Source organism: Onychomys torridus, chromosome 8 (genome assembly GCF_903995425.1).
Source record: "Onychomys torridus chromosome 8, mOncTor1.1, whole genome shotgun sequence".
In the NCBI taxonomy this organism is placed as follows: domain Eukaryota; kingdom Metazoa; phylum Chordata; class Mammalia; order Rodentia; family Cricetidae; genus Onychomys; species Onychomys torridus.
In genome coordinates, this window is record NC_050450.1 from 49210671 (window position 1) to 49282356 (window position 71686).

Genomic DNA, 71686 nt, shown 5'->3' on the forward strand with positions numbered 1-71686 from the left:
AAGATCTCTGTGCTCTGTATTCTATACAAGAGTGAGAACACATGGCTCTGTCATTCCATGACTGACTTCTTTCTCTTTCTACTTAAATAATTTCAATTTTTACAATTCTATGTGGATGGGTGTCTTGCCTGTATATGTGTCTGTACATCACACATGTATCTGGGTCCACGGAGGCCAGAAGAGGACATTTGATCCCCTGGAACTGGAGTTACAGGTATTGGTGATCCATCATGTAGGTGCTGGGAGTTGAATCTGGGTCTTCTGAACAGCAGCCGGTGCTCTTAACTACTGGGCCCTCACTCCATGTCACGACTTCCTTTTCTTTTCTTTTCTTTTCTTTTCTTTTCTTTTCTTTTTTTTTCTTCCTTTCCTTTCCTTTCCCCTCCTCTCCTCTCTTCTTCTCTCCTCTCCTCTTTTCTTCTTTTCTATCTGTTCGTTTTATTTATTTATTTGTTTGTTTGTTTGTTTGTTTATTTATTTATTTATTTATTTATCTATCTATTTATTTTTGAGGCAATTGTTCCTCTGTGTAGCCCAGCCTGTCCTGGAACTTACTCTGTAGATCTGGCTGCCCTTGAACTCAAAGATCCACCTGCCTCTGCCTCTCAAGTACTGGAATTAAAGGTATATGCCACCACCACATCCAGCCTGACTTTTTTTTAACATAGGGGTCTCTAGTCCTATTCATGTTGGTTGATATAAATGGCAAGAGTTCCTTCTCTTTTGAGGATGAATAGAATTCTGTTGTTTATACACCACAGTCACCCACTGACGACATGCAGGTTGACTCCATATCTGGGCTACTGTGAACAGCATTGCAATAAACTTTCATTGTTGGGCAATCCCTGCAGGATTCTGAAGACCTGGGAATATGTAGAAATGGAGTTAAAGTCCAGGATAATCAGGGCTGTAGCATGGGTTTTTCCATTTATCTTATTGGAGGATTCATTGTGTGCTGCGAACTTGCTGTAAGAATGGGCCTGTGGTGGCCAGGTATGGTGGAGCACACCTAAAATCCCAGCACTCTAGATTCTGAGACAGGAGAATTTTGAGTTGCTCCGGGTAACTTTGTGACACCTGTCTCAAGAGAACTAAAAACCAAACAAACAACGATCAAGTGACTGTGTGAAAACATGCCATTCTCACGATGACTCAGACCCATTTTTTCAGATGAGAACATGAAGGTACAGGTCACTGCGTATGTAAGCCTCCACCAAGGCCTTGGACCCTGAAGCAAAGTCCAGATCTGCAGGGTCTGCCCAGAACATAGGCACCTAATGATCTGGGTCAATCACATATGGCTTCCTGAGAGAGGTGATACTTCAATGGAGAATTGTAGAAGGGACAGCAGGAACTGACCAGGTAGCAACACAAGATGAGGTAGTCCAAGGGGAGGGAAGGACTGAGGGAGGGAAGGCTATTCTGGGAAGACAGGAGCTGTTTGGGTGGCCTAGCCTGGAGAATGGGCAGTGGACAGGAACCAGGCCCCTGACGTGGGCCAGGGAAGATCTAGAAGTCCCCAGGCCTTGTCATCTTACAGCCAGGTCAAGCTAAGCCCCTACTGCTGAACCAACAGGGTCAGATCACCCACCTGTACTCCCTGGACTGAGGCGCAGTCGCAGGTCAGCAGGGTGGCTTATTTACATGCCCAGGTTGAGGGGAAAACCCAGGAAGTGTGGCCTAGGCCTAACAAAATCTCAGGCTAATAATAAACGCCCTGAGTAATGAGTGGCGTGGGCCAGGGCAGGCAGGAGGCTGGAGCCAGTGGCACAGGAGCGTGGTGAGTAGCCAGCTGTGGTGGGTGAGGGCCAAGAAGGTGCTCTGGGGGCTGGGGATCTAGCAATGTCACCACAGGTACAAGCTAAGGCTATTCAGCTTTGGGACAGCCCCAGTCCTGTACATGGGAGAGGGCTCCGGGTCCAGGTCTTGCCTGCCAGGGGTCATGGGGTCAGCCAAACATGTAGGGGGTTCTTTTTGTGTCCATGTTCTCCAGCTGTTCTCCTTGTGCCCTTGGATGGTTTTTAAGTGAATCTGATAGATTTTAGATACCTTAGCGTTTAGAACTCTGATCCCATTTAACTGTCATGAATTTCTAAGAACTCTTAAAGAACACCTAAGGTGTTGAACACAAAGTGCCTATGGTGTCCTCGGTGGCTAAGTTCAGCCCAGGTCCTTCATGGCACACAGGAGAAATTGGGTTCCATGTCTCAACCTCTCTCTGTCCCCATTCTGTCTTCTTCTTTTCCTTGTTGATTATTGTTGACAAATCGGCACTGTTTACAGTGGAGTGCTGATGGAGTTTTAGGGTTACCTCTAAGACTCCCCATCAGGACTCAGGGCTCACAATGGCTCCACCTATCCCCACACCCAGACTTGGCTCAGGCAGTCCCTTGCTAGAATTTTCATCTCTGTCCAGCAACCATGCCCACCAAGGATGTCAATATGTAAGTTTCACAGACAATTCCATGGGGCAGTGACCAGGGCCACCTTGACCCAAGAGGAAATGTCAGAGGACCTGGGACCAGGAGGGAGGAATCAGCCAGAGTGTTCTGGAAGCCACAGCAGCTTCTTGATGCTGCAGTGAAGGTTGAGACAGGTGGAGAGTTCACGTTACCACTGTTAATACCCTTGCCCTTGGCCTTGGGTGGGCCGATTCTCTTTACCTACAAAATGGCTCTCAAAACCACAAACCTGCTCTCAACCCTTCAGACGCTCTTGAAGAGTCACAAACAAAGGCTCTGGGAAGTTAAAAAAAATGACAAAAATCCTCTGGCTTGGAAAATATTTTAGCATTTCTTATATTTGTACCACTATGAAATAGGTACATATTCTTTCTGTTCATAGTTCCTCTATAACAATAAAAGTTAAAACAGTTACACATGAAATTAAAAATAGAAAACTATTGGCCAGGTGTAGTAGCACACACCTTTAATCTCAGCACTTGGGAGGCAGAAGCAAGTGGATCTCTGTGAGTTCGAGGCCAGTCTGGTCTACATAGTGAGTTTCAGGACAGCCAGGGCTACATAGTGAGATCTTATTTTTTAAAAAAAGATAATTAATAATAATAATAGAAAGCCATTAAAATGAAAGTAACTACCTTAATATAGTTCACATAACAAATAATTTCATTTTGCTCAAGTAGAAAAATGTTTTGTATGAAAATGAAATAAACCACAAGTATTTGGTTTAATAGCAAAAAGCTGTAGTTTGGCCTTCACTGTGTTCTTAAAACTGTCTGAGTGTTTCGTTCTAATGGCAGCATGGGACTGCTTGCTCACATTGGCATCTGACTGGTATTCAAAGACTCGAGGAGTCTTTCCTTCCTCTTTCAAGGTATTCACAACAGCAGCCAAACACGCCATGCATCCAGCTTTCAAAAGGTGGAAACTGACAAATTCGGGGGTTCAAAGTTGCCTTCCTTAACACCTTCAGTAAAGGGTGAGGAATCCCATCAGCGTGGAGCTTGGGACAGAAGTACCTGTAGCTGCACCCCTGCTTTGCACCTCTAAACAGAGTGACCTCACATTCCTCTGTGAAGGAGCCCGGAGCACCCCACTGCATACATGCTAGGTCTATCTGTGTGATGCAAGCTGCTTTCTTAAGTTTCTTTAGCAGATTTCAAAGAAATCTGCAACAGCGGTCTTCCATGGAACAGCAGCTGCCATCATGCCAGGAGGCCTTTAGAAACTGGAGGTCCTGCTGACTGGGCTTCAGGGTACAGGGGAGTCTCTGTGTTGATCTGAGCCCAGTGCATGAATCTAGTTTATGACAGCAATTCCTCCTTCCCTGCTATTCACCAACAGAGCTGTCTTCTCAAATCTGCCTCGGCCGCCAGCATCCTTGGGGGGTCTTCTGCCCATCCTAGGGGTTGGGTGGTGCTTCTGAGCTTTACACGGGTCTGGGTGGTAGATGAGAAAGAAGGGTAGACACAGCTCCTTCCGATCGATCAGCTGGCATTTGCCCTCTGTCAACCTGCATCTCCCTGTCAGACCCAGTGGCTGTGGTGGCTGCAGACCTCCAGTGGGTCATGGAGCCTCTCAAGCTGGCCTGCTCATATAACTCGCTCCACAAGGAGACCAGTAGCTCTACTTAAAGCAAATGATTTTCTGTCACAATTATATAGCTATCACCACAATCTAATTTTAGGGTTTCCAAAGCCCCAAAAGGAACCCTGTCAATCTTCATTTCTCTCACCTCCAGCCTCAGACTATAGCTAATCCATCTCCCATTTCTAGAGATTTGCTTATTTGGGATATTTTGTATCAGCAGCATCACTTGGTGTGTGCTGTAACATATAATTAAGTCTTTTTGTTTGTTTCAAGACAAGGTTTCAAGAGAACTGTGTAGTTCTGGTGCCTGTCCCGGATCTTGCTCTGTAGACCAGGCTGGCCTCGAACTCACAGAGATTGCCTGCCTCTGCCTCCCAAGTGATGGGATCAAAGGCATGTGCCACCATAGCCCGACCCATTCTTTAAAGTTTTAAGGGTGTAACCCTTAGTCTTTGATCAGTTTTGAGTTATTTTATAATGGTATTGGGTAAGTACTTAACTTAATTTTTTTTTTTTTGCGTGTATCTATCCAGCTTTCTCTCCAAGACTGATTGCTATAACATTTTAACCATATGACATTCTAATTTGAATGATAGCCACTACTCATTGAAAAGACTGGGTCTTGCCCTTTTGAATGCTCATGCTATTCCTGTAAAGAAGCCATCTGCTCATCCCTGCAAAGGCTTCTTTGTGCTCCCCATCCGGCTGCACTGGACCCCTGTCTGCCTTTGGTACCACACTGCTCTGCGCCATCTCATGACCAGGAAGTGTGACTCTTCCTGCTTCTCCCTTCCCTTTTAAGATTATTTTGACTGCTCAGTTCCTTGCAATTCCATTCAAATTTTGGGGACATCCTTTTCTATTTATGTTTTAAAAAACTTGTTAGGATTCTGTTATAGATTATATTATTGGTAGATTGTTTTGGGCCATATTGACTTCTTAAGTATTCCAGTCTACAAACACAGGTGTCTTTTGATTTGTTTAGGTAATTTCTTTCCACAATGTTCTATAGTTTTTGGCATATACTTCATCTCCTTGGTTAAATTTATCAAGTATTTTATTTCTTTTTGTGTCATTATAAGCTAAATTGTTCCTTAATTTCCTTTAGTGTTGTTCTTTGCAAGCCTATGAAAATTTGATGGTTGATCTTTTTTTTTTTTTTTTTTTAATCTTGTAACTATGTTTTTATCAACTCCAACAGTTTTGTAGCCCATTTTACTATAAGATCATGTCATTTGTGGACAAAGGTGAACTTATCTTTCTTCATTCCAATTTGGATACTTTTATTTATTATTATTATTATTATTATTATTATTATTATTATTATTATTTTGCCCATGTGCCAGGGTTAGGGCAGGCTTCTACTCTAATTTTATCTGTATCCAGCAACCATGTCCACAGATACATATTAACCAAGGACACCAATACCTAAAGTTTTCTGGAGAATTGCATGTGGCATTGACCAGAGGCCACCTTGACACAAAAGAAAATGCCATAGGACCTGGGACCAGGAGCCAGGAATCAGCCAGTGTGGTCACCGCAGTACCAGGCTGAGCAGAAGAGAGTGAGGGGTACAGTCTTGCCTTGTACCTGGTCTAAGCAAAAAACTTTTCAGTTTTCCCCATGAGTACATTAATGTCTGTAAAATCTTTTGTATGTGGCCTTTCTTATGTAAAAGGGTTGTTTTTATTCCTAGTTTATTATGTCTGGCAGTTTCTTGTTTTCATTTTGTTTCATTAGAAAAGGTGTTAGGTTTTGTCAAATGCCTTTTCTGCACCCATTAGGATGACTGTGTGGTTTCCTTCTTAATTCTTTCAATGTTGTACATTCAGTTTTGTAGAACCGAATACTTGCGGCAGTCTAGGAACAATCCCCTTTGATTCGGTACGCTGATGTTTTGTTGAGGAATGTAGATCGGTCTGGGGTTTTCTTTTAATGTCTCTTTGGGCCTTGACATAAGACCTATTCTGTCTGATAGTAACTGTAAATTTGCATCTGCTCTCTGAGCACTATGTGCATCAAGTGTCTTGCTCTCTATGCTTTTACTTTAAGTCTCTGTGTCCTTTGATCTAAACGCTGGGCTTGGGTGTGGCTAGAGCGGGGAGACTGCCTGGTGCTCTAGTCCCTGGGCTCTGTCGGAAACACCACCACAAACAAAAACAAATCTTCTATAAATAGCATATAGATGAATCTTGTGGGTTTTTGCAAATCTGTCTGCCCGTTTCTGCCTTTAAGTAAGAGAGTTCAGATCATTGACATTTAATATTTTTTCTGATAAAGATTTATTTCTGCTGTTTATATATTGATTCCATTTTACTTATTTTGTGCATGAATGTGATTATGTGTGGGGACTTCAGTGCCATGGAGAGTGAGTGGAGGTCAGAAGACAACTTGTGGGAGCCAATTTTCTCCTTCTAATTTAAGGGTTCAGGTGATTGAACTCAGGTCATCAGGATTGGTAGTGGGCACCTATACCCACTGAGTCACGACACTGGTCCACCCTCTTTTATGCAGATTTCTAATTTATTTCCTTAGTGATTATCTTAAAGATTACAATTAACAAATTGATCTTGTGATATCTTAATTTGAATATCTACTTAGTTTCATTAATATGCAAAACTCTGTTCCTAAAAATCTCTGCCCCTTTCATTTGATGTTGTTATGTTACATATTTTCTCTTTGAACACCAAATGACTATTAACATAGGTTTTTAATAATTGTTTTATGTAGTGTCTATTAAATTATGTAGAGAAATAGGAGTTTCAACTCATAGCAAGTGTGCAGCAATTCTTGCCTTTATAAAAGCCTATCTTGGCGGGCCTGGTGGTGCAGGCCCATGATCTCGGGTGCCCGAGAAACTGAGGCAGTAAGATCACAAGTACAAGGCTCTCTCTTGGCTAGAGAGGGGGTTCAAAGCCACCCTGGGCCAATTTAACAAGGCCTTGTCTCAAAATAAAACAAAGAAAAGAGCTGGAGATGTCACTCACTGGAAGAGTGCTTATCCAGATTTTGTGAAGACCTAGGTTCAGTCCTCAGTTCCACACGCATTGAGTGCGCGCGCACACACACACACACACACACACACACACACACACACACACACACATTAATTGACTACCCAGACATGGTGGCTGGTGCATTCCTTTAATCCTGGCACTCAGGAGGCAGAGAAAGTGAGTTTGAGGTCAGCCTGGCCTGCATAGAGAGTTCCAGGCCAGCTAGGGCTACATAAGGAGACCTTATCTCAAAAAATAAAGTACAACAGAGATTGGAGACACAGTTCAGCAGTTACCAGAAGATCTGGGTTCAATTCTCACTTGGCAACTCACAGCTTTTGGAAACTTCAGTTCCAGGGGCTCTGCAGGCACTAGGCATGCACATAGTTCATAGACATACATACAGGCAAAACGCCCATACACATAACAAGAAAACAAAATAAAAAGTAATGTTTTCTTGGGCAGGGACCTTTAGTAGTGTTTCTCATCCTTTCTTGGGCTCCAAGGCACAGTCTAGCCACTTTCATTATAGCATAAAGGACTCTTGGAAGCCTTTGGTGCCAGAAATGTGGTCTCTCAAATTTTGTTTTCCCAGAAATGTCTTAATCTCTCCTTTGTTATTGATAGGCAGTTTTACTCAAGACACAACTTGTGGCTGGCAGCTCCTTTCTTCCAGGCCTTTAGATTTCTTATCCCATTCTTTCTCCTCTCCATTAGTTTCCAAGGCGGTCCCTTGTACATAATGAGTTGCCTTTTTTTCTTCATAATGATGAGTGTACACTGGAGTGGGAGAGAGAGAAAGAGGGGGGAATGTACGTATGTATGAAGGCCTATGTGTCATAGCACACGTATGGAGGTCAGAGGAAATTTGACAGTCCCTTGTCTGCTTTAAGCCCTATGGGGGCGCCCAAACTGAGCTCCTCAGGGCTTATGCAGCAAAGGCATTTACCTGCCGGCCTATCTCCCTGGCAACGGGTTGCTTTTGTCTTGTACTTTCACAATTCTCTTTATCCCAGGGTTCTGTAATTTCATCATAAGGTTTCATGGCACTGGTTTGAGGTTTTTCTTTCTTCCCTTCCTTCCTTCCTTCCTTCCTCCCTCCCTCCCTTCTTCACTCCTTTCCTTTCCTCTTTCTCTTCCCTCCTCTCATCTCCCTGTCCCCTTTCTTCCTCTCCTAGCTTTCTCTCTATGGTCCTAAAGACTGAACCTAAGGTCTCACATATTAGGCGAGTGCTCTAGCACTGAACTGGATTCCAGCCTTGAAAATTTGTATTTATTTTATTTACTACTTGTAGCTTCGAAACAGGTCTTGCTAAATCGGGGAGCCTGCCCCAGCCTCTCCGATGGCTGGAGTCGTAGGCCTGATGAACTATGATGCTGAGTGTCTTTGCCGGGGCCTGTGGGTGATTCTGGGTCTTCTTTTGGGAAGTGTCTGCTGGACTCTTTCACATGCTCTTAATAGGACTGAGGGTTTTGGGTTGTTTGTTTGTTTAATAGTGAGACACTTCAGTTTATTGCCGTCTGGATGCTGGCTCTTGTTGGTCCTTGCGGGGCTCCATGTGAGCCGGCATCCTCTGCTCCAGTTTCGTAGCCAGTGTCGGGGTGGCTGTCTGCACCGACTGTGTGCAGGGTCTTGGCATTTTATTCAAGAATGAAGCAAAAGCTCACAGAGACTGCAAAGTAGCAAGAAAACTGAAAAAGCAATAGATGTGATCAGAATACGCTGCAAAAGAGCAGCGGCCACAAGGGTGAGGAAGGTACTCAAGGGCTCCAATCACTATTCGGGGCTTTCTTTCAAAGGGTTCAAGAGAAGGAGGAGTTTGGTTTCTAAGGGTGTAATATGGGCATTTCTCTGTTTTGACTACTAGATTAGGTCATATAATCTTTTTTCTATTGCACATGTCTCTTTCCATAGTGCATCTGATTTTAGTCATATGTGTAACCAATTACGCATATGCATAAGCTGGTAAATAGGAGATGCTCCCTAAAAGTTCCCGGCCCAAGGAAGCAGTTTTGTCTTACCAGATATGCACCCAAAACCAGTTCCAGTTGGATTGGCCTTGCTATTCTTCCTACTGCTACATTAGGAATATGTTTGAATAGAAACTACATTTGAGCCGGGCGGTGGTGGCACACACCTTTAATCCCAGCACACGAGAGGCAGAGCCAGGCGGATCTCTGAGTTTGAGGCCAGCCTGGGCTACCAAGTGAGTTCCAGGAAAGGCGCAAAGCTACACAGAGAAACTCTGTCTTGAAAAACCAAACAAAAAAAAAAAAACCAAAAAACAAAAAAACAAAAACAAAAACAAAAAAAGAAAGAAAGAAAAGAAAGAAAAATAAAAGAAACTACATTTGATGGCTGTTAAGGGCAGAGCCACTTAAGTTGTTCAGAGAGAGATGTAGCTCCATGCAGGTGGGGGTCTGAGGTTGGAAGTACATTGTTTGAAGAAGGGTGGGTATGCAATATGTACAGGAGAGGGGGCTGGGCAACCAGGAGACAGGCTTGCATAACCAAAACCAAGTACCCTAGGCCACCAAACTATTCCTGTGTTTGCCTGCCTTTAGTGACACCAGCTCTGTGACTAGGGTCATCTTGCTCCAGTGTGACTGGGTGTCATCTGCCCACTGTGACCTGGCATTGCTCTGCCCCACTGTGGCCCAGTGTTGCTTTGGTCCTATGTGATTGGTCATGATCCTGGCCACTGTTGGAGAGACTTTCCCACAGAGGGTGCCTTTCGGCGTCTTCCCCACAGTCCATTTCTCCATCCATGTTTGCTAACCTCTACCAGCCCCAGGGTGGAGGGAATGAATTTTACATGCCTGACATGTGCTGCTTAGGTGCAGGCTGGAGCAGGGGAGGGAGGAAAGCCCATATCAGGAGGCAGAGTCTCCTCACTCCCAATGCCGGGAACACCTAGTGCTGCCCCTGCCAACTTCCAGAGGGTTGCTTCCACCTGCTCACTCCCCTCTCTCTCTGAGGACTTCCGATGGAGCTGCATGCTGCCTGACAGTGGCACAGGAGGCACAGGGCTCTGCTCGGCTTTCTTTCATTAAAGAATAAACAGACACCTTGAAAAGTGTCGTGTGTATAACATGCCAGACAGGGTCTTCCACCCACAGTGACAAGTCAGAATAGTTACTCTTCTCCTGGGAGGTAGCCCCCGGGAGTCACTAGGTACAGGAAGTGTGTTCAGTCTTGGTGTGGGCTGTAATGATGTCTTTTACACCTATAAAAGACATGGGCTTTATACAAAGCACCATTGTGATGTTTCATGTTATCAATGAATAAGAAAAGAGGAAGCCGGGTGGTGGTGGCGCACGCCTTTAATCCCAGCACTCGGGAGGCAGAGGCAGGTGGATCTCTGTGGGTTCGAGGCCAGCCTGGTCTACAAAGTGAGTTCCAGGACAGGCTCTTGAAAAAAAGCAAAACAACAACAAAAAACAAACTAGCAAAAAAAGAAAAGAGGAAGAACTACACTGAGCGCCTGCTGTAGGCATGGCACTGGCTAGGCCTGCTTTTAAAAACTTTGTTCATTTAGTTGACACCCAACTAAATCCTGAGGACCCATCACTGGACAGAAGGTTAGGACCAGGCCTTTCCAAATGATGACCATGGTGAATCTAAACAATAGTGGGAAGCAGCCACACACTCATGAATGCCAAGGCCACAGTGAGGAGCAAGACGGGATGCGTGGTAGTGGGAGACAGTAGGGTCCCCTGAGGTCCATGTTCTGATGCTCAGAAAGGAGCGTCACAGGAGGCAAGGAGATTGAAGAGATGAAGGAACCTTGGCTGGATGAGGCATACTGCACTGGGGCTAGAGGGATGGCTCAGTGGTTAGGAGCACTTGCTGCTTTTGCAGAGGACCCAGGTTTGGTTTCAAGCACACATATAAAGTAGCATACAACTACCTATGACTCCAGTTCTAGGGGATCCAATGCTCTCTCTTCACTTCTACAGACACTAGGGATATATATATGGTGTGTATACATACATATACACATATATGCATAAAATTAAAATAAAGTGATCTTTTTTTTTTTGTTTGGTTTGTTTTGGTTTTCAGGACAGGGTTTCTTTGTAGCTTTGGAGGCTGTCCTGGAACTCGCTTTGTAGACCAGGCTGGCCTTGAACTCACAGAGATCCATCTCCTCTGCCTCCTGAGTGCTGGGATTACAGGCGTGCGCCACCACCACCCAGCTAGCAATCTTTTTTTTTTTTTTTTTTTTTTTTTTTTTTTTTTTAAGATACTTTATTCACTCTGCATGAAGGCCTCCACATAGACCACTAGGCAGACAATGGTAGGTACCTAGGCACCCGCCTGCACACATGCAGACCAGCACACAGGCCTCACAGGCATACAGGCTTATAGGTAGACATACACAGACAAGCTAGCAAAAGTAAACACTAAAGCCCTAGCCTCCAACCTCAAAACCATATTTATAGAGAGTCACACAAAAATGGTATTCTTCAAAGACAGCTTAGAGAAGAGATGACATCATTGTTTGCTTTGAGTTCCCCCAGACATCCAGTGTCAGGTATTTTGTGCTGACACATAGACCCCTGATGTCTACCATTAGCCATCTCAGCCAATGCTGGACGTCTATGTCAGTGCCAGATTGTCTAAACATAAATTGGTCCTTACAGCCCTCTGTTTCCCACAGTCCCCTGGGGGTAATGAGGTTTCAACAGATGTCAAGGATAATGGGGAAATAAGCAGAGACCCTGGGGAGGAGGCCTGGTGCACATGGAGGACAATGTGGGGACAGACAGGGTGCAACTGTATCAGGGAGGGACCCTCAGAGAAACCATTTTACAAACGGGAAACAGGATAAAAAAGTGAAGAATCCACCCCGGATCGCAGCTGAGGTTGGAAGCCGACTTTGTCTGGCTGCTCTCTGCCTGCTGAGATACAGACTGTCTCAGAATGTGGCAGGAGAGGCCACCTGGTTCTGTTTGGCCATCTGCTCTCCTAATGCTCCATCTCTCCTTCCACAGGGCTGGTGGCTAGAGGTGACTATGGCATCCTGCCCCAAAGAGCAGCACTGGGACCCCTTGACAAAAACCTGTGTCTCCTGTGTCTCCTGCAGCCAGAGGAGCCAGCGCACCTGTACAGACTTTTGCAGTGAGTTCTGGAGTCTGAGCACAGGGGCCAGCCCAGCCATTCCCTCGCCTGCCCCAGAACCTCTCTGGTCCATCTGCAGCCAGGTGGAGGAGCAGGGATGGAGGAAGATATGCCACATGTTCTCTTTCTCCTCAGCCTTTCAGCTCTTTGTACATGGCCATTCTTTCCTGCCTCGTGCCCTTGAAAAGTGCCTACTCCCCTGCCTGGAATGCATCTCTCTAATCTCCTCTTAGCTTCTTTTCACTCAGCCTTCAGTGCCTCCTATCGATATCCTGGAGGATTTCTCTGACTACATGAGGAAGGAACTAGTCCTTCATCTCTATCTCCTCCTTAAAAAAAATGTTTTTAGGTTCATTCTTTGGTAATTCAAGACATAAATACAATCTCTCTCTCTCTCTCTCTCTCTCTCTCTCTCTCTCTCTCTCTCTCTCTCTCTCTCTCCCTCTCTCCTTTTTGACAGGTCTCACTCTGTGACTCAGGCTAGTTTTGAACTTGAGATCCTTCTGCATCAGCTTCCTTTGTACTAGGATTACAGGCACATACCACCTCCCCACTTCTATTATTGCTTTGTTTTGAAATATTTTACTATGGAAATCATCAAACATATAAACATGGGGACGGGAGAGCACAGCACACCGACACACACATCTTCAGAAACTGTTAAAACTTGGCCTTTTCATTTCCAATCCCTTTTTTTCACTCATGTGTTTTTCAAACATTTACTGATTATCTCTCAGTTTTAAAACTGTGTGTGCGTGTGTGTGTGTGTGTGTGTGTGTGTGTGTGTGTGTGTGCGTGTGTGTATGTGCGTGTGTGTGTGTGTGTGCGTGTGTGTGTGTGTGTGTGTGTGTGTGTGTGTGTGTGTGTGTATGTGTGTGTGTGTGTAGATACTTTTGGTAGTCAGTTCTCTCCTTTCACCATGTGGGTCTCAGGGATCAAACTAGGTAAACTAGGTAGTCAGTCTTGGTGGCAAACACCTATCCCGTTGAGCCATCTGGTCTACCCTCGTATAGTTTAAGGACATTTAAGACTCCTTAAGTCTTAAAGAGGGAAAGCTCATAGCTTCAGGGGGTCTCAATCCATGTCACTTGGCTCTCTATTTCTGGGCATGTGCTGGAGGTAGCTTACTGGGTAATAAGTGAGTAGTGCCCCCCTTCCCGGATGGACTTCCTCCAAGAGGCCTATGTCCTGCCTTTCTGGCTGTGAAGCTGTGGATGGATTCACTCACCCAGGAGATTAGCTCCCATGATCTCTTCACCAGTTGGGACCCTTGGGGGCATCACTACCTGTGTAGGTTGCTGTGGTTCCCACATGTTACCAAATATATCACCACGGACTTTCCCAGCTCCCTCCCCAACTCTCCAAGGAGGGTTCTGGCATTTTCTCTTTTATTCCTTCCACTAACTTGAAGTGCATTCCTCCTTCAGGAGATTTCTTTTAATTCAAATAAACAGTTTATATGACAGTACGATCACCTAGATGTTAATTTTAAGATATGTAGAGGGGGCTGGGAGATGACTCAGCAGTTAAGAGCACTTGCTAATTTGCAGAGGATTCGGTCCCAATCCTGGCACCCACACTGTGACTCACAACCATTCCGAGGAGTCTCATACTCTCTTCTGAAGTCCACAGGCACCAGGCTCACATGCGGTGCACATACATATATGCAGGCAAAGCACTCATGCACATAAAAGAAATCTAAAAAAATTTAAATATATGTAGAAACCCACCATGTTTGGAAACTAAGAAGTATGAAGAATTTATGGGTCAGAGAAGAAACAACAAACAGAAACTGTAGCCGGAAGTTTGGGGCTCTCGTTACAAGAAACATCTTGAAACAGGAAGATACGTATAAATATAGATATAAATATCAGAATGTGAATCTTACAGCTAGAGAGCACCCAGAGGGCACAACTGTCCTGGAACTGCTGTTTTCACATTGAACTATATAGGGTTGGTTTGTTTTTGTTTCTCTACCTTGTCAGAGTTTATTGTCAGATCCTAAGCGCCTGTCAACCTGTCTCACCTAGTAACATCTTTCTTTCTATCTCACAGAATTCCTCGGTTGCCGCAGAGAGCAGGACAAGTACTATGACCACCTCTTGGGGGTCTGTATCAACTGTGACTCCACCTGCACACAGCACCCCCAGCAATGTGCACAATTCTGTGAGAAAAAGGCCAGAAGCCAGGTGAACTTCCAGCCTGAGCTCAGGAGACCACAGACCGGGGAGTTGGAAGCCAGGCCAGGCAACACAGGAAGGAACCAGGGATCCGAGCAGGGAGGCTTGCAGGCAGGTCCAGGTAAGTGACTAGGAGGTCCATGCCTATGGTACCTGAGGATCAGGATGGGCAGGAGACCAGGCAGCTGACTGCAATGATAAGTGTCTTTGGTTCAAATAGCCAGAAGCCAGGGAGGTCACTCCAGGGTAGAGAAATTACTGAGACAAACATTTCTGAAGTCTATGGGTCACTTTAATACACACGCATGGTGTATACTGCTCAAATCTGATGCTTCAAACACGGAACCAAGTCTTTGTGGTGAAAATATTCCAAATCGGTCCAAGTTTTCCCTTGATACTGTGCAGTGCTGGCGCTGGACCCCAATCCTCATGGTGCTAGTCAAGCAGCCAGCTGCTGAGCCATGCACACGTTCCTCTAGCTTCTGAGACACCCAGCACATGGTCTAAGCAGCCTCCCAGGGTTGTCCCTTTCTACGCAGCCTCTCTGGGCATCTCATTCTATGGGAGCAAACAGGGCCCAGCCCAGAAGAGAATTGAAGAGAATGATTCCACATTGCCTGGTAGAGGTGGCAATGTTTTTGGCAAATGACAAAATGAAATAATGAGAGGGAAATGAAAGATTAAAAACTCAGATCAACCGTGATGATGAAAGTTAACATTTATTGGTCAGAGAGGGGGTAGCCCAAGACAGCATCTGAACCTGCAGAGGAATGCAGATTACATGGTATGGGGAGGGGGGGTTGGTATTCTAAGGGTACAGAAGGAAGAGGGAAGGGTCTTGCCAGGGCCAGAATGAGGAAGTGAGCTGCTCTTCTACACGAACTGTTTCTTGGAACGGCACGATGGAAGATAGGTCAGCTGCTTTCCTTTGACCCTCCAGGGGATTAGCTGCTTTCTGAGAATCCCATGGTGGCAGATTTCCTGGGAACTTGGGCTTATTTTAGGGTGTTGGTTTTACATGAGGGAAAAGGGGTGAAATTTCCTTTAATTTCAGATCCTATACATATAAGGGATGGGGTGCTGTTTTCTATCTGTCTGCTTTCCGATGGGGGGTTCTCACGTCTAGAGTGACTGTAGAAGAGGTGTCGTCCTCATCTCGTGTGGGGGGCCAGGGGAAGGCAGTGATGCAGTCTAGGAGAAACTGGAGAAAGTGTTGAAAAAGACAGGTAAACTGTAAGTGTGAGGCTTTTAAGGAGGAAGGGGGTGAGAAGGGAGGAACCAGGATGGGCTGGAACCGGGAGTCCATCCGGAGGAGGCTTGTTGCTGAGATTTCTGTACCGGGTCTGGAACCAGTTTTGATCTGTTGGTGTAGAAGCAGCATTGTTCCCGGAGGAGGGCCTGGCGTGTGTGGAGCTGATCTGGAATTGTAGGCTGTCTGAGAGCGGCTGAGACAGGGAGGTTGACTGATGTAAAGAATGCCCTTGTTCCTGCTGGGAGAATGCCCAGAGTGGCGGGAAGAGGGACGAGTTGGACGGCCCGCTTTGCTCTGGCTCCATGGGGGATGAGGGGAATGGTGGAAACCGATGGGTAAGTATGGTACCGGTCCAGCTACTGGGCAAGCACATGTAGACACTTGCCCGTCAACCCCCAAAGAGCCGCGTTTTATAGGAAAGCCAGGGAATGGTGTCACAGTGCTTGTCTGGTGTGGGTGCTTTGAGGAGTATCGGGTGGCCACATGGAAGAGTGTCTCAGGGACACGGCAGTGAAAGGCTGCACGCTGACTGGGAAAGACAGTTTTATTTTAATGAATTAGTTAGTTCATTTTGAGTTGGAAAACGGTTGAGGGAACACTGGGGGTTCTAGGAGCCCACAGGCCGTGGCAGGGTTAGGTTTAAATGGGGATGGTGACCACAGATTTGAAAGGATTTTCCTAGAATAGGGAAGGCAGGTCTTCCTCCCTGTCCCCAGCAGTATTCAGAACCAGAAGAGAATTCAGACAGATGGAAAACAGAGGACAGTGCCAGGACGGCTGTCTATAAGGCAGTGCTTCAGATAATCCTGTGAGCAAAGGTGGTTGGTGATGGTGGTGATGGTGAGGATGGTGATGGTGGAGATGGTGAGGATGGTGATGGTGAGGATGCACTGGTGAGGCTGGAAGAAACTGGCAGGAGTGGACACAGGGTAGTGGGGTGTGCCAACACATAAGGACCCTGTGAAGCTGGCTTATTTCTGACTGGTGAGACGCCCTGAGCAGATAGATGTTGGGGAGGAGTGAGTTTTCCAAGGTCTTGATGAAGGATGAGCGATCCAACCCATTTAGGAAGTCCCTCCTTACTGTTTCAAGGGTCCTCCCAGGAGCTTTATGGGTGAGTGAAGGCCTGAGTGTGAGGCAAGCTGGTCTGGGAGTGGGGCAGGGAACACTTGATTAGCAGTTCGAGACCAAGGAGACACACCTGAAAGTGGGACAGAGGGGAAAACCCTCTACAAAACAGAGGAGAGGACTTGGGAGCCCAGATCCAGTTTCTCCTCAAGAGCCAGGTTTTGATTTTTAAGTCTTGGGAGGGTCTTTTCCTCCTAATTTAGGGTTGGTCAGTTTTGTTTCTTGTTGGTTGTTTTGTTTTGTTTGGGCAGTGTACTTCTATGTAGTCCTGGCTGTCTTAGAACTTGCTGTGTAGACAGGCACACCTCAAACTCACAAGAGATCTACCTGTCTCCACTTCCCAAGTGCTGAGATTGAAGGTGTGTGCCACCATGACCAGCAAAGGTTGGTTGGGACATATTTGAATAAGGACAGGGTAGCTAACTAGTTCATAACTGTGGCTACTAGTTCATAACTGTGGCCTCCCAATCTGGCTTTGAATTCATATCATAGGGCCAGTCCATCAGCAGGGTCCCCACTGAGAAAAACCATTAGGTCTTTGTTTTAAGTTGCCAGGCTTTTGCCTCAGGTAAAAAAGCTGGACCTCTTGGAAGTTCTCCATCTTTACTACCTAGTCATGGCCCCTCTCCCTATCTGTCTGCCTAACCAGGGAGTCCCTTCTCAGACATCACCCTAACTGCTTAAGGGCTTGGAGGCACAGACTGTTCTAACTGCTTATGGGCTGGCAAAGGGGTGATGTAGAATGGGCAGCATTTACAGCTCCTCAGAGGAGGGTCCTTCTGAGGGACCATAACACTTCAGAGACAGTCAAGTGATGACAGTGTGCATCCTTGGTGTGAGCTATATGAACAACAGAGCATCCACAACACACAAAAAAGGAGACTGTTCGTGTATTACAATTCTCACTGGGAGTGCAATTAAATGGTTGGGTAGTTTCGCCCTCATGAGAGGAGGTGGACAGGCCAAAGAACACGCGACAGGCTCTGTCATGAGGGTCAGTGAGACTGATGATTTGTTACCATCGTCCACTGTGTGGTGTATCTACATGGAGGAGACCGTGTTTAAGTTCAGAGGCCAGCCATTGGGTCTCCTCTATTGCAACCTCATGAGGAATGTTAAGAGGCAAAGTTAATGAGGAAAATGTCTCAATTAACATATGTTTTGTTTAGTAATCATACAACCTGGTGGGCCGTGTATAAAACCCTACAGAAAGAATAGTTGTTTGTTACAACAGACTCCAGTTTGTATAAGGAGTGAATGCTGGGAACTGAGAGAACTCAAAGTCAGCATCGAATCGACAACTTAAAAGAGAAATAGAATGCCATCAGCTCTTTTTTTAAATAGGGTTGTCCAGTAATGTCTCACGGACACTACATGGGTATCTTGAATAATTTCCCCGAACTTGTCAGTGTGAGGTACAAAATGTCCAGAACAGGCCTGTCAGTGCACAGAGATAGGATGCAGATGAATGTCACCAGGGACCAGGTGAGAGGAAATGGGCAGGGACCATGAATGGGACAGGATGTTTTCAATGGAGATAGAAATAGTCTCAAATTAGGGGGTGGAGATGGTTGTGCAACTTCATAAATGTGCTTAAAAAAATGAACATTCAAAATTCACCAAGTGGTGAATGTGATGATTTACAAATTACATCCAGGTTTTTAAAACAAAGATATTGACCCCCCCTTTATCTTTGGCCCCCTTAATCAGGGAATTAAGGAAAGTCCAGTACAAAAGCACCTGGCACCCAGAGCAGGCTGAGCTATTATAGCATCATTATGCTTTCTCAGTGAGAAAACACTTCAAGCACTTAAGAGATTAATAAAGGAAAAACTTCCAGATAATAGTGTGTGACTAATTCTGGCCAGTGCACAAAAGGGAATCAGCCCTGAACAGAAATCCCCCTCAGCTTATATAGGCTCAAGCCCCCAAGTTACACTTTGAGCAATTACGCATTGTCCTTCAGAGACAGATTTCCAAGGTTTGGGTGTTTGAACAGACAGGGAGATTTACAGTGTAAAGTATTGTCATAGTTATCCCAGACAGACTAGCCCTTCTTTTCCCAGGCAGCTGTTAACTGGGGTCCTCATCTTGATTAGAGGCTGGGGGATGAATTAGCATTGCCAGCCAGGGCTGTCCTCTAAACTGCCTGGCAGACCAGTGCTCATTGTTAAACATTTACTTTTGTTGAATTTAATGTTTTCTGAGCAAGTTTATTGATAAATCCTATATAATGTAAGTTCATTACTTCCACTTTCTCTTTCAAGGGAGTGGTCCCCCCACTCCACTAACACAGAGTATACCCTAGTCCCCGAACTGCGGGACCTAGGGGATCATTTGGAAAGAGCAGTGTCAGGAGCAGAGAGCTTTGGCCTGGGACAAGGTATTAGTCCCTCACCCAAAGTCTGAGGTTCAAGTCTTGAGCTGTTAAGTGTCCAATGCCCCACCCTGGAGCCCTTCTGCTTCACACCTGCGCCCAGACTCCTTAGCCATCTCCCTGGTCCTGATTTCAAGTCCAAGCTCACCCTGGTGTTAGGAGTCATCCTTCTTGGACTGCCATCCTTACACACAAGCATGCATGCATGCACGCACACATCCATCCCTGGGTCTGTCTACCTCCAAAACATGTGGAGAGAACAGAACGGGCCAGCTCCAGAGGGGTCTAGCTTTAAGGTCTTGGAAAAATGTGCCATCAGTTTGGGGTGGAAGGGACCAGTTCCCCTAGAAAGCATAGCAGTGACATCTTGGGGCCAGGAAAGGAATCTCATGTCTTCAACACAGACGTAAGCCTGGGGATGGCCATGTGGATTGTTTGGGCCTAATGAGGTAAAAAAAAAAAAAAAAAAAAAAAAGCCCCTGGTAGGGTGGGGCACTTAGTCCTTGAATAGGGGAGGGTATGAGTAGCTGCGGGCCTGAACATAACACCTTTGTGAGAAGGGAAAACTGGGTGGGTGCCCGCCTTGAACTCATGTTCTTTATTGTCTTGAAGCATCCCCAGGACTGAGGCTGAGCAGCGACCAGCTGGCCCTTGTCTATTGCACACTGGGGCTCTGCCTTTGCGCTATCTTCTGCTGTTTCTTGGTGGCCTTGGCCTGCTTCCTCCGGCGTAGAGAGCGGCTTCCTAGCCAGTGTTCAGGGCCATGTGGGTCCCAGGCAAAGTCTCCCCACCGTAAGTACGGAAAGCCAGGCCTCTTTCCCTGACCAGCACCTGCAGTCTCCCCTTCCCTATTCACCACTACCCTACTTCCGGGCGGACAGGTTCTGAGCCCATTGGAGTGGCCTGGGCATCCTGAAGCATCTCAGAGAAATCAGGTTCAAACAGCAGCATCAGGAGACAGAGTGGGTGTCAGGTTGCTAGCTTCGGCTTTGGCAGGAAATCCAGAAAGGGGGGAGGGGTCACCCGGGGGCGGGAGCTAGATGATTTCGGGGTTTAGGGAGAAGTGAGCCTAGCCTTGACAGCCTGCTCAGGGGCATGCAGGACGGAAGAGTCCTGGGGTGGCTATAGAAGCGCTGGGTTCCTGAGCCAAGCAGTGTGGCGCGGCCCTGGGTGCCTACAGCACCCTCTTCTGTCCCCTCAGGCCCCGCGATGGAGGCTCGCAGTGAGGTGGCCTTGCCACCCCAGCCCGTCGAGACGTGTAGCTTCTGCTTCCCGGAGCGCAGGTCACCCACACAGGAGAGTACGCGCACGCTCGGGATTCTCGGTTTAGCGGGCACAGCAGCCCCGCAGCCTTGTGTGCGCGCACCGGTTGGCGGCCTGGGCGTCGTGCGCGTGCCCATCGGGGACGCTGGTCCGGGAGCCTGACAGCCAGTGAAAAAGGAGACAATGAAGAGGATGGAGTGCGAGAGGAGGGGAGGGATGGAGAAGAGACTAGAGGAAGAGGACACAGCCTGGCTGCACCCACCGCAATGAAGCAACCACCTGCAGCGCCCACATCCCCAGCACCACCCGCAGTGCCACTGTGCCCCATACTTTCTGCAGAGCAGTCAGCCTGTGCGCTCCTCTTTAGTAGAGAAAGATGGAGAATGGCCGGCACCGGGAGCATTGTTCTCATAGCTGTTACAAACAAGGGTTCTTCCCGAGGGCCTTAGGCAGAGTGCAGTGTGTTATGTGTTTGTGAATTAAGTAATTTGTATGTGTATGTGCAGATGCTGGGTTGTGTCGTGTGCATGTGTACATGAATCGTCAGTGTGTCTGTATAAGTCACGTGTATAGGTATGTGTGTGAATTTGGTGGAGACAAGTGTGTGTGTTCACATGTGTGTGTGGCCGATGCGATGTAGCCAGGAAGGTGAGGGCCTCCAGGTGGAGGCCAACCATCTAAAAGAATGATGAGTGTTCCCTGGACCTCACCACGAGCATGTTCAGTTGCACTCACTTTAATGAGCACCTATGCTTATTCTTGTAGTTACATGTAAACTTCCAGGCGCATGAAAATATCCTCAGAAGCGTTTTCCCAGTAAGCTGAAGTGTGACATTTCATCCTTCTTACCCCTGTACTTGGCAGACCTACCTACCCCAAAGGCCACACAACAGGGGCCCTGTTCTCACTATCTGTAGCTAGCAGGCTGCCCAGGAACAAGGCTGCCATTCACAGTCTAACTGATGGCTGCTCTGATAACGCAAAGCAGCTGTCCAGAGTTTGGAAGGCGGCAGTCAAGGTGTCTGCAGAATTGGCTCTTCCTGAGGCTGCATATGCAAGGTCTGTCTTTGGCTTCTTACCCCCGTGTCACTCTAAAAGCTCCAAGTAAGGCCACATTCGAAGCACTAAGGGTTAGGATTTCAACATAATGAGTTTTCAGGGACAAATTCAACCCACTACAGAGGCCCCATGAGATCTTTGTTGACAAGTTGGCATCCAACAAGTTCTTGTCCAAGATGTGTCTTGTCAAGTACTGAGCCAGCCTACATCATTACCATGCCCAGCATGGTCAACCTCTTACAACAGGGTTGCTAGGAAGCCCCTGGCCCCTGCTACAGACACGTGCTGGCTGTGGGCTGAGGAACACCGCAGCACATGCTCAGAGACAGGTCGACGCTCAGCTTCTCTGGGAGAGGAACCTATTTCCAGTCTTTAAGATCTGTGGTTTACAATTCTGCTCATCCAAACTCAAGGAGTTGTGAATACAAGATGTTTCTGGAACTGGGGCTGGGGGAGGAGAGGTACCAAGATACAGGGTGCTGAGAACCCAGCCTCAGCTTCAGTTAAGGACAATATTGAGAGTGTTTGGTCAGCTTTTCAGAGGCTCCTCTGTGAAAATTTTTTTTTTTTTAACTTTCTCTTTGTAAAGAAAGGGCTCTTTTGTCAATTTTATCTGTTGTGTTGGGTCAGCATGCAGAATATAGCCTGATTCCACTTGCATGGTCCCCTTAAACAAATTTTTTATTAGTATAATTGAATAAAACTGGTTTTGCTGCAGCTTTCTCAAGCCTGTATATAGTGTGCTTTGGTAGTCTCCTTACCCCACAATTCCCTCCATTCACTGGTCTCTTCTCTACATAAATCAGTTCCCTTCTAATTTCATGTCTTTAAAAACATATCTAGATTCTGTAAATGTGAGAAAACCTGGTGTTTGTCTTTCTTAATCATATTTTCCTTAATACAATTTCTCATTGCAACCATTTACTTGAAGATGCTAAAATTTTATTCTTCATTCACAACCTCTTCATTTCTTGATTTTCTTACCTAGGTTTCTGGGCCAGCCTCCCTTAGCCTCTTTGGTATTTCTTCCCACCACAGATCAGTGTTCCTGTCAAGGACCAGGTGTGGCCAGCCAGGGGTGTGCACTGTGGCTGCACTGTAGGGCCAGTGAAAGCATACCCTGGCCCTGAGACCAGAGCCGAGGAAGTACAGCCTACCCTTAACCAGCTCAGGACTTGAAATTCAATGAATCTCTGAGCACAAAACCTAACCAATCCCTGAGCATAAAAACCAACCAACCCTTGAGCATGAAATCCAACCAATCTCTGAACTTGTCCCAAGCTCAGGACTTGAGATTCTTCCAATCCCCACCCTGAAAATCTTCACCCTGGAACGCCCTGCCCCTTAGAAACTCTATATAAACCCTGAACCTGTTCAGTTTGCTGCTGCCTTTTTCCACCCTGGCAGAGGCAGCCACTCTCCTGGATTCCTCCCTCCCAATAAATCTCCAGTGGTTTATTGTTTGGTGTGACTTTGTGGTATTCGCTGGGTCCCAACTTCAGGAGAGCTGAGCAGAGCTGTAACAACTTCACTGGGGAAATGCTCCAACTGCTGGAGCAGAGTTGTTACACTTGTATTGGGGAAACCTTTCCTGCAGTTGTTACACTTGTATTGGGGAAACCTTTCCTGCAGCAAGGACTGTAATGCTCTGCTGGGGAAACCGGTCCCGCTGGAACAGAGCTGTAACACCTTTGTTGGGATACCTTTCCCCTCAGAGCTGCATTTCTTGGCTTCCAAATGCCAGGATACCTTTCTACCAGAGCTGTAGCACCCGCACAGCAACTGTCCATCTTCCCCTTTGTCATCTTTCCCCCCCAGTGGTCTGAATGTGATGTTTAGGGGTTCCTTGTTTTAATTTTTTTGTTTATTCTACTTTGGGTTAAGATTTGTTTGATGTTTCTCTTTCTCTCTCCTGAATCTTCAAGTTCTGAGGCCCACTGTCTTTGTGGTTCACTTTGGATCATTCCCACTACACCTCAAGTTTTCTGTTTCTTCACCTGCTGAGTCTCCTCTTCAAGGCGTCTAGGGCAGACATTTGGTCTCTGACCACAGCTGCTGCCCGTTTCCTCCGGACTCTTCCTGATAGCCCCCATCTCTTTGCTGCAATCCCCACCTACTCTCACACGCTGTCCACCCATCTGCTTCTGTCCACGTGTCTGTCTCGACAGTGGGTTTTTCATTTGCTCTGTGGTATTGTGCCACTTTTGACGGAATGCCAGACGTGCAGAGAAGACTGGAGAAGTACCTTCATTTCTGTTGATCCATTAGGGAGAGGTGGAGTCAATCTAGTTATGAATTGAGGTGGGATTGGGTTGTCACCCTGCTTACTCTCTTGCCCCCACTGGCTTCACATTCCCTTAGAGCTGCTGGCCACTGAGTTCAGTGTGTTCCTGTCCTACCTACCTCTGCTTTATGCTTCTCTCCTGGGGCTCTGCCACAGGGAGGGTCGTCTCCTGTTTCTGGCTCTCCCTAAGTTTCAGGTGACGATTGTTGTCATAGGAATGAGAAGCATCTACTACCTTGCTGCTCTCTCAGGCTTAGGCAGTCCAGATACTCTGACGCAGAACAGAGAAATTTTCACTAATACCTCTCCCCCAACAGAGGTAGTCCTTTCATGCCTTGGGGTAGTCTCTGCCACTCAGCCACAGCAGGGGATACATCCCTTCCCCTCCCTCCAACCCCAGTGGCTCTTGGCTGTATCCTAAGGCCAACCAGCTTTGCTGCCTTTTACCTAGCAGCTCCTGAAGTCTAGTGAACTTCATGCATTTTCTGCCACAGTGGCTGAGGGCCTCTCTGGTCTCTATGCCCAGCAAGTAAGGTATATGGAGAACCCGTGGTGTGTGAGTTCCCTTTGTATTGAGGTGTTTGGATGAGGTTGTACCCTCCCCACAAGGCTTTAGTGACCAGAGAGGCATTATGGGAATGGAAATGTGGTCTGACCAGTGTGCAGAGGGACCTTTTGGAGGTGTTGTCATTTAGGTGATGGCAGAGTAGAGCCTAGTGACTCAATCCTGGTGGCTTTCTAAGAGGGATCAGAAGAGATATGTGCTCCACTTCTGGTGACACAATGTTCCATGCTGCCTTGGGACTCTGGGACATCTTTTCTTTATGGCAGCCTTGTTAGTGGTACTATTGCCAGCTGAGAATGGGTACGTGCACCGTTTGCAGCTCCCACTCAGCTGACCCAAATATGACCATGCCCTTGGACTTTCTAGCCTCTGGAACCTTGAGGAAGTAAACCCGTATTCCTTTTAAGTTTCCCACAGATAGGGAATTATACCAAGCAAGATGCACTGACACTTTCCTGGCTCCAGACCATCAAATCTGCCCATGGCTTACTGCACTTCCATCAGAAGCAGGCTTTGGAGATGAGGAGACTTTCTAGCCATCCCTGCACCTGCCTTATTTTACAGATGAGGGACTTTAAGTCACATAGGACCTGTGGCTAGCTAAAATAGGACACACTGCCAGGGCCACTGGAGTCCTGGCTGTGGTCTGGTCTCTTGATAAATGCTTCCCTGTCATCAACTGCCTTCTGTGGGAGACAAAACTGGAGAAGGCATTATGTGGGGCTTTCAACATTGGCCTTCACATTTATTGCACAAGGAACATGGTGGAACAGTGAGTTAACATTTCAGGTGGGTGGAAAAAGCAGCTTGTTCCTTGGTTGGCAGGGGAACATATGATGTGAACTCAGAGGAGGGAACAGGGCCCTTCCTGTAGACTGGTCTAGGCTGGTGCTTCAAGTTTTTAACATGGTTAAAATGGACCCCTACACCTTCCTGTTTCATGATCTTTTATGCCTGGACTAACTCAAGGACCTGGAATTCAGGGACTGAAAACATGTTCCCTTACTGCCTGCCAGGAACTGCCTTTAGTGAATGAAAGCCTCCTTTCTGGGGACATCCTTCATCCAGGGCTGGGCCAGGCCAGGGTATGCAGCCCCAGCTCTGTGGTTCATGAACCTGCAGAGTATCGTGTTCCAGAGCCCAAGAAGCTGCATGCAGTCTGCCTACTGCCTGGGACTCCATGTATTCTGAGCACTTAGCCCTAAGGTCACTCACTACCTGTAGCCGCTATCCACTATTTCATACAGTCTCAAGATATGAGTTCTTGTCCATCCAGAAGATGGGAGCTGCTCAAGCAGGTGGCATCTTTTCCACATTAACACTGCTCTCCTCAAGTGACGCGATGCCTAAGGAAGGAAAATGTTTCCAGATGGGTCTCCTCCATGAGACAGATGCTGCGGGGAAAGAGTGGTATCAGCCCCACTCCTCCCACTGTTTTGTCTGGTGCAGTGTGTGACTGGAGTTCTCACGACTGGATGTATTGGGATTCCAAAGTCAGTCAAACAGCATTCTGTGCTGGAAGCTGCACCTTCACACACCACCACTCTGCCAACTCTGCACCAGCCTGGCAGAGGACGGTGGCAGTGGCTTTTGCTCCCATCACCTTACCTGCTGGCTGGACTTTGGGAGAACTGATAAATGGAAGTGATGGGATGTCTGAGGCAGGCTTCACAGTATAACTAGAACCATTATGTAATGCTGGTGCCTCACAAGCCAGCGCAGAACTGGATTGAGAACTGAGGGATTATGAAACCTGCTCAACATTAGGCTTAGAAACGAACTAAGATTTATTCTTATTTCTCTTGTCCCAGAAATTCTGAGTGTTTTGTGTTTAAACAATTAATTCTGTGGTGGCTTTCACACCACCCATCTTAACCTCACTCCTCTCCCTGTCCCTCAATTCGCCCTTTAAACATGCTTTACAAAAATATTTTATGTTCATGTGTGTTTTGCCTGCATGTATGTCTGTGTGAGGGTGTCAGAAGCCCTAGAACTGGAGTCACAGACAATTGTGAGCTACCATATGGATGCTGGAATTGAACCCATGTCCTCTGGAAGAGCAGCCAGTAACTGCTGAGCTGCCTCTCCAGCACCCCTCCTTTTTGGGGGGACAGTGCTGAGGACTGAGCCTACACTGTTATGCACACTAATGCACTTATCCTACCTCTCAGCTTTAACTGCACCACTTTTGAGTGTTAATCTGAAAGTCTTAGACTTTGAGAGTGGAAAAAGTTTCCGCCTGTGGTACCTAGCAGTTGTCCCATTTAATCTAATGAGATTGTCACACAGTGAGGTCAAGGAACCAATTTCAGATCTCATTGGCTTCTGAGACAAGGGTCTGATCCAACCAGGTGAGCTCTGACCAGGGAGTGTTCCACTCACTGATTCTGCTGCCCATAGAAGACAGCAGTGTTTGTGTTTGTGTATTGAGCCAGGTTTCTACTGTGTAACCTTGGCTTACCTGGGACCTTACCATGCAGACCAGATCTGTCTGCCTCTGCCTCTCAAGAGCAGGGACTAGAGTGTGGCCTCCACGCCTGGCAGAAAGGGGGTGGAGTGCATGACATCTCCACCCAGACAACCCACGGCTAACCCTCTCCACCAACTTGGCTGCTACTACCCACCCTGTGGCTGCCTGTGTCAGCAACGGGGTCAGCAGTCAGTTTCAGAATAAAATGCAGCTTTATTAGGATATAGTAAAGACTAAAAGCCACCAGGGAGACAGTCAAGCCCCTCAAAATGACAGGGGAGAAAGTGACATAAATGTCTTGGTAATAAAACTTCTAACTACAGTACAATCATTGAATATTTTTCCCCTCACAAAAGGATTTCAAAGCTATAATAAATGAAACAAGCCACTTGTCAAAAAGAACAATAATTTTACACAAGGAAAAGCATACATACCAAGCCAAACACAACAGCACTCAGGTTCCCATGGTGTAGGGCGCTCAGGCCTGTGCCCAGCTTGAGGGGGCTCCTGGGATGAAGAGAGGAACTGCAGACCCCATTCTACCTCCTGCACTGAAGACATCTGAAGAGGGCTGGTCTGGCCTCCTGTGAGGCTGGGACCAGTGGTATATGGGAAGAGACTGGGGCTGGGCAATACAGCCCTGTGATGAGACACACTTCATGCCCATCTGAGCACCTACACTGGATGGTCCTTGGGTGGGAAATCCTTTTCCTGCCTTGTTATCTAAAGGCAGAACTGGAAGACCTTCCCAAGCCCACTGCTCTAATCTGCCGCTCCTCAGTCATCCACACATGCCTGTCTATCTGAGACATCATGCTGAAGGTCACAGGACACAGAGGGAGGGCCAGATAGATGTGTGGCAGTCAGAGTTGGTTGGCCTCCTTGCCACGGGCACAGAGTGCGGTGCTTAGAATGTTGTCCATGGTAAAGAAGGGGAAATACATTTGGATAGAAAAGGTTAAAGTCAGGCTGACAGAAAACAGGTGCTGTCCTCCTCAGTGCCCCGAATTCAGGGAGAGATGGGCTGTGTGCTCTGGGGACAGAGGAAGCAGGCCTGGCCAGCACACCTGCTCATTTCCCCTGCTTCTGGATGCCCCATCCACCAGAGTGTCAAGGAGACAGACCTTCAGGAGGAGTTGGGCTCTGGTTCCTCTAGGCCAACTGCAGAGAACTCTTTCCTCTGGGTATTCACAAACACAAGAATATGACTCCCCAAGGGCATCTCCACAGCTGAGTCCACAAACATGGGTCCATGCCTGAGAACCTGAGCCCACCCACATTTCTTAAAATGGGCTTCTTCTAAAACATGCTTCAAGTTGTCCTCTACTCTAAATGCAGAAACAAGAACACAACAGCAGAGAACATGGCGAGTGAGCACACTGTACAGGAGGGTTAGTTGTCCTTGGCTCCTGAAGGGGATTTCACACTGACTGAACAGCACCACTTAACTCTGCCATAGCTACCCTATCCCATCACAACGGACTAGGGAGCTGGGCTAGAACCTGCCCTGCATTTTTGCAGCCTATCAGTGAAGAAAAGTCCTCTTATCTTCAAATAGTTCAAAAAAATTCTGCCTACATGATAACTATGTAATTCAAATTTTGGGTGTGTAAATAAAGGACAATCAGAACACAGCTGTACACGCTATGCGTGAATGATGCACATGATACCTGCTGTAGAGCTACAGCTCAGAGCCTGGCTTAGGAAATACTTGCTGGTCCTGAAACTCCTGGGGTAATGTGCCCATAGGTTCCTGGGCAAGCACCACTGAAAAGGCAGTGGTGTAAAGAGAAAGCATTGAGACCCTAGACTTTAATTTCTTAGAAATAGACAACCTAAGCCTTGTCCAAAGACACATGCAAAATATCTTACAAGAAACTTCATGACTGACCCTGTGAGCAGAACTGGTCACCAAGCCTTTTTATTCTGGCTGTAACTGAAACTATAGCAAACGTGGAACAGTGGAGGACATAGTGCAATGCAGCCTCCAACCTGGACCACTCAGCCACAAATCTCACAGGGCCACTAAACCACCTGCGCAGGCAAAAGGACCAAAGACCAAAGAAGGGATGTGGGAAGATTGGATCAATGGAGCCACCAAGGCATATTCCATCTACTGCAAAGATCCACTGCCTGGCCACCAGCCATGTAGAAGGCAGAGCACAGGGCAAGCAAATGGCACGGATCAAAAAGCAAGACAATCTGCTTTCAGAGGAAAGAGGATCACCTAGACTTCCATATAAACTCGGTAATCATTCACTTTACTACTATCACATTTATGAAATTCACTATTGTGGGAAAAGAGCAAGGGGTAGAGATAAGATGCCTATTTCTAGAATCTCTGGGCTGATGTTTCCACATGCAGTTGATGCTAAGTTATCTGTAGGACAGATGTTTCTAGCCTGTGGGTGGCCTCAACCTGGGCCCAGGGCTATTTTACAACCTTAGAAAGAACAGGCACACTCCCTGCCCTTAATGCCACAAAACACAGAAGGCTGCTGCAAACAGTCTGCCCTCTGGCATCAACTTTGCCCACTCTACAGCCTTAATGGGCTCATTTTCAACGATGTAGGTGCTTTTTAAACCGTGTGGGATGACAGGGTGAAGCACTAGGCAGAGGCTGGTCTGCTCTGAGGACATCCACCCTCAGCATACCACAAGGTTGAGAAGAGGCGGCCCTTCAGCTCCTGTCCACCAAGGGCATGCTCCACTCAATCTTATAGCTCATGGCCACCCTGACATCTCCTAGTGCAGAGGGGCCACGTGTGAGGCACGTCTGCACAGGAGGGTTACCATGGTGTTCTGATGTGGGGAGACCAGGGGTCATGTCGGAGAGCTTGCCAACTTGTTCTTTTTGTTTTTCCTGTCCAGCAGGGCAGGAGGCTACTCATATTCCAGGAACTGTTTGTGGTAGAAGAGTAGGTACCTGAGGAAGTAAAGGGAAAAGTGGGCTTAGTCCTAACTTCCAAAATAGCTATGCCAGTCAAGACTGATCCACAAGTCTGACTTTTTGATGGTATGATACTGTAGCACCTCAAGTCTTCAGGAAAGGGACACTTCCGGCCTCCTATCATCCAACTGGACTCAGTGACTTCCTGTAGTCACGACCTCTCCAGGTCTCCTTCAACTCCAACCCTGCCCAGTAAGCAGCACACTCTTTCTCCATGAGCTCTCTCCAGGGGGCGCCCAGAGCCCAGAGCCTCACATCCACCATCTGCATCTGTGGCAGGTGGTCTGTCTTGACCCTGGGCCTGGGAATTCTAAGGACCTGAGGAGGCTCAGGGTAGACGACACATGAGTAACAAAAGCAGCAGAAGCTGATCCAGAACCGCTGCATAGCATGGATAGGACAAATGCTGACCGCAATGTTCTTTGATCTAGAGGAGGCACAGACAGGAACTATGTTCAGCAACACTCCCACCCTGTAATCACAACCTAAAGGTGTGACATCTGATCCAAGGAGCCACTGTCCCTTCAGCAACAAACTAAATTAAGGTGAATATCCCTTGTGACAGATGCAGCCTAGCCTGTGGCTCTGGTCAGACAGGAGTGATGGACAAGCACCATCACAGACCCTCTAACCCCACCCCCTAGACATACCCTTCGCTGTCCAACACATCCTTGATGCTGGCCTTGGTGATGATGGCATCATCACACTTGAACCACTGGTCTTTGTGCTGCCGTATGAAGCTGGTGTAGTGGCCACTTTCCAAGGTCCCTTGATGGTTAACAACAGCAAACAGGGAGTACCTGGTGTAGAAGGAGAGAGCATCTGAACTACGGTCTACTGAACTGGCCTAAAGCAGAGCTTGCTGGCTGCAGAGTTGGGAGAGCCAGGTCTGCACTGCTCAGCTCTGGCCTAGAACTGCAATGCACAGAAGAGGTGGCAGCAGTGATGATCCAGTCAGTAACTGGTTTACTTGTACCATCGCCTGTGCTATCGACGGCAAGAGGGATGGTACCGAAGAGCAAGCTCATGAGGCTGGGCTCCTAGGCAGACCCACACCAGAGGTTTCTAGAGTGCGGTTGGCACCAGGAGGGTGCTGTCTGAGAAATGCCCACTCACTCACCCAGCCCTGTAACCCACATACTTGTTGTCATTGTTGAGACTGTCCAGGGGCTGCTGGTACTGCCCATTCATCCTGCTCTCTTTGCTGTAAGGCAGTAATAAAACTTAGTTACTAACTTACCAGAGAGATAGGCTCCAATGACAGCATTAACTGATGCCAAGCAGTATACTTCATTTATTTCAGTTTTCCTAGGCAGACTGCCTCACACACTGGTAAGAAATCCAGCTTGGGCTGGAGATCCCTGGCCTAATGCTTCTGTGGCAGTACCCTCCCCTCAATAGACCCCAAAGCCACTTTCTGCTCCAGGGGCTGCTGGTACGGGCTTTGTGAAGTTTTGCTCGAAACACACCAAATAAAGAACTCCTTCCAAAGGCTGTAAGTTAGCCCCGCACTACATTCTTAAAGAGCACAAGGACACCGTGGAGTATCTCACTAGCAGCAGGTCGGGTAGGACGGGAGGAGGGGCTGTACAGGAAATGCCAGGTTTCAAACTAACTTGGTTTATTTACTTACAGCCAAAGTTAGCAGAAGACAGCAGGACCTGTGAGGCCTTAGAACCAGCAACAATGTCACCCCATCCCTGGACATGTTACTACCTCATTTTCTAAAGAACCAATTCTCATGGTCTCTGATATTATTTCAGTCAGTGACCTGTGGACCCAGGAACACAGCCACAAGAAGGGCATCTAGATTAATAATAGGAAGCTGCTCAAGACAGTACAGTGGGCTGAGGAGTGGCTTCTGAAAATGTACTGTCTGTATCTTGACCCTCAAAACTGCAGATGTGAGCCATTTAGGAAACCTGTGCAGACAGGATGAGGGATGCCGAAATGAGGCCTTTTAGACAGGCTCCACCTCTAACCACTAGTATCTAGAAAGCAGGGGCCAACAGATGAGTCACAGGCTCAGGAAGGGCCTTGGGCTCAGGAGAGTGACCAGCAGAACCTCCAGGAGCAGGATGAGACCAGGGAACCCTGTCAGGATCCTTCTCACCAAGTTTCATATTTCTGGTTTCTATTACTGTGAGAAATTTCTATGGTTTTGAGCCACCACATTTATACATGCTGGCCACAGACAGCAAACACTTTAGCAAGCACTATAGTTTTTTGAGTGTTAAATCTTATGTGATCCATGGTACACAGAATTTGATCTCAAGGAAGAGAATCTACTGTTGCAATACAACCCTATTTATCTGTATTTCAAAATCTGTCTCCATCAACCAAAAAATGTTACATGGTCTGCCTGTAACTTTATCTTGATGAGCTGCCAAATTTGAAAGTTGATAAATAATCAATGAAGGAGTCACAGCACAGAGAGGCACCCATGGTGAGACCAGAGACCAGGTAAGTACTGAGGTTGGGGACGAGGTCTATACAGCTGTAATACAGCTTGTCTATACCCTGGCACTGGGCACAAGACAACTTGCCTCCCCACCTGAACACACACAAGGGCACCAAACCTTTGTACCTGGAAGCCATGAAGGGCGTCATGTCCAGCTCCAGGGGGAACGACACATATGTGGTGATCTTCCGCCGAAGTTTGGCTGAGTGTTCAAATCGCTGCAGAGATGAAGGGAGAGGAACACGAGCAGACTAAGCAGTAGTTGGGCCACGGAGCCACTTTACTCACTGATCCCTCCAGCAGTCCTGCTCAGGCCAACCCGGAATTCAGGACCCTCCTAACTCACCTCCCGAACGTTGGGATTACAGCTGTGTACCACCAAACTCGGACTGATCTTTTACATTTTAAAAGGTATAAAATAAAGAATAGGGAATACAGATCACACGTAACCTTCAGACTCAAATACTACTGCTGCCTGCTCTACTAGAGGACCTCAGCTTGACTCCCAGCAACCACAAAGCAGCTCACAGCAGTCTGTAACTCCAGTCCTAGAGGACCCAACACCCTCTTCTGGTTTCTGTGGGTACCGGGCATGCATGTGGTGCAAACACACAGGCAAACCACCCACACACGGAACAACCACCACAAGACTCAAATTCCCACTACTTGGCTTTTCCTACACAGAGCCTGCCGGCCTCTGGACTAGACCATAAAGCTCAGGTCCTTGTTTTCTGGATCTTTGCTTCCCACAGTTTTGGGGTGGAACTCAGAACCTTGTGCATTTTTAGGCAAGAGCTCTCTCTCCCACTGACTCACCCCCTAGCCTGGGTCTTTATTTTGAAGTGAAACAAAGTTAAAAGAGGAGCTGAGGATGGCTCAGCAGTAATGAGCTTGAACCCGAGTTCAAATCCCCACACCTACATAATGGACAGCAGTGAACACACACACCTGTAGCCTCAGCGCTGTGGGAGGCACAGACAGGAGAGCCTGGGCTTGCCAATCTCAAGCCTAACTCCAGGTTCAGTGAGAAGCCCTGTCTCCATGCAGTAAGGTAGAGTATGGTAGAGCAGGACATCTGCTGTCTCCTCTGGCCTACATTCACAGAGATGGCAGCAGTAAAATCTAATCCCACCTCCTACGCAGCTCCTTGCTGTCTTTACAAGGAGGTGCACACTCTGTCAGCTAGAGGCAGGAGCGCAGGAGGCGGCTCTACTTCCTGCCTCTTGGGACTGGTGCACTCTGAGGGCTCTAACCTGAGCTGGTGAGCTTGAGGCTGTGCTTTAGGCTAATGCCGGGCTGCCCCTGTGGCTGGTTTTCTGGGAAACTCACTTTGAGATGGAAGCAGGCCACAATGGGCAGCTTCTTCATGGTGAGCTGCTTTGTAGACTCTTGGTAGCTATGGCAACCGCTACACTTGATCTTGGCACTGCTTCCTAAGTGCTCTGGTCTGGTAAATCTACAAGGCATTAAAAAAAACAAAACAAAACAAAAAACCCAAAACCCATGTTTTTATTAAAAAACAAACATGTTTTTATTTAACAACAACAAAGTGGAAAGGTAAGGACAAGGGAGAAAAGGGAACAGGTTATTTTTACCACCCGAAGTACATATCAACAGTTAAAGGTGTGTTTCACAACACAAAGAGGAACTTCATCTTCCCCTGCTTCTCTGAAGCTTATTTTTTCTGTCCGTCCGTCCGTCCGTCATCCATCCATCCATCTCCTACCTACATACGTATTTTAGTGAAAAGTCTGGGGAAATGGTGGCAATTTTCTCATTATACATTTCAGTAACTCAACCTGTCTCATAACAATGGTGCATACTGCCACACAAAGCTACAAATGGGGACAGCGGCAGTTCAGAAGACCCACAGTGCACAGATGCCTCAATAAACAAATGGTGTCATCACCCATGGGCCACTAGTCAGCGGAATCACATGATCTACCCCATACACAATTCTCAGGACTTTCAGAGATCAAGACAAAGTGGAAGAGCCAGCCCACAGGTGACGTGCTGTGAGACTCCACTCATACCTCCCTGAGAATCTAGAGGAAGCCAGAACTGAACTGCTTAGGTAAGGACCTGACAGAGTGGTAGGTGGGACAAACTATAATGCTCATGCCTACACCAGCTTCAGCGACCTGCTGTGACATACACATCCACCTCTCTGTGCTGTGGGGTCTCATGATGGGGAATGGGTGAAAGTACCAGGGAGCACCATGTCACCCTATAGCAGCAGGATAATCTTCAAAGATCTGCTCATTTTGTTTCTCTCTTTCTCTTGTTTTTTTTTGGTGATTTTTTTTCTTCTTTTTTTTTTCTGTTAATTTTTAAAGATTGAATCATGTAGTAAAATGGAAGGAAGAAGTGGCATTCTGAAACAATACTGCAAGATGTCTCACCTTCGCAGGCAGTCTGTGAGAGTGGTGGTGCCTGATGCATGGCTCTCCCCGTTAACCACACTGCCCTCACTTCCTGGGCTCAAGGGCCAGAAAGGGGTGGAAGAACCAGGTAGGTCTAAACTGATGTCCCAGAAAGGATCTATGGTGGTGGAGACCCCGCTGCAAGAAAAGATGAAAACACATGAGAGCACATGAGGACTGGTGTGTACTGTGGCATGAGGCAGCCCCTAGAGATAGGCCAAACATGCTGCCTGCTCTGCCCACCTGTCTAGCAGACACCTCAGGACAGAACAGAAGTATTCACAGTAATGACTTTATCTGGGGGATCTGGCAGAGTGTAAAGTCCTGAGCTACAGGCAGAGCTCTGTGCTGGGATCCAGTTCACAGCACTTAGGAACTGCAGCAACACTGCTCAGAAACTAGGTGCCTTGCATGGGCAAAGACACCGAGATCCCCATCTACAGTGTGCCAAGGCCAAATTTGGCAGCCCTACAGACAAGGACCACTGCATCAAACAAGGCTGACTTCTGCCAGGAGGCTCACATTAGAATATTAAAGAGGAAACCTAGAATAGGAAATTGGGTTCAGATTTGAACTGGAATTCAAGGCTATCTCTTGCTAACAGAATGTAGTAGTTATAAGGCCAGGGAGAGAGGAATTCTACATTGCTCAAAGATAAGGCCTCAAAGGAGATCTGCTCCTGGAAAACCATAGGAGAACCCCTGGATTCCTGTACCCTGGTCCTGAACCCTGTTCAGAGTACAGGTGGGCACTGGGGGATGGTGACCAGGGTTTGCAAACCCAGGGGTGAGACAGTGGAGCAAGCACCAGACACAGTAGGGTGGGTGGGAGACTTCTCTGGCCACTGCCAAGAACCTTTTCTGCCTCTGAAGGTGAAAGCACTAAGCAATGGTGATACCTGAGAAGAACTGTGGCTTTACGTCAGCAGATGGGAAAGGGGCCGATTCACATTGGAGCATGGGAGCCAATGATCTGCCATCTGAAGGGGCTATTTGCTTTGCTTCTTATAGTCCTAAAGACTATAAAAAAAGCAGAGACATATGTATGAAGCTGCCAAGGACACCCTGCTAACTGCCAGCACAGTCCCCAAGGGAAGAGCTCCCAGCCTTCAGATTCAGGTAATCTGTTGATTCCTTGTGTCTTTTCTATCAGAGGTACTTTATCTCAATTGACCAGGACATAGCTGTTTAAATAAAATTGTCCCTCACCTGAAGCTAGCGTAGGTGCTCCACTATGAACACCACAGAATTCAAGGAGCTTTCTCTAAGGTGGTGCTGAGCTTTAGGCTTGAAGTCCACATAAGACTTTCTCTTGCTGACTGGGAAATGCAAAGGATACGGCACAGCCATGGCAGATGAAAACACCCCTGGTGACTGTCCAGCTGATGGGAGCACTTACTGGCAGACTTGGCATGTGACATCAGACTGGAGCCCACCCGTGAAGATCTGGTCGATGATGCAATTGCAGTGGTTGGGGTTGTTGGCTTTCTTCCCATTGTCATCACCTGAGGACAGAAAGTGAGATTACCAACAGTGACGTGACCAAGACAGCACAAAGCTGTCAGCAAGTCCACATCCACCCAGCAAAGGCAGGAAGACACCACAAGTATCAACCCTCTACGAGGTCTGTGAAGACGTTTACTTCAACAAGAGATCTATCTCGTGGCAGGGGTGAGGTGAGGTGTGTCATCCTTTTCTTTCTTTCTGGAGCCAGGGTAAGATAGCTCTGGCTGGCCTTGAACTTGCAGAGATCTGCCTGCCTTTGCCACCTGGGTGTTGGGATTATAGATGTGTGCCAGCACACTGGCCTGGGACCACTACTCTTGTACAGAGGTTCACACCTGTACTCCCAGAGGTTGAGACAAGAGGACCAGTGCCTTAGGCCAGTATGAGCTACACAGTGAGACCCTGCCTCCAAAAATACCCAAAATCAGCTGATATTAACAAAACAAACTGTGGAGAACTCCTTAGCAGCAAGCATGCGATTTTCCTTAGTGGAAACAGAACCTGACTATAAGACAAATCAAGCGTTCTTCTACAGTTGCCTGGGTGAGCATAAGCCTTGCTCTGTTCCATTTTTAAGGAAACTCCCCGCCTGCCCCAGCCCAGCAGGGAGATGGTGGCAGGCCCACCTTTGCAGTGCCGGTGGAGGACGTCCAGGGCTGCAATGAGGAATTCATGTGCGTCCTGCTGCTCATAACCCGCCAGGTGCCGGGCGTGCGTCCACACCAGGTGCAGCAGCTTGTAGGGAATGTGTGGGGAGCGGTGCCCCGAGTAAAACTGTTTAGAGAGAAGGAAAAGGGACAACTAGGACACCCGTCAGTCTTCATCATACAAAAAATGCACAGCTGCAGACTGGGTGAGAGTTTGATCCAACAAACTTCCTTGATTTTCTTTTTACAAACTGTATTTTTAAAAAAAGATTTATGTACTTTATGTATATAGGTGTTTTGTCTGCTTATACATTTGTGCACCAAAAGAGGGCATCTGATCCCATGGGACTACAGTTAATAGATGGTTGTGAGTCACCATGTGGGTGCTGGGAATTGAACTCAGGACCTCTGGAAGAGCAGCCAGTGCTCTTAACTGATGAACCATCCCTCCAGTCCTGCAAATTATATTTTTATTTGGAACTGCTGGATTTGAGTCTCACTTTCCTCCCTTTTATTTCTGCTCATAAATGCACACATGAAGAGCAAAACCAAGTGATCCATTCCACACAACGTTTGCCTCACAGAACACCTGCCATCCCTTTACCAGAGTGCACCTCCCACGTTCATCAGACCAGGGCTTCTTCCATTGTGTCATTTGTCACGCCTTTGCCTGAGAAGCCATTTGGTGGAAATCCAAGTACACAATGACAATGAGTACATTTAAGGCCATTTCAGGAACTGGGAAGTTCTGTTTTAATCCCAAGCCCTTTTATAACAACAAAAGGAAACTCAAGCCAGCAATTCAAACAGCAATTTTTAAAGTCAAACATTCAACATCACAATCTAAAGCTATATGACGATGTTTACATGCTGAGAAATGGTGGCAGGAAAATACTCAACGTCTTTGTTTTCTGTAATAACACCATCACATTTCTGTAAGAACAGAAGACTTGGCATCTATAGTAAAATCACACCACAATCTTGTCACTGAGATGTTTCAGGCAGCACTTACCAAGGCTGTACGGTGAAGTCATCCAACACAACCCTGGCAAGTCTTGCCAGAAACACCTCAGATCGGTACTTGGACTTCAAGTTTTGGTTGTTGTGCTTCCAGATTTTGTGTGTGTGTGTGTGACCTCCAGTTTCTGTCAAGACCCATAAAGCTTTGTATTAAACTAATTTAGAGTAGCAAACCATCTGCTTTCATGTATTAGCTATAAAACAACAGTGTGTGGTAGAAACCCAACAAAAAGCTGACACTGATCTTCTATGCATGTCTCTATATGTGTGTGTGGTGGGTCAAGCCGTACAACAGCCTCAGCCTGCTCCTGGAGCCAAGCTGAGCACCCAAAAGGTTTGGAACCAACCTTTATTTAGGATTTTAGAATATTTGGCAAATGAGGCATCTTGTGGATGGAACCCAAAGCTAAACACAAAACTCAACATACAGTACAAAAGTAATTTATGAAGTATGTACTAAACCACCATCCTAGGGCAGGTATGGAATTCATCACATTAGTAACCAAAGTCTTAGAATGTGGGACATTTTGGGTTTTGCTTATCAGATGAGTGCAACTGCTACTAACAATGAACAGCCAGAAACTAGAACTGGGAGACAGATTTACTAGCACCGAAGCTATCAAGTACTAAAGCAGTAGATGGTTTAGACTACGCACTAAAAACCAAGAGCAGCTATGAAAATTAACAACTTAACCAAGAAAGGTGCTACAGAGAAACACTTGGCACAAAACCCTGTATGTACTCACTCACATTCTGTAACAGTAAAAACAGGAAACTACCCAAAAGTGTTTGAACCAGGCAGCCCCCAACTGCACTGTGTCCACTAAACAGAGAATACTTTAAGAATCAGTGCTGATGCAAATAGCATACACAGACTTTGATATACCACACTAAGAAGACACAGACAAACCTGCACATATACAACACTTGGGACACCTGCCAAACATCTATCCATCTCATGTACATAGAAATAGGAATTCTGGGGGCAAAAACCTGTGTCACCAGGAGCAGGGGCTTGGCTTCAGAAAGGTATGAGGTTGGAGGTGTTAAACATTTGTCAACTCACAGATCTATATACTAAGAAGTTTTATTGCATATACCTTACTAAGCCTGAGTTTAAAAGTAATCCGAGAGGTGCATTAGTCACAAAGTAATAGCTAGTTAAAACCAGTGAACCCCAGCTCTCACTTCTCAGCATGTTTTCTTTTCCCTTGGAACCTCTGACTATTTTACCTGTCACTACCAAAGTAAATCTGTTGCAACTCTGTGGGTTGGTCCCAGGTTTCAGCACCAAAATGTGAGTTTTGCAACTTTGGGGAAAGGTATCCTGACTACTTGGGGAGTCAGGCAACACCTTGAGCTGTTTAGGACAGCGCTGATGGTTGGAGCTGCAGAGATAGTTCAACCCTGGAGGGCGAGGTATCCCAGACAGCTGGAGCTGCTTAGGACAGCTCTGACAGCTGGAGCTGCAAAGAGGCAGCTCAGCCCTGTAAGGGAAATTTTTCTTACTGCTCTGGGAAAGTCAGGCCTGGAGCTGCTAGAATAGCTCTGTAGGAAAGGGTATCCTGACTGTTTGGGAGAGTCAGGCTATACCTGGTGTGATGGGGGATGGTCTTCCTGCAGTATTTAGCAATCCTGGTCCTCTCTTGGAGAGCTGTTACAGCTGAGCTTTGCTCAACCCCACTTAAGGGGACTTCCTAGCAGAGCTCTGCTTCTCTGGCCTAAGAAATTGCAGAAATGTAGCAATCTCCTCTGGCTCTGGAGAAAAGTGTTACTTTTTCAGCTCTTTTAGCTCTCTCTTGCTTTATCCTCTGAGGAATGTTTTAGCAAGGATCTTCTCTATGCCAGTGAATGAAGATCTTCATACCCAAAACTCTTTAGATAAAGAGATTTATTTGAAGAGGAGTCGTCCAGGAGAGTAGCTGCCTCTACCAGGGTGGAGAGAACACCCCCCCACACACACACCCAGTGACCAGTTCACAACTGACCAGGCAGGGTGGTTTATACAGGATGTCTTGGAGGTGGAGTCAACCAGTGATTGGTTAGTTTCATAAGTCAGTTGGCCAGGGGCAGAAATGGCTCTGATCTGACTGAGCCAAACTGTGTTTCTTTCATTGGCCTTATCTGAGCCGTCTTTCCCTAGTTCTGGGCTCCAGGGTCAGGGTGGGTTTCTTTAGCCATCTCCTTTTCCCTACAACTATGTATCCTCAGTCACCAGTAGCTGCAGGAGTTAGTAACAGGCTGGACTAGGACAAGAATTGGAAAATTTGTTCTGAAAAGGCCAGCTGAATCATTTCAGTTACAAAGCCACTGTGTAACTCTGCCCTCTGCTCAATCCTGCCCAAGGCAGCCCTGACAACATGAGAAAAGATGCCTAGATGTACACTGATAGAAGATCACTGACAGAAACGAGGCCAGCCTGCCGGCTTCTGTGCAGGGCAGGGCACCCCATTTCTAGGATGGGAAAAGAAGTTATTTCAGCTCTGATTCCTGATCTAAGACCACTAAGTAAGTAGGTGCTGAGACCAGGCCTGAGCACGTCCCAACCCTGAGCCATGGGATGCTGCTTTGCTTAGGGGTACATACGGATAGGTACAACACAAGTGCAGCTATCATGAGATCAAGAACAACCTTAGCAAGTACCGACTCTCTGTGCTCCAGTCTGCAGAACAGAGGCCTTTGACAAAGCACACCTGGGAAGGGTTATCCACTTCTGCTGAGGAGGAAGCAGGAAAAGGGGCTGATGCAAATCTGCAGAATTTCCTGAATGCAGGAGGCAGACAACAGTATTTAAAAAACAAAAAACTTATGATTTATTGATTTTATTTTATATGTTTTGGCATTTTACCTGCATGTATATCTGTGTGAGAGTGTCAGTTCCCCTGGAACTAGAGTTACAGATAGTTGTGAGCTGCCATGTAGGTGCTGGAAACTGAACTGGGGTCCTCTGGAAGAGCAGCCAGTGCTCTTAATATCTGAGCCAACTCTCCAGCCCCCAGACAACAAAATTTACACATGAAACTGCCAGGATTCCTAGAAATAGATGAATGCCATCCATAAGCTGACTCTGCCCACTTTGAGGGCTCCTCTCCTTGGTGAACAATGTGCTTCCAAAAACCAAACCAACAACTCATCTCTAGCAATCCTTTTGTAAATGCCATGTCTTCCACAGTATAGTCACATAGTCAAATATAATTAGGCAAGGTTATCATCAACTGTTTCATTTCTCTTTAAAAAGGGGGAAAAGAAGGCGGTTGTACAGTTGTTCCCGCACTCACCTCCTGGAAGAGAGAGGACATCTCACAGACCAGGCAGGAGCTGGGGCTCTGCATCTCACAGCGGTGCCTGTCTGACAGGAAGAAATCTCTCAGAAGCGGTGTGTGGGTCAGCGCCTGCACGATGCAATTCATGAAGCACGTGTTTCCCAGGTTGATCAGTCCACGCAGACCTGAATGGGGAGCCATCGAGAGCAGGGTCACCTGTGCACTGAGCTCAGACTCAGGACACCAAATCCCAGCTGAAGCTTCTTTTACATCTCCATGACCAGTCACTTTCTTCAGTTCATTCAAGCAGCATGAGAAGAGCAGGAAAATGTAGGGTTCTCTAATTTCTGTGTGGACTGCAGAACGCTCATCACCACTGCCCCCTCCACTTTGTCCTCTATGTTCTCACAGTAATGTCCAAACGTATCACTATGAAAATAGGCAGGTCAGAATGGAGCCTAATGAGGCAAAACATTTATCAAACAAGCTCTAAACTATACTTCTTCCTTTTTAGAAGAGGTGGTCATCAGCTGGGGTGGTGATGGCCTATGCTTTTAACCCCAGCACTCAAGAGGCAGAGGAAGGCAGATCTCTTTGAGTTAGTTCAAGGCCAGCCTGGTCTACAGAGTGAGTTCCAGGACAGCCAGGACTACACAGAGAAACCCTGTCTCGAAAACCCAACAAAGATTTGGTGAATATCCTCACTCACTGGCATATCATCCACAAAGAGCAACTCTGACCAGAACACATTCAAGTCCGTTCAAACACGCAGATGCCAAGGAACTGGGAGGGATCGTCTCCACTCATCCCTCTACATCACACATGTACAGCATCCCCAATCCAAGAAGAGCAAGGCCCAGCCAGAGCCCTGCACTAAGAAATGCAAGGCTTTCTATCCGTCTGACACTGCATGCCCCCTCACCCACCTATGGTACAGTTGGAGGTAATCTTCCGCCTCTTCGGGTTGTGCTTCAGCAGTTCCAGCTCCCGCTTTGTTGGTTCCCAAGTTGAAAACTTCTCTCCAACACCTGAGGAAATGGAAAACAGTCTCAGGCACTGTTACCTAAGTTCTCTTGGAAATGAAAGCTATGATGACCTGACCCTCATTGGACTGCACTGCAGAGAGGCACCCTTCTCCTACCGCCCTGCTGTGCTGTGAGAGGTGCAAGATCACTGCAGGAGTTTCCCTCAGTGAGTGTCTATGAACACACTATGGTTATTGAGTCAAGGAAGGTAACCCATCAAACTGCCAGACACTAATGTTTCTCAAATGCCTTGGATCCTGGGGTACAGAGATGGTAGCATCAGCTCCAATGGGGGCAACCTGGTAAGTCATGAAGGATCTTCCTGAAAATGTGACAGACAGAGAAAAGTATTTTGAGTTTGGTGATAGAGCATTTGTCTACCATACGTGTGGTCCATGTTTGATCCCTAAAACTGCCGGGAAAAAAAGAAAAGGCATTTTATTTGTATTGCTAGTTTGTCGTCTGAGTTATGGTCTCACTGTGTTGCCCTGGCTTAGACTGGAACTTGCCATTTAAACTGGGCTGGCTTCAAACTCAAGAGATTAGCCTGCCCATCTCTCAAGTGCTAGGACTGTGAAATCATGCACTACAGCCTGCTGAATATGCAGAGGACCAGAACCCATGACAATGATATCCAAAAGATAAAGCAGAGCACATTTCACTCTTACACACCCCACTCAGAGGGACTTGTCCTACACTACTTAAAATTTCTAATTCAAGAAACTTTAATAATACATCACTTGGCCAGATGGAATCAGAATGAACATGAACTGGTATATGAACATCAACTAATGGTTCAAGTGTCCTGTACAAAAAAATAATATATCCTCACATAATGGTGATATGTATTGTTTTGAGGGGACAGAAACAACCCGCTAAACACAAAACTCTGACTCCTAAGAGCACCTGTTTCTGCCTCATTCGTGTGCTGCTCAGTTTTCTGTCAACCTGATACAGCTAGGATCATCTAGGAGAAGAGGGCCTCAGATGAAGAACTGTTTCCATTACATTGGCCTGTGGAGAGTGCTACCCTTGGGCAGGTGGTCTGGGGTATGTAAGAAAGATAGCTGAGTGAGATGGGAAGCAAGGCAGTATACAGCTTTCCTCCATGACCTCTGCTTTAGTTTCTATCCTGACTTCCCTCAGTGATGGACTGTGACCTGAAAGGATAAGATGTTTTTGATCAGTGTTTTATTCACAGTAATAGAAAGCAAACTAAGACACGGCAGAGTTTTAAAAAAACAAAAACAAAAACCAACAACAAAAAAACCCAGCCAAGTCAGGGTTGTGCTCTATTCCCCCTGCACACAGCAATGGTGCTGACACATGAGAGATACATGCTCACTGGTCAAGTGGGACACAGACCCAGCATTGTTATGCAAACCATTGTGAGCCTCTCCGGGAACTGGGGAAAAAAATCAGGTGTGCTAATAGTCTTATGTCAACTTGACACACAAACTAGAGTTATTCGAAAGGAGGGAACCTCTTCTCAGAAATTGGCTCTGTAAGGTTCAGCTGTAAGGCATTTTGGGCTGGCGGTCCTGGATTCTGTAAGAAAAGAGGCTGTGCAAGCCATATGGAACAAGCTAGTAAACAGTACCCTTCCATGGCCTCTGCATCAGCTCAGATCTCCAGGTTCCTGCTCTGTGTGACTTCCTATGCTGATTTCTTTTGACGATGAACAGCAATATTGAAGTGTGCCAAATAAACCCTTTCCTCCTCAACTTGCTTTTTGGTCATAGTGTTTCATCACAGAAATAAAAACCCTAAGACATCAGGTAAACCCAGAAGTAATAAAGAACAATGCTGTATCTGTGACAAAGTGTGTGTGACAGAGACACTATGGTGCCACCACAGCCACAAAGCCCCTGCCAGAGTACAGGAGTCTAAGCCACCTGGGTAAGCTAGCCACTCCATTCTCCACCCACAATCAGAAAATAGTGCCTCTCCTACAAGAAACTGCTATGTTACTTTTGAAATTACTTCAGAGAGCACATTTTCCAGAAAACTGCAGGGCTGAGAGTAAATCATTGGTCAGGGATGTCTGCAGGCAAAATTATTCAGTCTGGATGAGCTGGGGGGACACTGATTTGATGTGGGCTGGGCTAAGCCAGGTCCTCAAATGTGCCCTCAGATTGAGTTTTGCCTCACCCAGACAGCGCCCCTTAGGAGTCACAACCACAGGGGCACGGGGGTACCTGGCCAGACTGATGCCACTGGGAATGAAGGAATGAGCTGCTGGAGAGGCCAATCTGCACAAATGCAGCACTGGCTGCTCTCCACTGCTCCTTGTGCCTCACTGTCTCATCCCATTCTCCCCTCACCATATCTCAAGAGGTGCAGGGTCGCTACGACTGGCCTCCCGTGTTAAGGACACTATAGAGATAAAACTGAAAATGCGTCTAAGTCATATGTACTATAAGTCATTTCACTGGGTTGAGGAGATGGCTTAGGGGCTAAAGTGCTTGCTATGTAAGCGCGACAACCCAAATTAGGATCCCCAGCACCCATGTAAAACCCAGGCACAATAGCATGTGCCCCTAACTCCAGTGCTGGGGGGCAGTCAGTCCAATCCTAGGGGCTTACTGATAAGATGATCTTTTTGAAATGTAGAGTTCCAGGTTCAGTAAGAGACCCTGTCTCTAAATAAAAGATGGAGATCAACAGAATACCTGCTGTTGACATGAGTGCATGCACACCATTGCACATTGACATGTACACAAACAAAATGCAAAACTCCTTTCCTTATATTTCATCACTATGGGTTTCTTTTCCAGGATTACTGTGTATACAGTTGTTAACCATGAGATTTTGTTAAGGCTGCAGTGCATATAAAAATCAGGGGGGTGGTGGCACATACCTTTAATCCCAGCACTTGGGAGGCAGAGGCAGGTGGATCTCTCTCTGAGCTGAAACCAGCCTAGAAAAGCAAGTTCCAGGACAGCCAGGGATACACAGAGAAACCCTGTCTTGAAAAACAAAAACAAATTATGAGGTAGTATTTGCTAAAGATCTTTGTGTAACACTTATTATAATGTAAGATTTCTTTTTTATGATGGGTTAATAGAAGATGCCAACCTCTGCAAACAGAAACATTCAAGAACTGAGTAGCTTCCATATAGGTAACAACCTGAAGGATTATCTTACTATACACTAAACTTTACCAAGAAGAGACATAATATTTTGCATTTAAGGAGTAATTGTTACCATATGCTTTTGTTGAGTGCTTAAAGTTTCAAAGTGGCCTTCTACTAGATAAAATGTAAATTTAGGAAATAAAAGTTACAAGAGTGACACTGTGTTGTGAGGGGGTACTTCTGCATGGTTTCTGGGCTTTGCTTACCTGGAATACACACATTTTGTGAATGCTGAGACAGGCTGGTTTTGCTGTATGTATGAAAATCTTAACAAAATTTCTAAAGGTATTGTCTCCATGATGCATGTAACGCCACTGTCAAGAAGAGTAGCTCTTATCATTTAGGCACAGGCATTGTGGTGGCTTGAAAGAAAATGGTCCCCAAAGGGAGTGGCACTATTCGAGGTATGGCCTTGTTGTTAGAGTAGGTGTGGTCTTGTTGGAGGAAGTGTGCCACTGTGGAGGCGCTTTAAGGTCTCATACACTCAAGCCACGCCCAGTCAGACAGACCACTTCCTGTTGCCTGTGCAAAATGCAGAACTCTCAGTTACCTCTCCTAAGTATCTGCCTGTACAACGCCATGTCCTGCCATGATGATAATGGATTGAACCTCTGAACTGTAAGGCACTACCTCAATAAATGTTGTCCTTTATAAGAGCTGCCAAGGTCATGGTGTCTCTTCACAGCAATAGAAACCCTAACTAAGGCAGGCACATTTCAACAGTTTTTGTTTCTTCCTTTTTTGTAATGCTGAGGTTCAAGCCTTGTATATGCTAAGCAATGACTCCTCCACAGAGCCAGATACCTGGCCCAATACTTAAGGAATTTCCACACTAGTACAGCAAGAAGCAATACAACATGCCAGTCTGACAGGGTTGAGAATGGGTTAAAAAAGGGGAGGGACTGTAATGTCTAACAGACCCTCTGTGGAAAGGATGGACACAGCCTGGGGTATTTTGGTGGAAGAACCATCCATCCTCTCCTAAGGACCAATAACCCATGTCAGCTAAACCTACATGGTTCCTGCATTAGTTTCATCACTTCTGTGTGACTGCCACAGGAAAAGTAGGACTTGTTTTTTTCTCTCCTCCCCAGGCCAAGCCAGCTTCCTTGACCATTTTTTGGTCCCCTAACCGTCTCTCAAAGCACTGTGAACACACCTTGCAACTTCCAAGCCTTGCGCTGCTCCTCTTTGGCAATGATTTCTATGTCCTTGTCATAGATGTAGTCCTGACACAAGAAGCAGTATATACCGCCATACATCAGGTCAATAGCTGTGGACAGAAAGGAGGGAAGAGAACAAAATTAAATCTAGCATGGCAAGATAGTGCTTCAGGCAGCTGAACATGAGCCAAGTGTTCTAGACACCCCTGTGAGCTGCAGGAGTTCCAACTGTGAAGGTTTATCCAGGGTGGGTGAAGTGTGTCTGCTGTCTCCAGAAGTTTTCCCAAGGGCTGAGCAAGAATGGGAGGCACACATCTGAGGCTAGCAGTACTGATTCAAGGATCAGGATGCTCTGCTTCAGTTGTGCAAGCACAGAACTCCAAACTAGGGCACAAGTTCACGGAGTATCTATTTTAGATCCACAAGAGTTCTTTCTCAGGGACCTGACTGGGGAATGAGACTTTGTCACATCCTGAATGGCTGGCAATCTTGTAAGAGAGACTAATAGCTATCTGCTGTTTCCTCTTATCTTGACTATGTGTCTTCTTTCTCCAGGGACAGGTGAAACAGGTTCCACTCAAAAACCCTTGATTTCACAGCACAGAAACTGAACCTATAAAGGTATCTGTCCCAACTGCTACTTCAAAATTAGGGGTTGAGGTTGCTGGGCAACAGGAAAAATTGCCAGTGTCACTTTCTGAGGTGCTGCCAGACTCTGAAGCAAGTCTTATCACTGAAACAATTGCTTTCTGCTCACAATGAATAACTCTACTACAACTGTCGGGGAAAGAAAAAAAACAAAACAAAAGCCCAGAAAACACACAGATGGGACAGAAACCACCCCAACTGAGTCAAGGAGAAATCTTAGGAAAATTAGAAACTATTTCAAGAGAAATGAAAACAAAAACCTGTTGGGCATGGTGGTGCACATTCAGGAGGCAGGGCAAGACCAAGACAAGTGTGATGAGGCATGCCTAGAATCCTAGCATGCTGACAAAGGAGGATCCTATGTCTGAGGCTATCCTGGGCTATGTAACAAGACTGTTGAAAAGAACAAAGCAACTGCTGGACATGGTAGACATAACCTATAATGCCAGCACTGGGGAGGTGGAAGCAGGAGGATCACAAGTTCAATTCAAGATCATCTTTGGCTGCATGACAATTTCACAGCCTGAGACTGCCAACAACACACACACAAGCACATACACAACTATTTCACACACGTACAACCAACTACTTCATATACTTGATGTCATATGATGCTCAGCTAGCCTTTTATGAACCTGCATTAATGAAAACCCATTGCTAAAATATGACACCAGTTTAAAAGGCTTCAAGCAAATGGCACCACTCACTTGAGAGTTCAGTTTCACAAGGACCTTTTTATTTGTTTGTTTTTCTGAGACAGGGTTTCTCTGTGTAGTTTTGGTGCCTTTCCTGGATCTCACTCTGTAGACCAGGCTGGTCTCGAACTCACAGAGATCCACCTGGCTCTGCCTCCCAAGTGCTGGGATTAAAGGCATGCACCACGACTGCCCAGTTCACAAGGACCTTTTATCATACTGGGCTCTGGGGGAAGATAACATGCTAACTGCTGCAGGATGCCTTACCCAGGTTGTGCCGCTTTGACTTTGCATGCTCATGGATGTGTTTCTTTGTGAAACAGCCGAAGAAGACACAGTAGAGGCAAGAGTGCAGCCGGTTCAGGTGGATGCCGCAGACATGGCAGACACAGGACTTTGCCTGAAATTTAGATAAGGAGTTGTGAGCAGTGTGGATTCAACAGGTGTTCCCAAGGGGAAACACGAGTCCAAGTCGAGGGTCACAATCAGGACACCAGTGGGAGGAAGCACAGGAGCTTTCTTCTTGTCTTACCACTTTACTTTAACCCATCACTCCACTCTTCCTGTTTTCCCCAAAGTGCTTAGTTTAGCTCAAAAGCAAATCAGTAAGAGAACAGCTATGGTGATAACATCATTTTCTCACAACCAGCACTGTGCCTTGAGTACTCCATCCGGCCAGCAGCTCATACCCAGCCATCTTTAATCCAGGTATCATTTTGAGGCCTGGGAATCAAAGTTCTAAAAAGATATGTAATGAGTTTAAAAGACAAACAAAACCAAAAAATCCCCAAAATAAAACCTAAGAACTACAGAAAAGAAGCATGAATCAAAGCAATACACAGGAACAAAAGAGAAAAACTCACTGCTAAAAATAAGGCCACAGAAACTGAGCAATGCAATCGTAGCAAATATGAACGCAGGGTATAGTTCCACATGCTCACACTACTCAAGAACGTGCCAGTTTGTAGCACTAGGAGTCAGGTATGGAAAGAGGAAGGGCCAGAGTTATGAATGCTCACTGGGCGACCAGGGCACAATCTGACATAGATATCAACAGTAAGAATGAATTACTGCCAGGCAGTGGTGGCACACGCCTTTAATCCCAGCACCTGGGAGGCAGAGCTAGGCGGATCTGTGTGAGTTCGAGGCCAGCCTGGTCTACGGAGCAAGTTCCAGGACAGGCTCTAAAACTACACAGAGAAACCTTGTCTCAAAAAAAAAAAAAAAAAAAAAAAAAAAAAACCAAACACAAACAAAAAACCTTAAACCTGATAAAAACAGAAGGCATCCAAGTCCATACTATAATTCCTGCTACACAAGCACACACACTAGCTCTCCCAAAGTCTTCTTCCTAGGAGAATTCCATATAACAACTGCAGTGGGAAAGACCAAACAAAGCCCGTTTTCTATAACCACCACGTAACAACTGACTTAAACAGAATCATTTGTGTATACTAGAATCACCAGGTAAAATAACAACAGAACTCAAAAACTGCAAAACTAGACCAAATATCTACCAAGTCAATGAAGAGATAGACGATCACAGGTTTTGAAACACACAGTACAAGCCAACCATGCAGACTTTGGCCAGGGAGAACAGGGAGCAGATGCAATGTGCCAAAGTCTGGTGGAGGTGGCAGACTGCACAGAACCGGACACTCCACTTCATGCCCCAGTGATTCTTCAACAGTGGAAACTGGCATTCTCTGGTGGCATGGCTGCACAGAGTTGTTCAACTGCTCTCTATCTACTATACTTGGACTACTGGGCTTCTAGTTTTTTGCTGCTAAACCTGTACTTAGGTTTGAATCCAGAGTGCACAGCAGGTCTACCTGTTGAACGTGTGGTCACAGCCACTTCTCACTGTAACTGAAGGCAATGCAAGCCAGTATTTAAGTATGGACTGTGTGTGAAATGAGACGGCCATATTCACTGTTATTCCTGGACAGTATTCATTATTATGGTCAGAGGACTATGTCCTCATTCTATGGAGGTCAATGGCAATAATTACCCAGGTGTCATCAACTGATTCTCAGAAAATTTGAGGAAAAGAATGGCAAAAATGGAGCTAGAGATGGCTCAAGAGTTAAAAGCACTGGCTGCTCTTGCAGAGGACCCGAGTTCAATTCCCAATACCCATATAGCAACTCACAACTTTCTCTAACTCCATTTCTAGAGGACCTGACGCTCTCTTCTGTCCTCTGCAGAGAACCACAATAATACACAACATACATCAGGCAAAAACACTCACACACAACAAATAAAGAATGGCAAAAGTGAACCAATGAGCCTACATAAATATATGACAATCTTTATGACATGTAATTTATTGTAGATTTCTTGTTTTTATAAAAGGAAAGTATTAAAGTGAATAGATAAGCTATACAGTTCTTAGATTTATGAGACACAACAGAATGTTCACAGTAGTGTGATTTCTAACACCCCAACACCGGAAGTAAAAATGTTCATTACATGTATAAATAAACAAATGCTGGGACAGTTGATCAGCAGAGTATTATGCAGCAAAAAAAGGAAGGGTGTAATCTGTATTGTGAATGAATCTCAACATACACAACACCAAGAGAAAGGAGTTACACAAATAAGCATACACCACATTGCTCCCATCACATGAAATAGAGAGGCAAGCAAGCAAACCAAACGCCATGAAAACCTTATTAGGTTTATTATTCTCATGAAGATGAGGGTAAGCTCTGTGGTGCTGTCCTGTTTTTAAAAATGTATTATACTTACTTGTGTGAGAGTATACAAATGTCACAGGGAATGTGCAGAGGTCAGAGAACCATCTGTGGAAGCTGGCTCTCTCTTACCATATGGGTCCTGGGACCAAGTTCAGGCATCAGGTTCAGTGGCAAGCACCTCCACACACTGATCTGTCCTGCTGGCCCCACAGTAGTCTTTTATTATGTCTACTCATTAAATCATCAAATGTACATATCCTCTACAGATGGTTTGAAAAGCAGAATACAAAATATACAACACAAAAAGGACCTTTATAGTTCAGTTAGTAGGTGAAATGCTGCAATAATGTAAAGAATCATCATACCTGAGTGGAAGAGCATGGGGGAGTGGTCAGAAAAGTAAACAGAGTTACAACTGTGGAGTAAACCTGTGTCTTCTAAGGGGTATAATTCCCACACATGAAATCAGCAGAGTCTCCCTGCTTGCCTTAGAGCAAGAGAAAGAAAGTCCTCATGGAAGGCCTGCCTCTCTCCACATGGCGACGCTGCTGTACACAGATATGCACAGTGAGACAAAGACTGCAGGCTTGCCACTTGCAAGGAAGACACATCTGTCTGGGCTGGTAGATTAGAAAAGGCCAGAAGCCGGGCGGTGGTGGTGCACGCCTTTAGTCCCAGCACTCGGGAGGCAGAGCCAGGCAGATCTCTGTGAGTTCAAGGCCAGCCTGGTCTACAGAGTGAGTTCCAGGAAAGGTGCAAAACTACACAGAGAAACCCTGTCTTGAAAAACCAAAAAGCCAGGACAGCTTCTCTTCTGAATATTTCAGCTAGCCAACACACTAGAATTTGCAATGAATACAGAAAACACACCTGTGGTCCTGGCACTCTGAGAGCTGAGGCAGGATTGCCGAGTTTGAGGCAGCATGAACTACACAGGGAAACTCTTCCTTCAAACAAACAAACAAACAACGAATATTAATAGTAACCCTCCCTTTACACCTTTCATATTATAGTATGTGAGCACTGTTCCTTGTGGTAGCTCACAGCAACATGTTGCTTTCAGGCTATTGAAGTATGTCTAACACAACCAGAATTTTAACCTTTATTTAAACTGGCATATATAGCCTGTGGCCACTGGATGGTGTGACAGTTTAAGCCCTAAAGTGGGTGCTATCTACCCACAGAGCTTATTTATATTCTGTCTTCTGGGTTCATTTATCCCACAAGTGAAGGGTTTACTTTAAATAAGGGTTTAATGCATAGAGCTGGGGAAAAAATTAAAACCTCAAAACTCTAGAGTAGTTAGTTCATAAAACATGGTCAAAATCAGAACTCATGATGCTTAAACAAAGGCAGGTATTGACCCCAGAACCTATGAGGCTATCCTATTTAGAAAAGGTGCTACAGTCTGCTAACACCAGACTCTAGTTTGGTACTAAATGCTGGCACAGCATCCTCCCCTCCTAAAAGATAGTAATAGGGCCAGAAGCTAAACCCATGTGAGTGACAAAATGGAGACTGGAGACTGTAGCCAGGGCCATGGAAGAGGGAGGCCAGGATGAAATCTTTAGAGTCCTGGCAGGGAAGCCCTTCTGACATTTCACTGTCAGAAGTTTTACATTGTCATTTGTTACAGCAGTCCTAGGCCAGTGACACAGGATTCATATCAGCTATTACCTTCATTTCCATCCTAAAAAAAATACTTCTAAATGTGAAGATGAATTTCCAGTCATCAAGGCTCAGGTTTAAAAACAAACAAAGAAAACAACAACAAAACTTAGGCACCAGCCATGCAGCAGCTAGGGAGAGACAAGTTGGGGTGCACAGGGTGCTGATGGGGCACCTGTAGAGCCACATGGCTGGCTTCTAGAGCCAGTGGTAGCCAGGCTGCTTTCCACCTACACAGAGTGGCTGTTGTGATTTCTTCAGAGGAATGTGGTTCCTGAACTGGCAGCAGCCTGCCTAGGTCAGCCTGCCCATCAGCCAAAGCTAGCTCTGTGGATTGTGGGAACTGAAAGTTAGTTTGGAATGGGCCTTGCATGGAGCCTTTGCCACAAAATTCACATTAAGGTGCTGTCACACCCCACAGGCTGCAAACAACCCTGACAGACACCTACGATACTTCTTCGTTTGTTAATTGTCATATAGTAGTTGCATTATGACATCTTAATACATATTTATCGCTGTACCTTATTCAAACTCACCTCCAATACTATCCGTCCCCCCCACCCCCAGAAGTCCCCTTTCTGCACCTCTGTCCAGTATAGAGTCCTCTGGGTCTAGACTCAAGAGTGGTGTGGTTCAGTGACATGGTAGTCTATCTCTAGTTCTTTGAGAAAGCTCCACTGGTTTACACAAGGCTGTAGAAGATTACACCCCCACTAGCAGTGCATATAAGGGCTCTCCCTTCCCCCATAACATATTTGCTGTCAGTTTTCTTGGGAGTAACCATTTTGCCTGGGGTGGGATGAAATTTCCATGCAGTTTTAACTAGTATTGCTCTAATGGCTGAAGATCAATACTTCTCCAGATAGTTGTATTCTTTTTTCTGCACCATTATGCATGGCCAAACTTGTGTGTTTGTTTGTTTTGTTTTTCGAGACAGGGTTTCTCTGTGTAGTTTTGGTGCCTGTCCTGGATCTCGCTCTGTAGACCAGGCTGGCCTCAAACTCACAGGGACTGCCTCTGCCTGCCAAGAGCTGGGATTAAAGGCATTCATCACCACTGCCCAACCTGGTCTAACTTTTTTTTTTTTTTTTAATAATAATTGGCTTGTGAAATGAAAACATTCTGAGCTGGAGGGAACTTCAGAGGAGTGGAGTTCTGCACACAAGCTCAGGAACCTTCGAGAGCACGATTACCTGCCTCCATTTCCTACTTCATTGTAGCCCAACAAAACATGATTTGTGAGTGTTGCACTGGTATCTGAATTCTGGGTTGTGAAGATCATTTAATGAAGAATTTCTAGCACAATGGAAATTTAAATATTGAGCTGAGCAGTCCTAATTTAAAAGGAAAATTTTCATTTCCTTATGTGATGCTATACAAAACTAGAGTCAGGGGAGATGGAGGGGAGCAAAAATTAGAAAGAGAAGGGGGAAGAGGGGACACCCCCCCATTTACTCCCATGTAAAAATGAGTTTTACATCACATCTCAATCCAGGAAGCAATAGAACGGCGCAGTGACAAAATTATGACCCGTGCAACACTGGTGTCAATCTGGCATTTTTGTGCCAGGGATGATGGTTCACATCTGCAATCCCAGTCCTCACAAAACTGAGACAGGAGGATCGGGTGTTTAAACAGCCTTAAGGCCAGCCTAGGCTACACCGAAAGACTCCCATCTCAAAATACAAAATAACCCAAGTCTTAGTATTTCTGTTTAAGGGCATATGCTTCTATTACCAAAAATCTCTGCTCCTAACAGGCTGTTACAGAACAGAGAATTTAATACTTAACATGGCATACAACCCAGCAGACTTGTCAGTTTTCCCGTTAAGAAACGCTAATCAAGAAGGAAACAAACAAAATTCCCCATTCCAGTTTTCACCTTCAAAAGCAAATTGTAATCATGAAGTTCAAGATTAAAGGAGAACGTTCTCCGATTTCCAAATCACTAATAATATAGTCGTAGTTGCTGGGATTTGCAGGACCAGTCAACAACCAAACCGCCGCTACTACCTCGATGGCTGCGAATGTCAATCACCTCCTACAACCTACAATCTCGCTTCCTGCCAGCCTCCTCTGTCTGCCGCGGGGCTCAGCTCCGGCCGCTATCCACAGAGCACCTGGCAGACCCCGACCCCGCACCGCGACCTCACAGACAAGAACTACCTACAAGGCTGACGGCCACGGCGGAGTCTTCCTCCTCGGATTCCTTTTTTTTGCCCGACCCTGCCCCCCCCCCCCGCACCTAGAGGCTTCCTCCCGCTACCACCCCACAGCCCCAGGAGGTCCCTTGCCCCTCCCCGCGTCGCGCGGCTTCTCCCCGCTCCCTCCCCTTGTCCCCTCCCCGCGTCGCGAGGCTTCCCCTCACCCCCACCCCGCACCGACAAGCTTCACTCCCACTCCCCGCCCCCCCTCCACCCCTCCGCGTCCCAGGCAGGAGAGCGGCGCAGGCCTCAGGCACACCTTGCGCTTGCGGGCCTCGGCCGTTCCGCTCCACACGAAGCACTGGTAGATGGCCCGCAGGTTTTGCTTCCAGTTGTCCACCTTGAAGCTGCCCAGGTGCGAGCAGCCCGGCGGCGCCACAGCCAGCTCAGCATCCATGGCCTCGACCTCAGGCTCGGGCCGAGCAACCATGGCTGGCAAGGCCCGGGCGCGCGGGGCGGGCGGCGACGGGGGCGAGGAGGACGCCAGCGCGGCGAGAACAAAGCGGCGGACAAAAGGCTGCGCCGAGAACCGAGGCAGGCGACCGCAGCACGAACCGCTCGCGCAGCGCCCTCCAGCTTCGAGGAGGGCGGGGCGGGGCGGGGCGGGGCGGGGCGGGGCCGTCCACGGGAGAGCATAACGTCACCCAGCCCGAAGGCTGCAGTGCGCAGGCTCCGCCGCTCAAGGCCCCGCCCCCACAGCCCCCCTCGAGCCCGCGGGCTCCCGCGAGACGCTGGGGGCCAGGGGGTGGGGCCAACGGAATCCCGCCCTCGCGTCGCGCCATTGGTTGTCTTCCCGGCTGAGGCGCGGTCGGCGGTTGTCATAGGCTGGAGGGCTGGTCCGGTTTGCTTTGGAGCCGCCTCCCGAGACGCTAGCGACAAGACGTTTCGAGTCTCCACTTGGAAGGCGGGGCGTGCTAAGGATTGGGTAAAACCGAGTGTCCGTCAAGCCGCTGAACCGGTTTGCACCGGCCTGAGCTCTGCCGCAAAGAGGCGGGACGCCGGACGGGGTAGGGCGGGGCGTGCGTCTGTGCCTTCTCTTCTAGGCGGGGTGTTCTAGGTACTGTTTATTGGTCACTAGAGGTTCTTATGTGGGCCCTTCTGCAGACTGCCATCTTGGCAACTGTGTTGGGGTACCGCAGCACGGATTGGGTGCGGCAAGAACACAGACTGAGATTCCTCCCCTAGGGTCTAATCCAGTGCTTTCCTGTTGAACTAGAATGCCGGCCGGCATACGAATATTTTTTTAGTACCTACAAAGCAACAAGAAGCAGGGAAAAATTAATTTTAACAAGTAATCGAAGAAAGACAATATCATGTCAACATGTGATATTGTAAAATTGTTAGTGAAATATTCTAAAAATTTTGCATTGGCTTTGAAATCTCGTAGTTTACACATTTGGTACAGCATATTCAATTTGTACTGGCCACATCTCACACACACTAGATACTATTAAGTGGGGATACTATAATGCATTTAGCCCTCCTGTCTGGGGGTTACACAGATGAGCAGTCAACCAACTCAGTTTTCCCTCCCTACAAATTGTATCTACTGAATAATTAGCTCCCCCCATTATTTTTCCTTAAATATTATAGCAGCTAGGTGTCAAATTCTGGTGACAGGTACCCATGATGTGGAACAGTGAAATAAATTACAAAGACAGAAAAAGGCAGAAGTAGAGAATTCATCAAATGCACTGCAGTGACAGCAGCTAGCTGGCAAAACAGCCTAGAGAAGTTGCCAACAGGCATTCTGAGGATTGCTTTTATAGGGAGAGGGCATTGTCCTATGTAAATAGACAGCATTTCTGTGTCATGGTTCCCAGGAGCAACTGCAGTTGAGGCTTGTCTGATCAGCAGCAGCCTGGCCTTGAAGCAATGATGGTCTTACCAAACTCAGATATGGCTTAGCATGCTGTCCTCCTGGGCATTTACAATCTATGATGAACTGAGTATCACTCAGAGATGAGTTAAAACATGCAGAAGATTGGGGGGTGTTCTTGTGTCTGTACACCACTATTTGGGAACTATTCAGGTTGAGATAGGAGAAACACTTGAGCCCGAGTTTGTGGCCAGCCAGTGGCCAGCTAGTGAGACTCATATTAAAAAGAGAAAGAAAGAAAGAAAACAAAACCCAACCCAGAAGTGTGCATGCAGGCCATATAGGTTAGAGACAAATATTACACCATTTTATAGTTAGCTCTTGAGGATCTGAGGGTTTTGGTGTACTGAGGGAAAACTATGTGTAAACGAGTTGCCCAGGGCAGATTGAGGGGGGTGGGGGGCAATTGAAGAAAAGTACAAGTGCTGTCTTGGGAAAGCAAAGAGACCAGGGAAGCCCCTCAGTTTAGGTGGTGCTATTCATGTGTTCACATCCCACATGCTCTCTGTCTTGCAGCATTCCAACACAGGTGGGACAGAACAGAAACTACCGTGCAGATTGTCACGATCCTGAAGCTCTTAAAGCTTAATGGATGGAAAACGCCTTTAATCCCAGCACTCGGGAGGCAGAGGCAGGAGGATCTCTGTGAGTTTGAGGCCAGCCTGGTCTACAGAGCGAGTTCTGGGACAGCCAGGACTATTCAGAGAAACCCTATCTCAAAACAAACAAACAAACAACCCCCCCCCAAACAAACTGTGTTAAGGACAAATTAGCAGACACCCAGAGCCTCTGCCTAAAAGGCTTCTCACCACATCCAGCATCCCACAGTATATATTTCCTAACCTCCCAGGCTTCATCAGAAGCTTCCTTTAAAGTGAGGTCTTCCACTGCTACACAGTTACAAATGACAGCCATCTTTCCCCACCTATGTCCTACTTTATTTTAATTGAAAGAATGTATATCTGACAGTGTACAGTTACTTATTTAGTTTACTTTCTTTTTTGTTTGTTTATTTGGTGTGTGTGTGTGTGTTTAGGGTGCAGTGTAGGCAGGGTCTCATATTGTCTAGGTTGACCTCAAACTCAGTATGTAGCTGAAGATGACCCATCTCCTGTACCCACCCTCTGAGTGCTAACATTATAGGTTAAACACTATCATGCCCATTGTTTAAGGTTCTAGGGATGGAACCCAGGGTTTCATGCATGCTAGGCAAATACTCTTAACACCTGAGCCACAGTCCTAGCCCTTAGTATTTTTTTTTAACTCTCAAGGAAAAATTGATGATGATGTAATTTGTGTGTTTTATTTCCTACTCTCCAATGCCTACAAGCATATTTGAGTATTCAAAATTACCTGCTGATTTGTAACTTGGTGTCTTAGTTAGGGTTAATATTGCTGTGATGAAACACCAAGACCAAAACCAACTTGGGGAAGAAAGGGTTTATTTCACTCACAGTTCCTTATAACAAACAGTTCATCATCAAAAGCAGTGAGGGCAGGAACTCAAGCAGGGCAGGAAGCCAGAAGCAGGAGCTGATGCAGAGGTGATGGAGGGGTGCTGCTTACTGGCTGGCTCTCTATGGCTTGCTCAGCCTGCTTTCTTATAGAACCCAGGACCATCAGTCCAGAATGGCACCATCCACAATGGTCTGGGCCTTCTATCAATCACTAATAAGAAGATGCCTTACAGTCCTGTCTTACGAAGATATTTTCTCAGCTAAGGTTCCCTCTGATGACTCTAGCTTGTGTCAAGTTGACATAAAACTAGGCCAATATACTTGATAATTGAAACCAAGCATGTTATAGGAGAATCACAAACACAACACACACACACACACACACACACACACACACACACACACACCTTCACAGAATAAAACACTTCACAGATTAAAGAAGAGGTATGTTTGAGAAAAGAATATTGGCCTACAAAAAGTCAATCAGGAATTTCAGATTCTATGCAGATGATGGCTTACATGTTTCAAACCTGAATTTGACCCCCAGGACTTCAGAGAAGTTGTATGTATAAATATTGTGAGTCGGGACATGGTGCTTCTTGTCTACAATTCTAGCATCCAGGAGGCTGAGGCAAAAGTATCACAAGTTCAAGGCCAGCTTAGTGTAATATACATTATAATGGCTAAGGAAAATTCTATTTTGTACTAGGCACCCATTTTAAATTCCTAAAGATAAGCTCCTAGCAACTTTGACTCCTTGCCCCTCCCTCCTCAAATTGGTAAAACGGTTATGAAATGATTAACCACTTGCTCTGGTTTCTGTAAACTCTGCTTGTGAGTGAGGCGGTTCCTCATTTTAGCTACAAATTCCACAGGAATGAAGTAATTGTGATCTGCCTTTAAAAGCACCTCCCCACCCCAAGCTGGGCCTTAGGTCCAAATCTAGCCACAGGAACTGAGGACAGCTGCAGTTTAAAATAAAAATCTGGCTAATTATAATTTAAATTAAGCCTATGCTGTCTCGGTGGTTGTCATGTGTGGTTGAAGCTTGCTGCAAATGGACTCTGAGATTTAAAAAAAGGTCCTACCTTGCCTCAGACTTGAGCATGTTCATGTCAAGTGTCCTCTAAACCCTATTCTGATCAAGTTGTCCCCTTGCCTGTGATTTATTTGTGGTGCTATTTACTGGGTGAGAGAGAACACGAGGTGCAACAGAACCCACTATGAGTGGGGGCATGGGGGAAGTGAATAGGCCTACCAGAAATGAATAGTGCGGAAGAGAGAGTGGAGAATGGGTGGAATCTCCTTTTATAGGTCACCCCTGAATGTGCGTATGGGCTTACATAGCTATGCCACGCATGTGCATACATTCTGTGATCATGCGGGGCAATTACATGACCACACTGAACATGGATTACTTAGGACATAAGGCCCTGGGGTGACTTAAGCATTTTGCCTGACTGCTGGACAGTGCATTCATGGTCATGTAGCTAGGAAGTGGCTATGAGTTATAACACTCCATCCATTTTGTTATTATAAAAATAAGGGGTTAAGAGTGGCAGGTGAACAGGAATGGGGGTGCCATGTCTCCCAGAACTGCTTCCAGCTGACTTGGTGGGTGTCAGTTAATTTTTGGGAGTAGGGAGGGGAGCTTTTCTTGAGGTAGCTGGACATTCTGAGGTAGCTGAATTGTCTTCACTGCTGCTTTTAGCCTTGTGGAATCATTCATTGCTGCTTGGATCTGACTGTTTGGATTTAACAAGGTGCTGGTGAGGCAGAAGAAGTTTAGAAAAAATTTTACCTTGAGGGGAAAGGGGAGATAAGATGGGGGGTCCCCATGGGCCCCAGGATGAGGAAGGGGGTCCCCGGACCAGGAAAGTTTGAATGATACTTATCTGAAGTGGATCTGACCTGTCCAGGTGGGTCCAAGCCAGCTCTAGATCATGGGAAAAAAATTAAGTTTATGAAGGAGACAAATTTTAAACATATTAAGAAGCAGCCAAAGGGAATCTAAAACCCTGAGCTAGTAGCCATGATATTATAATGATATTAAAATGTTTAGTACTCTGCTATCAGAATTTCATTGGTTAGTGTTAGAGGGGGGGGGCTTTTTATCTTCATCAGAGACAAACCTCAAGGCAACTTTTTGTTTGTTTTCAGAGTGCAGACCCTTTTGAGTCTGAGGGTGTGAATCCCTCTGGAGTGTTATTGTTTCTTACCACCTGGGTATATTTGATGGTCTTTGCGCCTCTGGCTCTATGTCTGATGGTGGTCCTGTAACAGTTAGCTGAGTAGTTAGTTAATTAGAAATTTGAGTGTGTTATTAGAGACACAGAGGGAAACTGATGAAGCAGAATGTGGTTGGTAGAGACAGGAGAATGCAGAGGGGGAATCAGGAAGAAAAACATATGGGGTTCCCAATCCAGTGGGATTGAGTATGGTTGTGGGATGAAACCTCATTCTTCTGGAATTGGAGACAAGGCAGTTGATCTCAGTGTCCTCTGGAACTTAAGAGAGCAGGGCCCTGTTTGTGTCACTGTGTATGAGGAGGAAGTCCCCTGGGTTGGGACTGGGGTGAAAGGTTTCAGGTGAGACTGATGAATTCAATTGGGGGGAAGCCTTCGAGCTTAGCAGTGAGGGTTACAAGAATTACCTTGAAGGGTCCCTGCCATTTAGGGGAAAGGAGTGGGGCACTGGCCTGGAGGGGAAAGAAGGACCTTATCCCCAATGTGGATTGGGGATGTGCATGGATTGTGACATGGCTGGGGTAAGGAATGGTCAGCAAAATTTCATAAGAGAGAGCAGAGGTGATAGAGTGTGGTGGGGAGCAGGTGGTCAGGGAGGGTGAAGGTTTGGATGGGAGTTGCGGGGTTAGAACTGGCCTCCCATACAAAAATTCAAATGTTGTTTGCAAAGGGCTTGGAGCCTGAAAAGAGCTAGAGGCAATAATTTCACCCAGTCAAGGTAAAGTTCCAGTGCCATCTTAAAGAGTGGTTGGGACGTTCCACCTTCCCTGAGGACTGAGGGTGGTAAGGTATATGGAAATGCCAAGGAATGTTAAGAGCTTTAGATAGGGTCTGGGAAATCTGGGAGGCCATTATTAGTCTGAAGAGAGGCAGGGATCCTAAATTGGGGGATGATCTCCCAGAGAAGGAGGTCAGTGACTGTCTGAGTCCACTTATGAGAAACTGGAAATGCCTCCACCCAGCTCGAAAAAGAGTCCACGATCATGAGAAGATATTTAGGGGTTGGGGATTTAGCTCAGTGGTAGAGCGCTTGCCTAGCAAGCGCAAGGCCCTGGGTTCTATCCTCAGCTCCACAAAAAATAAAATAAAAATTAGGGGCACAGGGCAGGTTGACACAACCAAAAATGTGTGAGTAAGAGGGATATCCCTGAAAATATAATTAAGTGGTGGGGTCTGATGAGGTAGGCAATCCCGTCAATAGGGAGACAAGAAGGAGAGGTGGGGCCCTAAAACTCCCTCAGGACTGAATAAGTGGCCCCAGTGTCCAAAAGGAAGGGAATGGATTGCCCCGATACTGTAACGGCTACCCTAGGTTTCCTGTGGAAGATGACTGTCATCAGATTGGAGCCTGGGCACCTTCAATCATCCATCGCCAAGCCTAGGAGATTGGCTGGAGGGTGGTCTTTGTTTGATGTCCCCATGCCACGAGGTCCATAGGGGCAGTAAACTGTGTCCCTCTTGGTGGTACTTTGGACAAGGCCAGGTGGCCTTCTCAACCACATTTAAAACAGGGCCCTGGGGACCTTCAGGAGACCAGGCAGATAGCCTGGACCAGCAGTCTTTGGCAGTCTTGTTTATGGGTTTTCTCATCTTGCCCATGGTAAACCTTAAAAGCCACTGCTAAGACAACTGTCTATGGAGTCAGAGGCCCTCTCTCCAGATGCTTAAGTTTGGCTCTCAGGATCTAGATTAGTATATTGTAAGAGGTCTTTTAAGTCATTCTAGAAATTGAGACCGACTCTCTTCCGTATCCTGAATTATGCCCTTTAGCTTTTCATAGTTTACTGATTTGAGGCAGCCTTACAAAGACCTGCTAGGAGGCAGGTCATAAAGCAATCCCTAGCTAGAGAGCCATCTGGGGTATTATAATCCCATTGTGGGTCCCAATTGGGAACTGTTTCTGCTCTGGGAGGATGGGCTGCATTAGTCTGGTGGACCTCGTCTGCATGTATTCTAGCCTATTCCCAAACTCGTCTGCACTCCCCAGGAAGTAGGTTATTAGTGAGGATAATGTATATGTCATGAGAGTGAGACTATAGGATTGGGTACTGTATTGGAATTGTTTAATAAAGGAAGTAGAATTAGATGTGTAAGAACCCAGTTTTTTGTTTTTTGTTTTTGTTTTTTAATCTAAGAGAGTTCATCTAACGAGAATGGGGGCATGTACAGTCCATCCACCCCAGGTACCTCTTGCAAAGGGAGAACAGCCTCTGGGTTGGCCTGACTGGGGTGGGGTTCCTTAGCAGCTCAAGAACGTGTGTCAGGAGTAAAGATGGGAGCCAGAGTCAGGCGGTTGGAGTGGCCTGATACTGGAGAGGAAGGAAGGGGCTGGGGGAGCTGACAGAGCAAGAGTTTGGAAATGCAGGGGTTCATTAGCAGGGTCTAAAGCAGTAGTCAGAGGTTCCTCGGTTTGGGTTGCATAGCTAGGAGCACGTGGGCAGGTGAGTAGGAATCAAGGAGGGAGGGTTTGGAGCTGAGATAGGAAAAAGCTTGGATATTAGGTAACTCTTTCCATTTGCCCATTCACTGACAGAAGTTAGAGAATTCCTGTAAAATATCAGGGTCCAACAAGCCATGAGGTAGCCATTTTTTTTATTGTTATCTAAGGGATACTTAGGCCATTTTTTAGTGCAGAGGTGGAGAAGCTTAGAAATCTTTAAGGAAGACATTTAGCTGAGAGGTTTGAGGGTTTCCAAAAGGCATCCCAGAGGAGATGTGGGGCTAATGGGATTGGAAGCCTTGTTTCTCGTGGCTGCAGCAGAGAGGAAAAAAAAATGAAAAAATGAAATCCAATGGCTAAAATATCTCAGGCATCGCCGAGATCAAGCGAGGATGGATGAAAGGTACAAGTCGTTCCATGCTCCATCAAGCGAAAGGGTGAGGGCCGGGGCCACAGCCCACAGATGAGGGGCTGACAGACAAGAAATGAAAGAGAATGATGTCTCAGACTGCTGGTGGGGGAATGGCTGAGGGTTATAGCCAGCGATGGGAGCTGACTGTAGCCACTAACAACTGTGGGCAGGAGCACCCCCCAGTCCCAAGGACACCAGAAGGATGCCAGATGATCCACGGTCGTTCCCATTGGTCCAGGGAACTGTTTACGCTGGCTGGTAAAGGGGAAAACTTACCAACTGAAGCAGCCGGTGCTGTGCAGATCAATCAATGTGTGGCTGGACAGATGAAAAGTGGGCAGTTGCAGATGAACCAACCTCAGTTCTGTGCTTGGAGAGCCTGCTTTGTCACAGCACCAATGTTATTTATTTGCGGCACTATTTACCAGGCAGGAGAGAACAGGAGGTACAATGGGAACCCACTATAAGAGTTTTATTGGGGGGGGGGGCATGAATAGGCCTACCAGAAATGAGTAGTGGGGAAGACATCAGGGAATGGGTGGAATCTACTTTTATAGATCACTCCATGTTATGTGCATATGGGCTTACATAGCTATGCCATGCATGCACGTAGATTATGTGATCATGCTGCATGCAGATTACTGACCACTCACTCAGTGTATGGATTATATGAGATGTAAGGCCCTGGGTGACTAAGCATTTTGCCTGACTGCTGGACCGACAGTGCATGTGTGGTCATGTAGCTAGGAAGTGGCTACGAATTGTAACACTGGCTGTGTAACAGGAAAAGAGAAAAACAGCAAAAAGCTAAGAGAATTGAAAACATTGCTTCCTCAGGTTAAGGTAATATACACCTTTAATCCCAGAACTCAGGAGGCAGAGGCAGGTGGATCTCTGTGAGTTCAAAGCCAGACTCTATGGTCTACATAGTGTTCCAGAATAGCAAGCAAGGTCTCAAACTAAAAACAAACCAAAAACCTCCCCAAAGCTCCATAATCAGAATAGCCTTGCTCATAAATTTAAAATGCAGAGTGTATTCTTGAGAGGACTCCAGTAGAAACATGCATGGCATCACTTACTGAAACAGCTTTCCTAAGAGAGAAGACAGAACAAACTTGGATGCCCATTAATGAGAGAATGGTTGAATACTGTATGAAATAGCCATTCTCGGGAGTACTGTGGAGCCATTAAAAAGATGAGCTGGAGAGGTGGCTCAGCAGAAGAGAGCTTGCTGTGCAGATATGAGGCCCCGAGTTCACCCCCATTACCAAAAGCAGGGTGCGGAGTGCATGCCTGTAACCCCAGTGTCACTCAAGTTCACTGGCTTCCAGCCTGTCTCTAGGCTCAGTGAGAGATCCCCATCTCAAAGGAACAAGGTGGGGAATGATGAAGCAGGACATCAGTGTCCTCCTCTGGCCTGGCAGTATGTAAAATAATATTGTAGAATATTATTTTCAGATGTGTTACATTTGTTTGTGCTGTGGAACATTTGTTTTAAAATGATGGAAAGATGTGTTGCGTTCTTTTCTGTTGCATTTGTTTAACTCTGGGAAGCAGTGTTTCTTTGCCTGTCTAAAACACCTGGTGTTCTAATAAAGAGCTGAACGGCCAATGGCGAGGCAGGAGAAAGGATAGGTAGGGCTGGCAGGCAGAGAGGATAAATACAAGGAGAAATGTGGGAAAAAGAAAGAAGGACCAAGGGAACATGGAGAGGAGGGTGCTAGGGGCCAGCCACACAGAGACCCAGCCAGCCACGGAGTAAGATTGAAAGTAATATATACAGAAATAAGAAAAGAAAAAAGCCCAGAGGGAAAAGGCAGACGGGATACTTAAAAGTTTTTTTTTTTTTAAAAAAAAGCTGGCTATAAATAAGCCAAGCTAAGGCCTGGTATTCATAAGTAATAATAAACCTCTGTGTGTGATTTATTTGGGAGCTTGATGGTGGGCCTCCCAAAGAATAAAAAGAACAAAAACAACCAACAACACACCTGTACCACATCGTGCATATACCAGACATATACAACACACACACACACACACACACACACACACACACACACACACACACACACATTTATTTTAAGTATAGAGAGCTTCTGGATAAGATAGGAGATTAGAAGCTGCATAAATGAAACTCAAAACGGTCAAGATAATACACAATAACCTTTTTCCTGTAAGAGACAAGATTTGTGAATGAACTTATTGAGCCAAGTGAGATCTCTGAGGGGAAGCAAGTAGGAGCCACTGAGAATCTTTGCCCAAATGAACCAAGCTGTACCTATGAACACAGTGGAATGTGCCATGGAAGTGCTTCCCCTCACAGACACTGGCCCTGCAGAAATACAAGTTGAAGCAGAGTATAGGGAACAAGGTCCTAGGAACCCTCAGATAATGACTACCAGCCTCCCCTTTGCCACACCGCCCTGACCACCACACTGCATCACGCTCCACACTGCATCACACTGAGCCTGCTGCTGAAGCCAAGCAGTCTGTCTTCACATCTCACCATGCAATCCCGAGAAATGATAGACTAGAAACACACTCCAAAAGGTACTTGTTTAAACTCTGCTGTAATAGTACGTTCTTTAAACTGGGTTCTATGTATTCTATATACTTTAAGTATCTTAGCTCAGGTTACATATCTCATGCACTGGCCCAATCTAAGGAAATCCAGATGATCACATCATACACACAAAGAAGTCCACATGTCCAAGTCAAATCACAAAATCAGAAACAATCTGAATGATCATGACAGCATGTCTCCCATCAATTCCACTAGTCCTATAGAAGTAGTGTCTGACAAGAATTCCCTAGATGAACCCCACGATGCAGAATTTAAAAGAACAATCATGAACTTTATCAAAGAATTCAAGGAGTTATAATGAAAAATACAAACATATACTTTATCAAATAATTCAAGGAATTGGGCCAGTAGGCAAGGCTCCAGTGAGCAGGTCTTTCTACCACCACCTCCACCAGACCCTGTAATCTACAAGTCCCACTCTGCCCTCTAAACCCACCCATCCCCTGTGACCTCCTCAGCGGCTCCCTGAGACGCAGACATCGCCAGCAGTGATGGGACCAAGAGGTGAGTGACTGTCCTCCCAGCTGGACAGCCCCATCCCTAGGCCCTAGGCCCCAAGGCACACCCCTTCCCCTCCATCCCCACCCATTGCAACCCCACTAGCTGGCCAGCAGGCAAGGCTCCTGCAGGCATGCCTTTCCACCCCCTCATCAGATCCTGTAATCTGCAAGTCCCACTCCACCCCCAAACCCACCCATATCTCTCAATCTCAGCAGCTTCCTGAGACACAGACACCATCTGTACTGACTGGACCAAAAGCAGCTCCCTAAGACACAGACACCACCTGCACCAATCGCATGAAGAGTGCCTTCTGCCCCCTGAGGTACTGACACTGCCTCCACCAACTGGAGGAAGAGATGGGTAGATGCTAGAGCAAGAGTACATTCGACAACATAAAGGGCAATATGGCACCACAAGAACTAGTGGTTCTACAACAGCAAGACTTGAACATCCCAGTGCAGATGAAGCAGAAGAGAACGACCTTAAAAATAACTTTATAAAGAGGAAATGAAAAACTCCCTTAAAGAAATTGAGAAAAAAGACAAAAAAAATTGGAAGAAATCAATAAATCCCTTAAAGAAAGTCAAGTAAAAGCAAACAGGTGAAGGAAACAGTTCAAGACTTGAAAACTGGAATAGAGACAATAAAGAAAACACAAACTGAGGGAATTCTGGAAATGGAAAATCTGGGTAAATGAACAGGGAACTACAGATGCAAGCATAACCAGAAGAATGCAAGAGATGGAAGAGAGAATCTCTGCCATTGAAGATACAACAGAGGAAATGGATTCAACGGTCAAAACATTAAAGCCAACAAAGTCATGGCACAAAATGTCCAGGAAATCTGGGACACTATGTAAAGACCAAACCTAAGAATAACAGGAATAGAAAGAGAAGAATATCACCTCAAAGGCACAGAAAATAATTCAACAAAATCAGAAGAAAACTTTCCCAACCTAAGGAAGGAAATACCTATGAAGATACAAGAAACTTACAGGACACCAAATAGGACCACAAAAAGTCCCCTTGATACAAAATAATCAAACCACTAAACATACAGAATAAAGAATATTAAGAGTTGTAAAGGAAAAAGGCTAACATATAAAGGCAGACCTATCAGAATAACACCTGACTTCTCAATGGAGACACTGAAAGCCAGAAAGTCTTAGATGTTATACAGACACTAAGAGACCATGGATGCCAGCCCAGACTACTATACCCAGCAAAACTTTTAATCACCACAGATGGAGTAAATGAGACATTCCATAACAAAACCAGATTTAAACAATACCTATCTACAAATCCAGTCCTACAGAAAGCACTAGAAGGAAAACTCCAACCCAAGGAAGTTAGATACACACATGAAAACAGAGGCAATAGATAATCCCACACCAGCAAATCCCAAAAAAGGGAAACACACACACACACTACCATCAAAAAATAACAGGAATTAACAATCATTGGTTATTAATATCCCTTAATATCAATGGATTCAACTCACCTATAAAAAGACACAGGCTAACAGAATGGATATGAAAACAAGATCCATTCTTCTGCTGCATACAAGAAACACACCTCAACTTCAAAGACAGACACTAACTACCTCAGAGTAAAGTGTTGGGAAAAGACTTTCCAATCAAATGGACTTAAGAAGCAAGCTGGTGTAGCTATCCTAATATCTAACAAAATATACTTCAAATTAAAATTAATCAAAATAGATGGAGGAGGACATTTCGTATTCATCACAGGAAAAATACAGCAAAATGAAGTCTCAGTTCTGAACATTTATGCTCTAAATACAAGGGCACCCACATATGTAAAAGAAACATTACTAAAGCTTAAATCACACATCAAATTCCACACACTAATAGTGGAAAACTTCAGCGCCCCATTCTCACCAATGGACAGGTCTGCCAGACAGAAACTTAACAGAGGAATAAGGGAACTAACAAATGTTATGACTTGAGTGGGCTTAACAGACATAGGACATTCTACCCAAACACAAAAGAATAAATCTTCTCAGCATCTCATAGAACCTTCTCTAAAATTGACCACATACTTGGGCACAAAGCAAATCTCAACAGAAACAAAAAAAAAAAAAAAAAAAAGGGATATTCCCCTGTATCTTATTGGATCACCATGGTTTAAAGTTAGAGTTCAATAACAACACAAATTACAGAAAGTGTATAAATTCATGGAAACTGAATAATGCTCAACTGAATCACTGAGTCAAGGAAGAAATAAAGACTTCCTAGAATTCAATGAAATGAATATACAACATACCCAAAATTTATGGACACTATGAAAGCAGTTCTAAGAGAAGAGTTCGTAGCACTAAGTGCCTACATAAAGATGCTGGAGAAATCTCACACTAGTGACTTACCAGCACACCTGAAAGCTCTAGAACAAAAAGAAGCAAACTCACTCCAGGAGGAATAGATGCCATGAAATAATCAAATTGAGGGCTGAAATAAATGAAATAGAAACAAAGAGAACAATACAAAGAATCAATGAAATGGGGTTGGTTCTTTGAGAAAATCAACAAGATAGACAACCCCTTATCCAAACTAACCAAAAGGCAGAAAGAGAATATCCAAATCAACAAAATCAGAAACATAAAGGGAGACATAACAGACACTGAGGAAATCCGGAGAATTACCAGGTCATACTTCAAAAACCTGTACTACACAAAATTTGAAATTTTAAAAGAAATGGAAAATTTTCTGGAAAAATTTTTTCTGGACAAAGAAGCCAAAACTGTACAATGGAAAAAAGAAAGCATCTTCAACAAATGGTGCTGGCACAACTGGACGTCAACATGAAGATTGCAAGTAGGTCCATATCTATTGCCATGCACAAAACTCAAGCCCAAGTGTATCAAAGACCTCAACATAAATCCAGTTACACTGAAACTGATGGAAGAGAAAGTGGGAAGTAGCCTTGAACACATCAGCACAAGAGACCACTTCCTAATATAACATCAGTAGCACAGATATTAAGAGCAGCAATCAATAAATGGGAACTCTTGAAACTGAAAAACTCTAAGGCAAAGGACACTGTCAATAAGATAAAACGATACCTATAGAATGGGAAAAGATCTTCACCAAACCCACATTTGACAGAGGGCTGATTTCCAAAATAAAGAACTCAAGAAACTAGACATCAAAATACCAAATAATCCAATTAAAAAATGGGGCACAGATCCAGAGGATTCACAGCAGAAGAATCTCAAATGGCTGAAAGACATTTAAGGAATTGCTCAACATCCTTAATCATCAGGGAAATGCAAATCAAAACGACTCTGAAATATCATCTTACACCTGTCAGAATGGCTAAGATCAGAAACACTGATGACAGCTTATGTGAGAGAGGTGGTAGTACAAACTTGTACAGCCACTTAGGAAATCTGTTTGTCAACTTCTCAGAAAATTGGGAATTAATCTATCTCAAGACCCAATAATACCACTCTTGGGCATATACCCAACAGATGCTCAATCATACTGCAAGGACATTTGCTCATCTATGTTTATAGCAGCATTGTTTGTAGTAGCCAGAACCTGGAAACAACCTAAATGCCCCTTAACCAAAGAATGGATTTTAAAAATGTGGTACATTTACTCAATGGAGTATTACTCAGCTGTGAAAAACAATGGCATCGTGAAATTGGCAGGCAGATGGATAGAACTAGAAAATATCATCCTGTGTGAGGTAACCTAGAATCAGAAAGACACACATGGTATGTACTCATAAGTGTATACTAAATGTAAGGCAAAAGATAACCAAACTTCAACCCACAGCTCCAGAGAAGCTAGGTAACAAGAACCCTAAGAGGGATACATGGATCACCCTCGGAAGGGGAGATAGATTAGAGCCCCTGGGTAAACTGGGAGTGGGATAGTGGTAGAGGGGAGGGGATAGGAGATGAGAACATGGAGAAATGGAATGGTCGAGCTGAAGGAGGGATGGAATGGGAGAGCAATGAAAGAGATGTCTTGATAGAGGGAGCCATTATGGGATTAGGGAGAAACCTGGTGCTAGGGAAATTCCCAGGAATCCACAAGGATGACCCCAGCTTAGACTACTAGCAATAGTGGAGAGGGTGCCTGAACTGGCCTTCCCCTGTAATCAGATTGGTGAATACCCTGTCACCATAGAGCCTTCATCCAGTAACTGATGGAAGCAGATGCAGAGATCCACAACCTAGCACCAGGCTGAGCTCCTGGAGTCCAGTCGAAGAGAGGGAGGAAAGATTATACGAGCAAGGGAGATCAAGATCATGATGGGGAAATCTACAGAGATAACTGAACCAGGCTTGTGGGAACTCATGAACTCTAGACTGACAGGTTTGGAGCCTACATGGGACTGAACTAGGTCCTCTGCATGTGGGAGACAGTTGTGTAGTTTGGTGTGTTTGAGGGGCCCCAGTAATGGGACCAGGATCTATCCTTGGTGCATGAGCTGCCTTTTTGGAGCCAATTCCCTATGGTGAGATGCCTTGCTCTGACTTGATGCAGGGGGGAGGGGCTTGGTCCTGCCTCAACTGAATGTACCAGGCTTTGTTGCCTTACCCTTTTGGAGGAGTAGATGGGGGTGGATCAGGGGAAGGTTGGGGGGGAAAGGTAGGAGGGATGGGAGGAGGAAACTTTGGTTGGTATGTAAATGAATAAATAAAAAGAATTCAAAGAGTTTAATAAAAACTCTTCATTGAACTCTAAGAGGATAACAAACACTCAAGCAATGGTCAAGAAAATGCAAATGCACGGTTGAAAGAAATGATGAAGATAATTCAGGTGTTATTGAAGTCAACGAGGTAGAAACTGAAGAGAACACAAGCTGAGATGAAGATGGAAAATTCAATGTTCCAGCTAGAAAACTCAGGGGGAATCCTTTCAAGTAGAATGAATCAAATAGAAGGTAAAATAATCAGAACTCAAAGATAAAATAGAGGATCTAGACAAAATATGAAAAAAAGTTTAAAGCACAGGAAAGGAACATGTGGGAAATTGGGACATCATCAAAAGACCAAATCTTTGAATTACAGGCATAGATGAGGAAGAAGAATCCCAGACCAATAGCTCAGACCAGATATATGAAAGACACACCCATATAGATGCAAGAAGCATATAAAACACCAACTAAACAAGACCAAAAAAGAAATACCCTACAGCGTGTCATAGTCAAGACACTAAATATATAGAACAAGGAAGAAAACTATTGAAAACAGTAAGAGAAAAAAGAGAAGTCACATATAGGAAAACCCATCAGAATAACACCCGATTTCTCAGTGGAACTCTGAAAGAGCCAGAAGAGCCTGGAGAAAATAGTTCTAAAAGACCATGGTGGTCAACCTAGACTACTGTACCTAGCATAACTATCTGTGATAGTTGAAGAAGAAAGAAAAACTTTCCATGATATAAACAGCCTAAAACTTCATATTGAACAAAAAACGTTAAACAGAGTACTGGAAGCAATACTTTAAATTGGAGAGAGGGATAAGCATGGCCACGAGACTCTAGAAAGCAAACAAGTGAAGCTAGAATTAATGAAATACAAAGAATGACTAAGAACACAAGCCAGAGAAAAAGACTCCAACCAACACTCACCTTTCAACAATAACTGTGAGACTAATGGCCCCAGCTCTCCAATCAAAAGACACAGCCCTGCTGAATTTATTAAGAAAGAAAATCCATCTATCTGCTGTCTACAGAAAACCCATATTAGTTCTAAAAATAGGCACCACTTTAGAAAGGATGAGAAAACTATTCCAAGCAAACGGGATCAGGAAGCAATCAGGTACTGTCATTCTACTTTGTAGACTCAAACTAAAGCTAAAAAGAGAAAAAAAAAGGCTTTGTGCTAATTAAGGATCAATTAATCAAGAAATGTTACAATGCTTAAACATATATACATGA

General features: G+C 45.9%; 2 protein-coding genes across 2 annotated transcripts; one reads left to right on the top strand and one right to left on the bottom strand.

The window, feature by feature from the left end:
* The first annotated feature begins 12064 nt into the window (after positions 1-12064).
* On the top strand, positions 12065-20954 carry Tnfrsf13b (TNF receptor superfamily member 13B). Its single transcript, XM_036198231.1, has 4 exons — positions 12065-12170; positions 14226-14465; positions 19720-19899; positions 20309-20954. The coding sequence occupies exons 1-4, from the start codon at positions 12065-12067 to the stop codon at positions 20530-20532; spliced, it is 750 nt and encodes a 249-aa protein (XP_036054124.1). The 3' UTR covers positions 20533-20954.
* Positions 20955-26937: 5983 nt separating this feature from the next.
* Usp22 (ubiquitin specific peptidase 22) lies at positions 26938-54866 on the bottom strand. Its single transcript, XM_036195921.1, has 13 exons — positions 54516-54866; positions 47953-48085; positions 46339-46452; positions 41944-42045; positions 41033-41202; positions 36714-36861; positions 35981-36086; positions 34562-34720; positions 33489-33615; positions 32286-32377; positions 30840-30902; positions 30349-30498; positions 26938-29674 (listed from the first exon to the last, which is right to left on the bottom strand). Exons 1-13 carry the CDS (start codon positions 54684-54686, stop codon positions 29632-29634), a joined length of 1578 nt encoding a protein of 525 aa, XP_036051814.1. The 5' UTR covers positions 54687-54866; the 3' UTR covers positions 26938-29631.
* Positions 54867-71686: the final 16820 nt, after the last annotated feature.

Coding starts and splice junctions, on each gene's coding strand:
- Tnfrsf13b (XM_036198231.1), top strand. CDS start 12,065: ATGGCATCCTGCCCCAAAGAGCAGCACTGGGACCCCTTGACAAAAACC. Junction 12,171..14,225: donor CACCTGTACAGACTTTTGCA/GTGAGTTCTGGA, acceptor TCTATCTCACAG/AATTCCTCGGTTGCCGCAGA. Junction 14,466..19,719: donor GCAGGGAGGCTTGCAGGCAG/GTCCAGGTAAGT, acceptor ATTGTCTTGAAG/CATCCCCAGGACTGAGGCTG.
- Usp22 (XM_036195921.1), bottom strand. CDS start 54,686: ATGGTTGCTCGGCCCGAGCCTGAGGTCGAGGCCATGGATGCTGAGCTG. Junction 33,616..34,561: donor CTCACAGACTGCCTGCGAAG/GTGAGACATCTT, acceptor AATGCCTTGTAG/ATTTACCAGACCAGAGCACT. Junction 32,378..33,488: donor TGGCCTGCTTCCATCTCAAA/GTGAGTTTCCCA, acceptor TCATCTCTGCAG/CGATTTGAACACTCAGCCAA.